This window comes from Bufo bufo, chromosome 11, assembly GCF_905171765.1.
Source record: "Bufo bufo chromosome 11, aBufBuf1.1, whole genome shotgun sequence".
In the NCBI taxonomy this organism is placed as follows: Eukaryota; Metazoa; Chordata; class Amphibia; order Anura; family Bufonidae; genus Bufo; species Bufo bufo.
Window position 1 is genome coordinate 56,441,599 of NC_053399.1, and position 72,089 is coordinate 56,513,687.

The 72,089-nt window shown below is 44.9% G+C and overlaps 1 pseudogene; it reads left to right on the forward strand.

Annotated features, from left to right (window-relative positions):
• The first annotated feature begins 27,227 nt into the window (after positions 1-27,227).
• Positions 27,228-37,637, forward strand: LOC120981457 (annotated as a pseudogene).
• The last annotated feature ends 34,452 nt before the right edge of the window (positions 37,638-72,089 follow it).

Below are 72,089 nucleotides of genomic sequence, written 5' to 3' on the forward strand. Positions count from 1 at the left end.
AACAAAAGAAGGATGATAAACCCATCGATGATAATAAATTCCGAATAATACTGCCGTATAACGCACAACACAAAAGAATAGAACAAAGCATTAAAAAGAATTGGCATCTGATCCAGAAAGATAAAATTATAGGCCCCCTAATCCCACCATTACCGGTGATAGTCTATACAAAGGCCCCCAATTTGGGCCTGAAAATAGCATCGTCTATTAAAAACAAGAAAAAAGAAAATGGTTCCGGTAATAAATGGTTAAGGATGAGTGGGTTTTATAGATGCAGAGGCTGTATTAATTGTAGGAATACGTCATTTCCGAAAAAAACATTGCGAGTGACCTCAACACAAAACAATTTTTCAGTTGAGATAAAAGATCTTCTCACTTGCAACAGCTCAAACGTAATCTACATTATTGAATGCCCATGTGCGAAACAATACATCGGCAGGACTAAAAGACCATTAAAAGTTAGAATAGCGGAACATATTAACAATATTAAGAAAGGGTACGATAAACATGTACTATCGAAACATTTTAAACTAATACACAATCAAGATCCCAAATTCCTAACCTTTGCAGCATTTGAACAAATAGAACACCATTGGAGGGGGGGCAATCATATTGCCCGAATGTCTAGGGCAGAGTCTAGGAAGATATTTGAATTCGGCAGTTTGGCTCCGGCTGGACTCAACGCCGAGTTGGAAATATTTGGGTTTTTATGACGGGTCGGATGTCCTCGGCCCATGGGGGGTACTAGTCGGGCTGTTTAGCAGCACTATGACCCCCCCTGTGCTGGAGATCTCCGACCCCAATTCTTCCATCTTCTATCCCATATGCTCTGCCCTAGCCATTGCTGATGAGCCCCACAAGATATATTCTGCTGTACAGCAAAAGAAGATTTACATATGCATTTGTTGAATATAATGCCGAAACCATTTTATTTTTATTTTTATTGTTATTTATATTTTTATTTCTTTTATATACATTTTTAGACCCAATACAGAAGCTCTAAATTATTTAATATGGTTTTAATATAATAAAGATGTATAAATATTGTATTTTAGTGAGTTAAATTACATGAATGTATTATATAATAGGATTTTACTTATATAAGATCTAACCATAATTAGAAAAATAAAATATCTGTGATGTGGAATGATGCAGGTAAATATAGGGACACAGAAGACAAATAAAAGCAATGCTGTATAAAAAAACGCACGGCTGTATAAGAAACCGCATATATACCGCATGATTATCGCAATATCAACTAAATGCGCCTGTGAAACCCAGATCCATTTGGGTCCATTGCAGGTTTACTAAAGAACCTGATGGAGGATAAAAAGCCGGTCAGAGAGTCAGTTCCAAATTAGCCACTGATGAAGAAGGCAGGAAGCCTTTGAAACGCGTCTGGCAAAGGACATTTGGACCTGACAATACACCGGCAATAATCTTATACGATATTGAGAAAGCGCTTTCTTAAGGATGCCAGGACTGCAGCTCTGAAAGAAAATTGAGCTGCGGAGCTACTTGGAGCCATTATAATTGACTGATGCATCTGATGTTCCGGCACTAGCATTGACCTAGACAGGTGGAACACTGATTCCAACTAAGGAAACCGGACGTGGACTGATATTGCGACATAGCCAGCATTTGTATTCACAGCCGGAGAGAGACAGCACTACAAGCGTCTAAGCGCAGCTGCGCTATAGAGAAGCAAGCTTACCCGAACTTACACCACGTGGGACGCCACGGTGGGAATATATGTGAGTAAAAGCTAGCAGCTCCGACATATGTGGATTGATACAATATAGCTGGATACATACGGACTGCTGTCCAGGCACTCCGATACATTGTTTGCCACATTGACATTATTGCTTTATTGAATTGCCATACTATTGGATACATCCATACTATTGCCGTGGCCGTTCATAGATACAGCCTACCTGCTCTAATAGATTCTTTTTGCGGACAATTGTGTGGATCAAACAGCGATCCAGACCACACGCTTTCTATTTGATAGTGATATCCTTGTGGAACACCATTATAAGCGGGAGTCAGCAATCATATTGATTTACCAGAGATACTTACCTATTTTTTTATATTTATTTATATATATATATTTAAATTCACTTTTAATGTTTGCACTATATGTTTGATTATACTTCGTCACCTTTATATATTGGCCACTTAGTCACCAGTTTTAACACGTCACTTTTGAATATTTTCAAAGTAATTTTTCATTTATTTGAATATTTATTTGAACATATATTTATTCACATAGTTCTCTGGAAGTATACTTGCTGCTAGCCGCTGCTCTAGATAGTGGACTATCATCGTGTCCCTCCTATCCAAGTTGGACTGGACCTCTGGCTTTCCACTAGCTACAACAGTGGATGGTTTTTTGTGTATTTTATATATCAATTTTATGTGTGTTTTATCCATTTATTTAGAGAATTGAGGTATTAGGTTTTCATTACCAATTGCATATTGTTATATACTGTTACCAATAAATCTACCCAGCATTATCATATTGTTTGAGTCGCATTGCCTACCTACTGAACCAGATATAAGAGTGCCTATTCTATTTTCTACCTCAATACCACCCTGGATTCCTAATGCCCATAAATCAATTCCCACCGCATTAAGGTGCACACCATCCGCCCTCCAAAATTCACCCACTCCATCTTCCAGCTCTGAATGCCGCACAGCGACTGCCCCGTTCCTAGACACAAATCTGCCGACCACCCTGTTAACCTTAATGCGGGCCTTATTCAACCTGTCCACTGACCTCGCACCCCTCCACTTCCGCCTAGGCACGATGTCTGACCAAACCGTAACCATGCGCGGAAACAATGCCCATAGTCTCAGTAAGTCGAATTTAATATCCCTAATCAACTCCCTGAACGGCCGAGCCCCCATATCATTCCCCCCAACGTGTAACACCAAAACGTCTGGGGGGCGATCTAAGTGCACAAACCTATGCACCTCCCTCAACACCCTGCCCCAAAGCATACCTCTCATCCCGAGCCACTGCAACACCGCTACCTCGTGCGCAAAACCCAATTGCGGCCTATTCGGTCGGACACCTGCTCTTATTGCCCCCCAGAACACGAACGAGTGTCCCAGTATCCACACCAAGGCCGTCTGCGAACCTATAATGAAACAACAACAAAAAAACAGCCGCATTACCAAACAGAAAAAACATCCCACACCAATCACAATCTCCCTATCCTCACATAAGAGCGGAATCGGATAGATTCCCAGCGCCCAATTTTCTTTATCACCTCCTCGCTCAATCCCCAGCGTGCCGCCTCCGTCGCAGCCCCAATCCTAAAAGAGTGCCCTGTATAACCTACAGAATCAATCCCCAATACTTTAAAATCGCCAGGAATTGGAACCGAGACAGGAATGACCCGTCTTCGTGTCTCAGGAAAGGCTCAATCCCTATACCCCTCCCACCTTCATACTCCCGCAAACACCTGATCGGACAAAGCATACATCCCGGAACCTCAAACAAAGACAACCGCCTTCCCCTGCCCTCACAATCCGTTTTAGATTTCCGGATGCGTATTTCCACTTGATCCACATACAAATCCACATCCTCCGAACGCAAACCCCCTGCCTTAGTTACACTACTACTTACCAATTCCCCCAACCGAAACGCCTGAAAAAACGCTAATGAAAAAGCAACTTTAAATAAACTAACCTCCCATTTAGACCTACAAACTGCCTCCAACTGAGCCCCAATATCAATCAACAACTGAAACGACACCGGTCTTCTAGTATCCTCAGCCCCTTTTTCTCTTCTCCACCCCTTCAATAACTGCCTCACCAAAAACGTTTTCTTAAAATCTGTATGACCCCTCAACCGAAACCCAAACGCCAACCAATTTAACTGTGCCACTGACCACCCTTCTTCCTTAATGTGACCCAAAAATAACAATAGCCATCTCCCAGTCCTCTTCCTGCATCCCTAACTGTACACACCATCTCTCCCAAGCCTCCCATGCTTACCGTACGCAGCCCAAGTGCCAGGACACAAGGATGCCCGAACCAGCCCCATTACCGTTCCTCCAAGATTTCCCACAGACAATCTGGACAATCCAACCCCTTGGCCTCTGCCTCCGGCACCAGTTGACGAAATCGCTCCCACTGCAAACGAGAAAGGGCATCCGCAATACAGTTAGAAACTCCCGGAACATGAACCGCCACTATCCACGCATTGATGGACAAACATCTGAGCACTAAAAACTGCAACAGCTTCACCACTGGAGGAGATGACGCGGAAAGACTATTAATTGCTTGCACTACCCCCATATTGTCACAATGGAACCAAACCTTTTTGTTCGCAAATTTCTCCTCCCACAGCACCACTGCCATCACAATTGGAAACAGTTCTAGCAGCGCCAAATTCCTAACCCAACCCTTAGTAACCCAAGAATCAGGCCACCATTGCCCCTGACAGTATGCCCCAAAACCAACCCCCCCGGCCGCATCGGAAAACAGCTCAAAGTCAACATTACTCACCCCCCCCCCATCACCAACGTCTTCCCGTTATAAACTTCTAAAAACCTCGCCTAAACATCCTAGTCCCCCCGTAACTCCTTACCCAACCGAATAAAATGATGGGGCGCTTTAACCCCTGCCGTCGTGAGCGCCAAACGCCTGCAAAAAAATCCGCCCCATCGGCATGATCCTACATGCGAAATTAAGTTTACCCAACAAAGATTGTAATTCCCTCGACCTAATTTTTGCCGCCTGTTTTGCCTTACTAACTTCCAATCTTAAATTTGTTAACTTATCCTCCGGCAGCCTGCACTCCATTTTCTCAGTGTCAATCACGATTCCCAAAAAACACAACTCAGTTGTCGGCCCCTCTGTCTTATCCTCTGCCAACGGAACCCCGAACTCCCCAAAAACCGCCTGCACCGTATGCAACAGCAACGAACACACCCTTGAACCCGCCGGGCCTAGACACAAAAAATCATCTAAATAATGAATAACTGAAGAGCAACCGGACACCTCCACTATTACCCATTCAAGAAACAAACTAAATGCCTCAAAATAGGCGCACGACAAGGAGCACCCCATCGTCAAACACCGATCCACAAAATAACGCCCCTCCCAACAACAACCCAACAGGTGCATACTTTCCGGATGCACCGGTAACCAACGAAACGCCGCCTCAATATCGATTTTTGCTAGCAACGTCCCAGGGCCCAACTTCCGTACCCAATCCACAGCCGCATCAAATGACGTATAAACCACTGAACATAATTCAGGATCAATACCATCATTGACGACGCCCCTTTTGGAAAGGACAGGTGATGAATGAGCCGAAACTTATTCGGCTCTTTCTTGGGAACCACCCCCAACGGTGACACCCTCAGGTTCGCCAGAGGTGGGACAGGAAACGGCCCGGCCATTCTTCCGAGCATCACCTCCTTGGCCAATTTCTCGGAAACTACCTCCGGATGAGCTAATGCTGACCTCAAATTCTTAGGAACCCTGTACCCCTGTGACGAAACTGACGGAATATAAAAAACCACCTTCCAGCAACTTCGCCGCCTCCCGACGCGGGTACCTATTTAGAAAGCGTGCCATCCTTTACACCCGTACCGGCGTCCGACCCTTTTCCAACATTGTCCCCCCCTCTTTGCCGACCTCCCCTGAAGCAACGATTCGCTCCATGAGATCCACCGCAAATGGTGCACTCGTGTTTGAACTTACACTTTGCGCCAAATTTACAGTTTCCTTCGTTGAACAGGAAACACAACCCTCTTGCAGATGCCGCCGCAAAATTTCCCTGTCCTGATCCTCCAGCCTCCCCCCGAAAGGGCTGCCCAGACCGTACCGGGGCCGTAACCCTCAACCATAGCCCAATATCGTTGTGGTCCCACCGTATATTAGGCCGGACCGCCTTTCTCTGCCTAAATTGCTCGTCATATCGGAGCCAACCCGTACCCCTATAAACCCGGTACGCCTCCCCTATCGCATCCATATAACAAAAAAGAGCCGAACAACATTCCGGCGCTTTTTCTCCAATGACGCTGGCCAAAATTGCAAACGCCTGCAACCAGTTTGCAAACGTTTGCGGAATCAAGCGATAACGCCGCTTCTCATCCTCCTCTTTTTTACCCTCCTCCTTCTTTTCTTTGTCTAACTGAAACCTCTCCAACAGGAGCAGGGAAAATATTTCCACATACTCCCTCTTCCAGATCCGTTCCCTAACCTCTTGTTTTAAGTGCGCCCCTAGCGGACCCTCAAAACACACGTACACCTCTCCCCGTGCACCGTCATCCACTTTAGGCCTATCCTCCTCTCCCCCAGCCTGAGTCTGTACTGACGCTGACCCAACGGTCCTAAGACTCACCCCCGCGTCCGTCCCGCCACCCCCGGGCCCCACACCCCAAGCCGGCAGCGGCGATGCTCCCCCCGCCCTGACACCCGACAACCACCCCGCTAATCCGCCCAAAAGCTGTCCCAAGCCCCTTCCAACCTCCTCCGGACGTCCCGCTCCCCCGACGCCCCCTGGACAACCCAGCATAGACAAAAGAGGACCCCATGATATCTCACCAGGACGCACGGGTGCTGTGAATCCCGCCGCCGCTGATCCTGTATCCAGACGCTCCTGCTCGCCAACGGGACGATCACTGGGGAGCCTCCTGCACAGCCCGTCCTACAGCAGACCCTCTCCCTCGCTGAGCGGACCTCCCAGAGCCGGAACACTGCTGCAGAGAGCAGGGGAAGGGGGGTTAAATCCCCGCTCTGCTCAGGGGCCCGCCTCTGCATTGGATTCCTCCCACGGCGGGAGCGCCTACCTGAAGCGTGCTGCACCGCTCCCTGCCGTGAAGGGTCCCCGGAGGGGCTCTGCAATCGGCGCCTGACCCGTGGGGTTTCGCCTGGGCTCAAGTGCGCCGGCGGTCGGACCCGCCGCGGCCGTCTAGCCCCTTCATCAGAGATCACAGCCGCCACTGGGGGTCCCTGAAGCAGGCCTCCTAACTGCTCCCCCAACCATCCGGTTCCCCGGGCCTCCGCTTCCATCCTAATCTGGGCCAGCATTTCTTCTACCGACATGGTGAGTGAGTAAGGTAAGTTCAGTTGGTTAACCGCCCAAACAAAATGGCACCCGAACCCCTCCTCACTTCCCCTATTTATAATCCCCACCACACCCCCTTAGTTACCCCGGCAACACCCTCCACCTCCCGGCTACCGGCCTATTAACCTATTTAATGCCTGACTCCTCGCCAACCAAACCAGCGTCATGCTGGCCTCCCTTTAGCTCCGCTCTAGTCCGGCCTCACTGGACAATTGTATAATAAGGGCGTATATAGAATCCCAATTGTGAAATCTTTAGTGGATACTTGGGTTAAGGTTAAGCAATATTTGGGTTTGGAGGAAATTATACAAATGACTCCTTTTTGGTATAATAGCATGTGTGGCAAAAAAAAAGAGAAAAGGAGCTCATAGGGTAGTATGAAATTAAAAGGATGTTAAAGGCCAGAAACTGCCAATAGTTGTGCTCACCTTTTGGCGTTGTACATACGTAGTGAACGTACAATAGATGATGGGATAAACGTATGGGCTAAATGTCAAATATGTAGTACGTACAGCGTCCTTTGGGTTCTTAATAATAATATATGATATTTGATTTAGATAATTGATATCAGTGTCACATGGTTTGGTGGAGTTTATATATTCCAGATGGGACCACTGTGATTTATTTGAAGACCTGGGGGTGGTGGAGGCTGTGGAACAGTTGCATACAGGCAAAATACTGAGGAAAATGAAGAGAATAGTATAGGATGAGATGATAAACGATTGTTCAGAATGAAGGCCATAATACAACATAAATGAGAGTCCTGAGATATAACTATGGGAAATGAAGGGGGAGGGAAGAATCATGGTAGTACCTGTATGATCCACGCTTGGCAGATGGTGCGGCTTCTCACGTGTGTGAGAATGCACGCCTACAAGAGCCAGAGCGAGAGAGGCGGGGTCTTAGATTGACAGCCAGCCGGCCCGGGGGATTGGGACTGTCATTTTCTGTATAGAGAATGCCCACTGTGCGTGCGCAGGGTGCTGTGGTTGGCTCCGGAGGAGGAAGGGCGGGGCCTGGGATTGACAACACCCCGACCCGAGGGATCGGGGCTGACATATGTTGCGTGCATGCGCTGTGTGTGTGTGCGTTAGTGCCAGGACGCTGCAGCTAGCTCACCTGTGTCAGGAAAGAAAGGTTTCCGGACATGATTGACAGGACTGTTGGGAATGGGGTGTGGTGATGTAATAAATTGTCTGAACAATAGATTGCCTGGAAAAATTAAATAAAAATGGAAATAAATAGTGATGAGCGAGCATGCTCGGCCGAATACCTGTTCGGCTCGAGCATCGCTATGCTCGGCACATGGCGGTAAGCAGCCAATAAACGTGAGGTAAGTACTGCCATCACTGTAATGCCAGTAGCCATGTTGGCAGCTGGCATTACAGTGATTGGCTGGCCGAAACGCTTCATCGGGTGCTATATAGCACCCGATGACTCGTGCTAGGATCAGTCATAGTCAGGGAGAGCAGAGGGTAGGAAGGGAAAGGCAGTGTAGGGTGCGAAATTCAAAGTTATTATTCGAAGAAAGCTATTCAAAGACCCAAAAGTCCTTTTAAGGACTACTGTGTGTGTGTTTTAGAGCAGCAATATATTTTTTACCTGCACTAAATAGATCAGTCTCAGGGACATCCGTGCTGAGGAAGGGAAAGATAGTGCAGGGAGAGAAATTTGCTGATTTTACTACCAAAAGCTTTTCAAAGACCCCAAAGTCCTTTTAAGGACTACTGTGTGTGTGTGTTTGACAGCAGCAAGATATTTTTCTTTAATACCTATTAGTGACGTACTGTATACTGTAAATCATCCGCAGACTGTCTTTTTGCGTAAATTCTACTAATCAGCGCCACATTTATTGTCTATAGTGTGCGTTTAATACACATCCGTGACATAAACAGTACTCCATCCGAAAACTGTTCCTTTAGCATAAATTTAAATAATCAGGGGCCAGTCCTCATCTACTGTCTCTGTAGTGTGTGCGTGTAATACACATCCGTGACATATACAGTACTCCATCCGAAAACTGTTTCTTAAGCGTAAATTCCAATAATCTGGGCCTAATCTAGTGTCCATATTGTGTTGTTTTCTGTGACATATACAGTACGCCATCCGAAAACTGTTTCTTTAGGGCAAATTTAACTAATCTGGGCCTAATATAGTGTCTATATTCTGTGGGTTTCTGTGACATATACTGATCTGCATCCGAAAACTGAGTTTGTATTGCAAATTCCAATAATCTGGGCCTAATCTAGTGTCTATAGTGTGTGACTTTCTGTGACATATACAGTACGCCATCCGAAAACTGTTTCTTTGGGGCAAATTCCAATAATTTGGGCCTAATCTAGTGTCCATAGAGTGTGGCTTTCTGTGACATATACAGTATGCCATCCGAAAACTGTTTCTTTAGCGTAAATTTAAATAATCAGGGGCCAGTCCTCAAGGTTACAAGAAATTGAAATTCTGAAATTTAATCTCCATTTGCCAATAACTCTTGTGGAACACCAAAAGGGTTAAAAAAAAAGTTAGTAAAATCAGTTTTGAATACCTTGAGAGGTGTAGTTTCTTAGATGGAGTAACTTTTAAGGAGTTTCTACTCTAGGGGTGCATCAGTGGGGCTTCAAATGGGACATGATGTAAAAAAAACAGTCCAGCAAAATCTGCTTTCCAAAAACCATATGGAGCTCCTTTCCTTGTGCGCCCTGCTGTTTGGCCACACAGCATTTTACGACCACATATGGGGTGTTTATGAAAACTACAGAATCAGGGCAATAAATATAGAGTTTTGTTTGACTGTTAACCCTTGCTTTGTTAATGGAAAAAATGGATTAAAATGGAAAATTTTGGCACAATTTTTTTGAGTCTGTTCATTTGAGGGGTTAGGTCATGTATTATTTTTATAGAGCAGATTCGTACGTACACGGCAATACCTAATATGTCTACTTTTTTAAATTTATTTAGGTTTTACACTATAATATCCTTTAAAAAAAAATAAAACATTTTAGTATCTCCATAGTCTGAGAGTCAGTTTATTTTAGTTTTTAGCCTATTGTCTTAAATAGGGGCTTATTTTTTGTGGGATGAGAGGACGGTTTTATTGGCACTATTTTGGGGTGCATATGACTTTTTTATTGATTGCTATTACAATTTTTGTGATGTAAGGTGACAAAAAAAGCCATTTTTTTGTCACCCTTCATCACAAAAAGTGTAATAGCAAGCGATCAAAAAGTCATATGCACCCCAAAATAGTGCCAAAAAAACCGTCCTCTCATCCCGCAAAATATGAGCCCCTACTTAAGACAATCGGCTAAAAAAAAAAACTTACTCTGAGACTATGGATATACTAAAATGTTTGTTTTTTTGTTTAAAAAAGGATATTATAGTGTAAAACCTAAATACATTTTAAAAAGTAGGCATATTAGATATTGCCGCGTCCGTTAGAATCTGCTCTATAAAAATAACACATGACCTAACCCCTCAGATGAACATAGTAAATAAAAAAAAATGGTTTAAAAAAAGCCATTTTTATTTAATTTTTTTGACTGTGTTCATCTGAGGGCTTAGGTCATGAGAGCCATACGTTGTTTTTTTTTGTTTTTTTTCTGGGCGATTGTCTGTGGCCAAATAGAATTAAAATTGGGGAAGGGGATTATAAATTTAGTACTCCATTGACGTGTGGTACTCCCTGTAGCAACCATCAATGCACTGGAGGTGTGGCTGACTCCAGTCGGTTGTGCACTCCTGACCAGCCTGTCTGCCTCATAGGCTGATTTTAATTAGCATGAGGATAAAGCTAAGCCTGCTCCTCCCCACTCACTGGAAGCCCCTGACACCAGGAGTGGTATGGAGTGGGTAGTGGACTCGGCATGCATGTTGGTACTTGCATCCACTGTATTAAATGGAGGACATTTTGGCACCAAAAATGATAAAAAACAAAGGGGACCCAGCATGCATATGGAACCTACACCCCCTGAAATTCATGGTCGCTGTCATGGCACTTAACAGGCAGAACTTAGTTTTAGGTTCCCGTCTTACAGAGATCGCCTTGATGTGCGGCAGACAGGCCCAAATAATTTTGTACAAAATGTATTTGACAAGCATCTCTACTTTATTAGCATAGCATTAGCATTACAATATGTTTTTGTACTTTATTTGGTTCGCAGAGAGCTGTTGCATTATATGTTGTGTTGTTTTCTGTTTTCAGTAGAGCAGTGTGCACCTACGCATTGGGATGTGCTGACCAACCCCTTTTGTGTTTCCAATGCAGAGGCCTGGATGATCAGGGCACGTGTCACACTGAGTGGTGGTGTCCTTCCGTGTCCCCCTCCTGTGACACACTCTGCACTTTTTTTGGGACCGTCTCTTCTTTCCAGTAAGGGGGACCACACCTGGAAAGTGTTGGCCAGGGACGATCCGGGTGCCTCCAGTTCCCGAGGTACTCCCGCCTGCTCTTTCCCGGTCAGAAAAGATCAGGGCCCTGAGGACTGCCTCATAGAACTGCAGGAATTCCCCTGTGTTCCCAGCGCTCCAGGACAGCACAAAAGAGTTGTACAAGGCAACCTGTACCAAGTAGACCGCAACTTTTTTGTACCATGCCCGAGTTTTGCGCATGGTGTCATATGGCTTGAGGACTTGATCAGAGAGATCAACTCCTCCCATATACCGATTGTAGTCCACGATACAATTGGGCTTGAGGACCGTTGCCGCGGTACCTCGCACAAGGACAGGGGTAATGCCGTTACCGTGATTTGTGGACAGTACAAGGACATCCCTCTTGTCCTTATATCTGACCAGCAACAGGTTTCCATTGGTAAGGGCACGGGTATCACCCCTGGGGATAGGTACCTGGAGGGGGAGGGTAAGTAGGCCGCGTTGATTTTTCCGCACGGTCCCACAAGTGGACGTGGATCTGGTGGCAAGGGACTGGAACAAGGGGATACTAGTATCAAAGTTATCCACGTACAGATGGTAACCCTTATCTAGCAGTGGGTGCATAAGGTCCCACACAAGTTTCCTGCTAACACCCAGAGTGGGGGGACATTCTATGTATGCAAATCTCGCCCTTTGTACACACAAAACTTGTAAGTGTACCCTGAGGTACTCTCACAAAGTCTGTACAGCTTCACGCCATACCTCGCCCGCTTAGAGGGAACATACTGGCGGAAAATGAGTCTCCCCTTGAACGCAATGAGAGACTCTTCAACAGCGACCTCCCTTCCAGGTACATAGGCCTCCAAAAATTTGGTCCCGAAGTGATCGATGACCGGCCTGATTTTGTACAGGCGGTCATAGGCAGGATCACCTCGGGGGGGGGACATGCTGCATTATCTGGCCTCAAAACGGGAATGTGTCGTGACCATACAGTAGAGTGGGGTCTGGTAGAGGATGTCCCCACTCCAGTACTGCCTGACACTGGGTTTTTTGACTAGACCCATGTGCAGCACAAGGCCCCAAAACGTCCTCATCTCGGCTGCACTGACCGGAGTCCAGCCACCGGACCTAGCCAAAAAGGAGCCTGGGTGTTAAGCAATGAACTGTTGGGCGAACAAGTTCGTTTGCTCCACCATCAGATTCATAAAGTGGTCACTGAATTTTTTTTTTTAAATAGCCCACTGTGGGAATCTGGATTCCTGGTTGGCCAACAAAATCAAGAATCATGGGCTCAAAATCTTCTGGGGTACACCATGCAAGTTCACCGGTAGGGGGCTCAGGTGGACTTATCTGGTGGGCCGGAAAACTAGTACGATCCCCAGAGCTGCTTGTACTAGTGTGAGCCAAAGGGTCCCTGGCATGGTGAGGAGGACGCGGATGACAAGAGGAAAGTGGGGTCATTCTCGTCCTCACTGGGCCTTCGGAGTCGTTGGCAAGCAGGGCGTATGCCTCCTCGGCTGAGAACATCTGGAGGGCCATAGGGGAGTGTGTGTGTGCATGTGGAAAACTTAATTTAGTATGCGTGTGTGTGGGGGCACGGGTGTTTGCGCAATTACCCTAAACCTAACAGAAAAATAAATAAATAAAAGAGAGCCCCAAAAAATGTGAAAAAAATAAATAAAAATGATTCAATCTCGCTGATCAGCGGTCCGAAGCTGACAGCGGTGGGGTGGACGATGCGCTAACAGTGGCCGGACGCTAAGAGTGACGGCCACAGTCAGCGCATGCACAAAAAAAAAAACTTGCACTATGGTGGCTCAGTGGGGGTGCTGGGGGTGCTGGGCTCAGGAGCTGGCCGACGGGCTACTCTCTCTTTCACTCCAGGAAGCAGTGTGGAGGAGGAGAGCAGAGCTGGGGGAAGTTAACCCCCCCCACCTGTCCAGCCAATCGGAAGTGATCCTGAGAGGTGATGTCATCATCACCTCTCAGGATCTAAGGATGGTGATTGGTGGTGTATTATCACACCACCGATCACCATTTTATTACGGGTTATCGGGTCACCAGAGACCCGAATAACCCGGACACGCAGCAAACCGCAGGCCCTGGAATAATGCCCAGTGTTCAGAGGCCACGTACCCTGAACCCAAAAAATTCGGAGAAAATAGTTGACTGGCTTACACAGGACACCCAATCTTCAACAGCTTCCGCTAAGAACCTTGACGCACCATCCTCCTCCAGCTCAGCTTTGGTCACCTGCTCTCAAGTTACCACTCTCCCACCCACCGCCACCACCACCACTACCACTACAGCCACCACAGCCGCTTCAATGGATCCCTCAGAGGAGTTATTTACACATCAGTTGGATGAAATTAGTGATGTGCAACCATTATTGCCAGAGGATGTAGATAACAGGGATATGTCTCAGTCAGGCAGCATTACACACATGGACGTACAGTGTGATGATGATGATGATGTTGTACCCGCTGCTGCTTCCTTTGCTGAGGTGTCAGATACAAGTGAAGTGGTTGATGATGACGATGTGTCCGTGGATGCTACGTGGGTGCCTGCTCGAAGAGAAGAAGAAGAGAGGGAAAGTTCAGAAGGGGAGACAGAGAGAAGGAGGAGACGAGTTGGAAGCAGGGGGAGGTCGTCGCAAGGAGCTAGTGGCACAGTCAGACAGCATGTATCGGCACCCGGGGTCAGCCAGAGAGCACGCCAATCAACGCATGCTGTTGCCACCACCAGAATGCCGTCATTGCAAAGCTCAGCAGTGTGGCATATTTTTTGTGTGTCTGCCTCTGATAACAGCAATGCCATTTGCAACCTGTGCCAAAAGAAACTGAGTCGTGGGAAGTCCAACACCCACCTCGGTACAACAGCTTTGCGAAGGCACATGATCGCACATCACAAACGCCTATGGGATCAACACATGAGTACAAGCAGCACACAAACTCAAAGCCACCATCCTCCTCCTGGTCCAGCATCTTCAGCCACGTCAACAAATGCTGTCCTCCTTGCCCCCTCTCAACCACCCGCCACTCTGCCTCTCACCTTCAGCAGTTCCATCTCATCTGCCCGCAGTCAGGTGTCTGTCAAGGAAATGTTTGAGCGTAAGAAGCCAATGTCACAGAGTCACCCCCTTGCCCGGCGTCTGACAGCTGGCTTGACGGAACTCTTAGCCCGCCAGCTTTTACCATACCAGCTGGTGGAGTCTGAAGCCTTCAAAAAATTTGTCGCTATTGGGACACCACAGTGGAAGGTACCCGGACAAAATTTTTGTCAAAAAAGGCAATCCCAAACCTCTACTCAGTGATTGAAAAGGAAGTCATGGCATCTCTGGCATACAGTGTTGGGGCAAGGGTCCATCTGACCACTGATACCTGGTCTGCAAAGCATGGTCAGGGCAGGTATATCACGTACACTGCGCATTGGGTCAACCTGCTGACGGCTGCCAAGCATGGAATGCGTGGCTCTGCAGCGCAGTTGGTGACAATGCCACGAATTGCAGGCAGGCCTACTGCCACCTCCTCTACTCCTCCTACTCCATCCTCTTCCATAACCTCCTCGGCTGAGTTCTCTTCTGCTGCGGCGTCTGGCTGCACATCAACTGAATCCCCCCAGCTCCCCAGGGGCTATTCCACATCCCGGATACGACAGTGTCACGCTGTCTTGGGGTTGACTTGCCTGAAAGCAGAGAGCCACACCGGACCAGCACTCCTGTCCGCCCTGAACGCACAGGTGGATCAGTGGCTGACCCCGCACCAACTGGAGATCGGCAAAGTGGTGTGTGACAATGGAAGCAATTTGTTGGCGGCATTGAATTTGGGCAAGTTGTCACATGTGCCGTTCATGGCACATGTGTTGAATCTCATCGTACAACGCTTTGTGTCTAAGTACCCAGGCTTACAGGACGTCCTCAAGCAGGCCAGGAAGGTGTGTGGCCATTTCAGGCGTTCCTACACGGGCATGGTGCACTTTTCAGACATTCAGCGCCGAAACAACATGCCAGTGAGGCGCTTGATTTGCGACAGCCCGACACGTTGGAATTCAACACTCCTAATGTTCGACCGCCTGCTCCAACAAGAAAAAGCCGTCAACGAGTATTTGTATGACCGGGGTGCTAGGACAGCCTCTGCGGAGCTGGGAATTTTTTTGCCACGTTCCTGGACACTCATGCGCAATGCCTGTAGGCTCATGCGTCCTTTTGAGGAGGTGACAAACCTAGTCAGTCGCACCGAAGGCACCATCAGCGACCTCATCCCATTTGTTTTCTTCCTGGAGCGTGCCCTGCGAAGAGTGCTGGATCAGGCTGTAGATGAGCGTGAAGAGGAAGAGGAAGAGTTGTGGTCACCATCACCACCAGAAACAGCCTTGTCATCATCGCTTGCCGGACCTGCGGCAACGCGGCAAGAGGAGTATGAGGAAGAGGAGTCAGAGGAGGAATGTGGCTTTGAGGAGGAGGAAGACCAACCACAGCAGGCATCCCAGGGTGCTCGTTGTTGTCACCTATCTGGGACCCGTGGTGTTGTACGTGGCTGGGGGGAAGAACAGACCGTCAATGACATCAGTGAGGACGAGGAACGGGAAATGAGTAGCTCGGCATCCAACCTTGTGCAAATGGGGTCTTTCATGCTGTCATGTCTGTTGAGGGACCCTCGTATAAAAAGGATGAAGGAGAACGACCTGTACTGGGTCGCCACGCTACTAGACCCCAGGTATAAGCAGAAAGAGGCGGAATTGTTACCAAATTACCGAAAGTCAGAAAGGATGCAGCAGTTCAAAACCAAACAAAAAAATATGCTTTACACAGCTTATAAGGGGGATGTCACAGCACAACGGGAATCTAACTGGGGAAGAGGTGAAAGTAATCCTCCTCCTACCACGACCACGGCGGCAAGGACAGGACGCTTTACAGATGTGTTGTTGATGGAGGACATGCAGAGCTTTTTCAGTCCTAGACATCACCACAGCCCTTCGGGATCCAGCCTTAGAGAACGACTCGACCGACAGGTAGCAGACTACCTCGCCTTCAGTGCAGATATTGACACTCTGAGGAGCGATGAACCCCTTGATTACTGGATGTGCAGGCTTGACCTGTGGCCTGAGCTATCCCAGTTTGCGATAGAACTTCTGGCCTGCCTCGCTTCAAGAGTCTTGTCAGAAAGGACCTTCAGTGCAGCAGGAGGCATTGTCACTGACAAAAGAAGTCAAAAAAGTGTTGATTACCTCACCTTCATTAAGATGAATTAGGCATGGATCCCGAAGGGACTGACAGTGGGGGATACGTTTAACTAACAAAAGGCCTGATGACATGCCTTGGCCTCAAAATGGTCCCCACGCTGCTGTATTTAATGTCTGCATACCGGATGACTTTCGTGAATTCTCCGCCACCAACTAGGGTTCAAGCCACAATGTTTCAGTCACCTTTCTGCCTTGAAAACATCAATTTTTCCGGCCACTGCTACAACAGCGGCTGCAACAATACCATTATTTTTCAGGCATGTGTACATGCCAAATTTTTCTGGCCTCTGGTGCTGCAAAAACAAAACAAAAAAAAAAAGGCACATACAAGTGTCAATTCCCCTTCGTGATCGTTACCTTGTTGTGGTGAAGGGGCTTGCGTATCACAATGAAGCGATCATCACCTCTATGAGTGTGTTGGCAACGTTGCCACACCCCAGATGATAAGGCCGCTGCTTCATTATGATCAGACCAAAAGTGATCGGCTGGATAATTTTTCATAGAAAAAACATTAATGTTTTTTTTTTTTTTTAAGTTGTATGGGTTTTTAATACATAAAATAAAAAAATCATAATAAAGTCTCTTAATAGTTTATTAGAAATAATGCAGACAATTTGAAAAATCCCCATCAATTCCAATACAAAGCAAGTACAAAGCTCAGAACAAAATTATTGCAGGATGTCGTAATGGTTCGTTAATTAGACAATGGTTAATCAATTCTACACACGTCCCCGGATAGGGGACGTAACAGGGATTAAACTGATAGGAATAGTGCTAGTTAAGACACCACTCATATAGGGTGTCACAGCACATTGCATCCGTGCACGCGCAGTGCCCCAACTTGGGAGTAAGAGGACCGACCAAGCTACTTTTTCCATCTCGCGGTTCCTAAAATCAATTCATTTTGGTGTATCAGAGTTTAGTCTGTGACTGTGAAGGCAGTCGAAGGTACCCGGCCTAAATATTTTTTCACAAAAGGCAATCCCTGATATGGGACGTAACAGGGATTAAACTGATGAGAATAGTACTACAGAAAATACCACTCCTATCGGGTGTGAGAGTAAATTGCACAGCGCAGATGCAGTGACCGTGGCATGGATTCAAACAAAGGGGAGGGAGCCAGCATTTTTTTAACCATCTCCCCGTTCGAAAAATCGATTTAATAAATGGACCCCAGATTGGGGACGTAACAGGGATTAAACTGATGAGAAGAGAAAACTACAGAAAATACCACTCATATCGGGTGTGAGAGTAAATTGCACAGTGTAGACGCAGTGACCGTGGCATGGATTCAAACAAAGGGGAGGGAGCCAGCGTTTTTTTAACCATCTCCCCGTTCGAAAAATCGATTTAATAAATGGACCCCAGATTGGGGACGTAACAGGGATTAAACTGATGAGAAGAGAAAACTACAGAAAATACCACTCATATCGGGTGTGAGAGTAAATTGCACGGCGCAGACGCAGTGACCGTGGATTCAAACAAAGGGGATGGAGCCAGCGTTTTTTAACCATTTCCCCGTTCAAAAAATCAATTCAATTCACCTTTAGGGGACCCTTGGTGTTGTACGTGGCTGGGTGGAGGAAGAAACCTTCAATGACATCAACGGGACATGGCTAGCTTGGTATCCAACCTTGTGCAAATGGGGAGTTTGCGGTTGGGCAAATGGACTGTTTGCGGTTGTTTGCGGTGCATTAAAAGGGGAGTTTGGTCTGTCAATGTCTGTGAAGCGGGCGTAACCCTTACACTACCTGATCGATACAACATCATACCTGATCGTATACACACACTGGATGTTTTAAACCACGTTGTTCAAAATAATTTAGGATTGTTGCATCAACTATGTAATTTTCCATGGGAGTTTTGCCATGGATCCCCCTCCGGCATGCCACAGTCCAGGTGTTAGTCCCCTTGAAACAACTTTTCCATCACTACTGTAGCTAGAAAGAGTCCCTGTGGGTTTTAAAATTCGCCTGCCTATTGAAGTCTATGGCGGTTCGCCCGTTCGGGAACATTAGCAGAAATTTGCGTTCGCCGTTCGCGAACGGAAAATTTTATGTTCGCGACATCTCTATTGGTCGGTTGGATTGCTGAACATAATGCTTCCAGTCGGTTAAGCACCACCCTCTCTTCCACCAAGTCCAGTCTATGTAGCCAAGAGTCTGGTCAACCGAATCCTCTCGCTGATCATCCTTCCTCCCACCATGGAGAGGCTTGCCAAACGAGTGATCCCACACTCGGATATTCAAAGGAGATCTTTCCAGCGCCACTATTACATTTGGCCCTCGCGCCCAGCACGCTTGAAGAGGGACTTGAGATATTGTGTCCTGATTCCTAACCTCTTGAGCCTTCACAGTCTCAAGAAGATGACAGTGGTGAACGGCAATCATTCGTTGTATGCCACTTTTACAGACTGACAAAAATATGCACAAAACCCCCCCCCAAAAAAATCTATTTTACAGGAAAAAAAATTAGGAAACATTCTTTCCTGTATATTCAATTGTATATAAAGTGCAAGTGCTGCAATAAAATTACAAGGAAGAGGTACTCCGATGCAACCTGTATATCACATAAAGAAGGGCCTCATTCACATTGTGGTACAATTTTTCATGTAGTGGGACTCCTACACTCATAAAGCATATGCACTAAGTGAAAGGGCTGCCAAAAATTACATGGAACCGGCAACCCAAAACACCCTTTGTTACACATAAAGGAGGGCATCATACACAGCCTTGAAAAATTATGATTGATGGCCTGCTGGGGACCCTCAAAAACATTTGGAGCAAGGGCCTGCTGATCTGACCATCTAAAACCTTAGGGGCTAGGGCCTGCTGCCGCATTGGTGACTCTAGATAACCTCTTGGCGATTGTACATCCCTGTGACGGCAACGATCCATTTGGATCTCTGCCCTATCAACTTTTGATGTTCTTTTATGCGCCTACCATGGTGATCATGGGTAATGGGGAATCAGGGTTCGATGCCGGAGAGGGAGCTTGAGAAAGCCAAGGGAGGTCAATGGCTGAAATCTGATTGGGTGGAGAGGGTGGGTCAAGTTATTAAAGCAGAAAAATCGAAGGAAGGCAGGAGGAGCCCACTCCCGACTCGGGGAGGTAATGACGATAAATAACAATACAGGACTCTTAAGATGCCCTGTTATTGGAATGAGTAATAAAAAATTACAGGGAATGTCACTGCGGTATTTTGGATGAGGAAACGTTATACAGGAAAGCTCCTGCTGCCGCTTTGTTGACTCTAGATAACTTCTGTCTGATCGCACGTCCCCGTGACGTCCACGATCCGATTGAATATCTTCCCTATCAACTTTTGATGTACTTTTATGCGCCTACCATGATGATCATAGGTAAGGGGGAATCAAAGTTCGATGCCGGAGAGGGAGCTTGAGAAAGGGATACCACATCCAAGGGAGGTCAATGGCTAAAATCTGATTGGCTGTTGTTGCCTTGCCACTTTTGTTTCCTAATTTGAACCACCCAGAGAGGGTGGGTCAAGTTATTAAAGCAGAAATATCCAATGAAGGCAGCAGGCGCGCTGCAATTACGCATTCCCGACTCGTGGAGGTAGTGACAATAAATAACAATACAGGACTCTTAAGATGCCCTGTTATTGGAATGAGTAATAAAAAATTACAGGGAATGTCACTGCGGTATTTTGGATGAGGAAACGTTATACAGGAGAGGCCCTGCTGCCGCTTTGTTGACTCTAGATAACTTTTGACTGATCGCACGTCTCCATGACATCCAATGATCCATTTGAATATCTTCCCTATCAACTTTCGATGTTCTTTTATGCTCCTAACATGGTGACCACTGGTAACGGGAAATCATTGTTCGATTTCGGAGAGGGAGCTTGATAAACGGCAATGGCTACTACTTCAAAGCAAGGCAGCATGAGTTGCGGGCCTGCATGTCAGCTGACCCTGTAAAATATTTGAGTTGCGGGCCTGAAGGTGAGCTGACCCTGTAAAAGATTTTAGGTGCGGGCCTGCTGGTGAGCTGATCCTGTTAAACATTATATGCTAGTGCCTGCGGGTGAGCTGACCCTGTAAAACATTTTATGCGATGGCCTGCAGCTGAGCTCACCCTCTAATAATTTCTATGCGAGGGCTTGCATGCGAGCTGACCCTGTAAAAGATTTAAGTCGCGGGCCTGCATGTGAGCTGACCCAGTAAAAGATTCGAGTTGCGGGCCTGCAGATGAGCGGAACCAGTAAAAGATTTTAGGTGCGGGCCTGCTGGTGAGCTGAGGTGGAACCGACAAACCTAACTTGAATTTGATGGCTGCATTAATCTGCAGGTGACCGTGATACAGCTCCACAGATTCATTCCTTCTGGATCTTTCTAAAGAATCTGTGGCCTTAGTCTTTTATATAGTTGCAATAAAAAGTATGTGAACCCTTTGGAATGATATGGATTTCTGCACAAATTGGTCGTAAAATGTGATCTGATCTTCATCTAAGTCACAACAATAGACAATCACAGTCTGCTTAAACTAATAACACACAAAGAATTAAATGTTACCATGTTTTTATTGAAACCACCATGTAACCATTCACAGTGCAGGTGGAAAAAGTATGTGAACCCCTAGACTAATGACATCTCCAAGAGCTAACTGGAGTCCAATCAATGAGATGAGATTGGAGGTGTTGGTTACAGCTGCCCTGCCCTACAAAAAACACACACCAGTTCTGGGTTTGCTTTCCACAAGAATCATTGCCTGATGTGAATGATACTTCACACAAAAGAGCTCTCAGAAGACCTACGATTAAGAATTGTTGACTTGCATAAAGCTGGAAAGTGTTATAAAAGTATCTCCAAAAGCCTTGCTGTTCATCAGTCCACGGTAAGACAAATTGTCTATAAACGGAGAAAGTTCAGCACTGCTGCGACTCTCCATAGGAGTGGCCGTCCTGTAAAGATGACTGCAAGAGCACAGCGCAGACTGCTCAATGAGGTGAAGAAGAATCCTAGAGTATCAGCTAAAGACTTACAAAAGTCTCTGGCATATGCTAACATCCTTGTTGGCGAATCTACGATACGTAAAACACTAAACAAGAATGGATTTCATGGGAGGATACCACAGAGGAAGCCACTGCTGTCCAAAACAAACATTGCTGCACGTTTACAGTTTGCACAAGAGCACCTGGATGTTCCACAGCAGTACTGGCAAAATATTCTGTGGACAGATGAAACCAAAGTTGAGTTGTTTGGAAGAAACACACAACACTATGTGTGGAGAAAAAGAGGCACAGCACACCAACATCAAAACCTCATCCCAACTGTGAAGAATGGTGGTGGGGGCATCATGGTTTGGGGCTGCTTTGCTGCGTCAGGGCCTGAAAGGATTGCTATCATCGAAGGAAAAATGAATTCCCAACAGGACAACGACCCAAAGCATAGAAGTAAATCAACGGGCTTAAACAGAAGAAAATACGCCTTCTGGAGTGGCCCAGTCAGAGTCCTGACCTCAACCCGATTGAGATGCTGTGGCATGACCTCAAGAAAGCGATTCACACCAGACATCCCAAGAATATTGCTGAACTGAAACAGTTCTGTAAAGAGGAATGGTCAAGAATTACTCCTGACCGTTGTGTACGTCTGATCTGCAACTACAGGAAACGTTTGGTTGAAGTTATTGCTGCTAAAGGAGGTTCAACCAATTATTAAATCCAAGGGTTCACATACTTTTTCCTCCTGCACTGTGAATGTTTACATGGTGTGTTCAATAAAAACATGGTAACATGTAATTCTTTGTGTGTTATTAGTTTAAGCAGACTGTGATTGTCTATTGTTGTGACTTAGATGAAGATCAGATCACATTTTATGACCAATTTGTGCAGAAATCCATATCATTCCAAAAGGTTCACATACTTTTTCTTGCAACTGTATGTGGCCTCCTCATGCTTCCATCTCCACAGTATGTCACCTTTCCACTCATTTTTATCACCATGCTGCTGCTGATGCTGCTTAAAAGGCCTTAAACTGATCACCAGGCCCACAATTTAATTAAGGTTTTGGAATCGATAAACCCAACTTGCTTTTGTGGGCTGCATCAGTGGAGTAGCTAGAATTCATTGGGCCCCACAGCAAATTTTTCAATGGGGCTCCATCCCAGAGTAATTTTTTAGCGACCCCTTCCTTTCATGCCGCCCCCATTCCTGTAGCTAGTAAAGATCGCTGTCTATTCTGTCACTGTATATAATTTCATTGTGTAATACTGTTGAGGGGGCCCTGACCAAATCCTTAGTCCTCCTCCTCCTGGATGGACCCCTATTGGGTCAGGGCCCCAAAGCTGCTCCTTCCCCTGCTTCCCCTATAGCTACGGCCCTGGTCTGCATTAATCTGCAGGTGACAGTGATACAGCTCCACATATTATTTCCATCTGCATCTTTCTAAGCAATCTGTGGCCTTAGTCTTTTATCCAGACTCAGTCATTGTGCCACTATGTAGCCTTCTCATGCTGCCATCTCCACACCATATCACCTTGCCACTCATTTTTATCATCATGCTGCTGCTGATGCAGCTTAAAGTGGCTTAAAGTGATCACCAGGCCCACAATCTAATTAAGGTTTTATGGACCAAACCAAAGTAAAAAATCGATTTTATAGGAAAAATTGATTGAAAACATTCTTTCCTGTAAATTTAATTATATATATAGTGCAAGTGCTGCCAAAAATTACAAGAAAGAGGCACGCCGAAACATGTACAGTTGCAAGACAAAGTATGTAAACCCTTTGGAATGATATGGATTTCTTCACAAATTGGTCATAAAATGTGATCTGATCTTCATCTAAGTCACAACAATAGACAATCACAGTCTGCTTAAACTAATAACACACAAACAATTAAATGTAACAATGTATTTATTGAACACACCATGTAACCATTCACAGTGCAGGTGGAAAAAGTATGTGAACCCCTAGACTAATGACATCTCCAAAAACTAACTGGAGTCCAATCAATGAGATGAGATTGGAGGTGTTGGTTACAGCTGTCATGCCTTTAAAAAAACACACACCAGTTCTGGGTTTGCTTTTCACAAGAAGCATTGCCTGATGTGAATGATGCCTCGCACAAAAGAGCTCTGAGAAGACCTACGATTAAGAATTGTTGACTTGCATAACGCTGGAAAGGGTTATAAAAGTATCTCCAAAAGCCTTGCTGTTCATCAGTCCACGGTAAGACAAATTGTCTATAAATGGAAAAAGTTCAGCACTGCTGCTACTCTCCCTAGGAGTGGCCGTCCTGTAAAGATGACTGCAAAAGCGTAGCGCAGACTGCTCAATAAAGTGAAGAAGAATCCTAGCTAAAGACTTACAAAAGTCTCTGGCATATCCTAACATCCCTGTTAGCGAATCTACGATACGTAAAACACTAAACAAGAATGGATTTCATGGGAGGATACCACAGAGGAAGCCAATGCTGTCCAAAAAAAACCATTGCTGCACGTTTACAGTTTGCACAAGAGCACCTGGATGTTACACAGCAGTACTAGTAAAATATTCTGTGGACAGATGAAACCAAAGTTGAGTTGTTTGGAAGAAAACACAGAACACAATGTGTGGAGAAAAAGAGGCACAGCACACCAACATCAAAACCTCATCCCAACTGTGAAGTATGGTGGTGGGGGCATCATGGTTTGGGGCTGCTTTGCTGCGTCAGGGCCTGGACAGATTGCTATCATCGAAGGTAAAATGAATTTCCAAGTTTATCAAGACATTTTGCAGGAGAACTTAAGGCCATCTGTCCAACAGCTGATGCTCAACAGAAGATGGGTGTTGCAACAGGACAACGACCCAAAGCATAGAAGTAAATCAACAACAGAATGGCTTAAACAGAAGAAAATACGCCTTCTGAAGTGGCCCAGTCAGAGTCCTGACCTCAACCCGATTGAGATGCTGTGGCATGACCTTAAGAAAGCGATTCACACCAGACATCCCAAGAATATTGCTGAACTGAAACAGTTCTGTAAAGAGGAATGGTCAAGAATTACTCCTGACCGTTGTGCACGTCTGATCTGCAAGTGCAGGAAATGTTTGGTTGAAGTGATTGCTGCCAAAGGGGGTTCAACCAGTTATTAAATCCAAGGGTTCAGATACCTTTTCCACCTGCAGTGTGAATGTTTACATGGTGTGTTCAATAAAAACATGGTAACATTTAATTCTTTGTGTGTTATTAGTTTAAGCAGACTGTGATTGTCTATTGTTGTGACTTAGATGAAGATCAGATCACATTTTATTACCAATTTGTGCAGAAATCCATATCATTCCAAAGGGTTCACATACTTTTTCTTGCAACTGTATATCACATAAATGAGGGCCTCATTCTCTTTGAGTTGCGGGCCTGCAGATGAGCTCACCCTGTAAAAGATTTTAGGTTTGGGCCTGCAGGTGAGCTGACCCTGTAAAAGATTTGAGTTGCGGGCCTGCAGGTGAGCTGACCAGGGGCGGACTGACCGGTTCGGCACTTCGGATATGGTCCGAGGGCCCGGCCGGGATGGGGGCCCGCCGCAGAATAACAATGTGGTAATGTCAGCGGGGCCCGGTGCAGTCACTGTATTCTATCGCATCGGGCCCCGCTCACTGTAATACTAATTTTCATATGTGAACAAGAAGAGAAATCCTCTGCGATCCTCTCCCTCTCTGTACTCACAAACTCAGTAGCAGGCAGGCCGGGCGGCAGCGCCACTCACTGACGTCACGCGCCTGCTCCGCCTGCTTCATTCATAGGTCACGGGTCTCGCGGTAGGTCACGGGTCTCGCGGGATCACGCGCCGAAGTGACTGAACTCATGCCCACGTAGCCCACAAGTAGCAGATCAGTGGAACAAGTACAAGGTGGAGGGGACTGTTTCTAACAGAGGCTCACTAATGGACGCTGAGATTAGATCACCCCATACGAAAGCATTGAATCAATGCTTTCCTATGGGGAAAAATCTGACCCTGGAGGTCATCATGCAGAGTGTGAGGACGTCCAGCGTCAGATACCAGACCAAAGGTCTGTTTTAATCCAGGAAGCCCTCAGGTGGCTGCCAGCCACTAGAGGCTGACTTATTGCTGGAACGTAAACAATGCAGTTTCTCTAGAACATTGCAGCTCGATTTGCAAATGAGCTGAAGTGGTCTGGGTACCTTTTGTGTCACTTTAACTTTGAAATCTTATTAAAGATTGTGTAGGGTGTGGCTGGAGGCGGGGCATGGAGGCGGGACAAGGGTGGGGCTTGCAGCAGAACATGGGTGGGGCCTGTAAGGGGGCCCTTGATTTATTTTGCCCGGGGGCCCTGAGGGATCTCAGTCCGCCCCTGGAGCTGACTAAGTAAAAGATTTTAGGTGCGGGCCTGCTGGTGAGCTGACCCTTTAAAACATTATATGCGATGGTCTGCTGCTGAGCTGACCCTCTAAAACATTAGGGGCAAGCGCCTGCTGCTGAACTGGCCCTCTAAAACATTATGGGCAAGGTCCTGTTGCTGAGCTGATGCTCTAAAACATTATATGCGAGTGCTTGCTGGTGAGCTGACGCTTTAAAACATTATGTGCGAGTGCCTGCTGGTGATCTGACGCTCTAAAACATTATATACATCATGTATAAGCTTTTATTGTCCTGATGAAGGGGGCTGTTCGCCCCTGAAACGCGTTGACTTTTGAATAAAACTTCTTTCTTCATCAATATTATCCTGGTCCTGAGTCCATCTGCTTCAGCGCTGAAAAAAAAGGTCCAATCTTCTACTCCACTGACGCATTCTATTTGGCTTCAGAAATTCTCAACTGGTATTCCAAATGTATGTCCAAGATGTGAAAATCGGAAAGTGGATATTATCCATATGTGGTGGCATTGCCCTAAAATACAACCATTTTGGCCGGGCCTTATTGAATTGATTGGAGATATTTTTTGTTTTAAACCACCTTTGTCAATTCTTATTTGTGTTTTGGGTGAAATCCCTCATAATATATCAATAGATAATGAGATTATGGTGTATAAATTCTTTTTTTCTGGCTCTCTTATAAGTGGCCAAAAGATGGATGAGAACTGATGTGCCTACTGTTAAAGAGTGGATAAATATAATGAATCTATATAGATCAATTGAGAAAGCAGGCTTTATTAAGGTAAAAATTCATATTCATAATAGATTGTGGAGTACATGGAATGTTTTTATGGATAAATCTAATTGTTGAATTTTTTTTTCTCTTTCCTTCTTGCTCTCTGGGTAGGGCTAGGTGATATGGAATATGGGGGTGGTGGTGGTGAGATGGGGGATATAAACATAAAATATTAATGTATGTTTTTTTAATGTTTTTTTTTTATTAGTTTTTTTTAAATTGTATAATTACTATTGAAAAAAAGACGATTAAAATTAAAAAAGAAGAGGAGGACTACAACTCCCATTTGACCCCCTTAGCCACAAGCAGATTACAGGAATTCTGCCGAAGACTGGTTTAATCCATTCTAACAAGGGAACAAGTTCTAACACGTTCACTTACCGCCCCAGGATAAAACGAGTCACCTTCCGCACGTCCGCATGTCTTTGCTCGTTGTACATTTTTGGGCACCATGGGCTCCTCAATGTTCACAGATGAATTAAGTTATGGCTGAACTGGCCAAGATCTAGCCTGAAGTCACATTTGTAAAGCTTGAAGCCAAAGCCAATACTGAAGTGTCGGAAAAGTACGAGATCAACTCTGTGCCAACGTTCTTGTTTTTTTAAGAACTCTCAGAAGATTGACAGGTTGGATGGGACCCATGCACCCGAGTTGACCAAACAAGTCCAGCGCAATGCATCAAACATGTCTTTCCCAGCTACCTCCAGCAGTGCTCCTAAGGAAGAACTCAATGTGAGGCTGAAGAAGCTGATCAGAGTAGCTCCTTTTTTTAGCAGACAAATCGTGGATATCCTTTACAAACACAAAGTCCAATTTAGCAGCTTTGATATTTTGTCCGATGAAGAGGTACGGCAGGGGCTGAAAACCTTTTCCAACTGTCCCACTTATCCCCAGTTGTACGTCAAAGGGGAACTAATTCGAGGACTGGACATCATCAAGGAAATGGAAGCATCAAGGGAGCTGGATATAATGCGCCCCAAGGCCCAGATCTTGGAAGACAGATTTAAAGCACTTATTAATAAAGCCCCCGTCACCCTGTTCATGAAGGGGAACAAACAGATGGCTAAATGTGGATTCAGCAGACAGATTCTGGAGATCCTGAACAACACGGGTGTGGATTATGAAACCTTTGACATCTTGGAAGACGAGGAGGTACAGCAATTAACCCCTTAAGGACTTACGATGTACCGGTACGCCACGTTTGCCGAGTCCTTAAGGACCCAGGGCGTACTGGTACGTCCTGTGTAGTTTTGATCACTGCCGCACGGCCGGCAGTGATCGGAACGGGGTGCCTGTTGAAATCATTCAGAAGGCACCCTGTGACAATTCCTAGGGGGGTCCTGGGGCCCCCCCCGCATTGCCGATCACTACAAACCGCAGGTCAATTCAGACCTGCGGTTTGTAGCGCTTATGCAAGTTTCTGATCCCTGCGGTCCGTGACCGCAGGGATCAGAAACATCAAAGTGCCTATATTTTGATGTTAACCCCCTCCCTGCAGCCCTCTGTGTTTTTGTGCCTGCGGGCGCAGCGGGGGGGAGGATTGCGGGCGGTGCGGGAGGCGGGCGGCAGTGTGAGGGGGCGGGTGCGCGATCTTCCACCCGTCCCCCATTTATTCTCAGGATGACCGAGCGGTTGAATCAGAGTGTCAGCTCATTGCTCACACTCTGATTCAAATGGCTGACATCTGTGCAGATGTCAGCCGTTTTAACCCCTTCCATGCCGTGGTCTGTAGGGACCGCTGTATGGAAGAGGTGAAGAGGGAGGGAGCTCCCTCCCTCTCCCATCGGTTGGCTGCTGTGCCTTTGCAGCCCCCGGACAGCATGGGGTCAAAGAGGGACAGGATGGGGTCAAAGAGGGGCCCAGTTGTGGCAGACGGGGAAGGTTCCCATGGCAACAGGACGCCTTCTCAGGCATACTGCTGTCCATGGTGCTGAACAGATCTGTGCTAAAGGCAGAGATCTGTTCAGAGAAAGTGTGAGTGAAATACAGTGCAGTACACTATATAGTGTACTGTACTGTATTATACAGACATCAGACCCACTGGATCTTCAAGAACCAAGTGGGTCTGGGTAAAAAAAAAAGATAAAAAAGTGAAAAAAAGGAAAAAAAAAACAAAAAAACATTTATCCCTGATTAAAATAAAAATAAAAAATTCCCTACACATGTTATATATAACCGCGTCCGTAACGATCTATAAAACAGTCATGTTAGATTCCCCGCACGGTGAACGCCATAAAAAATTAAAAATAAAAACTATGATGAAATTGCAATTTTGCCCACCTTACTTCCCAAAAAAGGTAATAAAAGTGATCAAAAAAGTCATATGTGTGCCAAAATAGTACCATTTAAACCGTCGTCTCATTCCGCAAAAAATGAGCCCCTACATGAGACAATGGCCCAAAAAATAAAAAAAATATGGCTCTCAGACTATGGAGACACTAAAAAAAGTTTTTTTTGTTTCAAAAATGATATTATTGTGTAAAATTTAAATACATTTAAAAAAGTAAACATAGTAGCTATCCCTGCATCCGTAACAACCTGCTATATAAAAATAGCACATGATCTAATCTTTCAGATGAACGTTGTAGTAAATAATAAAAAATAAATACGGTGCCAAAACAGGTATTTTTTGGCAAATTTTAAATTTTAATCCATTTTTTCCCGTAACAAAGCAAGGGTTAACAGCCAAACAAAACTCAATATTTATTGCCCTGATTCTTTTGTTTACAGAAACACCCCATATGTGGTTGTAAACCTCTGTACGGGCACACGGCAGGGCGCAGAAGAAAAGGAATGCCATATGGATTTTGGAAGGCAGTTTTTGCTGGACTTGTTTTTTGACACCATGTCCCATTTGAAGCCCCCCCTGATGCACCCCTAGAGTAGAAACTCCAAAAAGTGACCCCATTTATGAAACTACACCCCTCAAGGTATTCAAAACTGATTTTACAAACTTTGTTAACCCTTTAAGTGTTCCACAAGAGTCAATGGCAAATGGAGATGACATTTCAGAATTTCTATTCTACTTTGCTTCACAAAAAGTGTAATATAGAGCAACCAAAAATCATATGTACCATAAAATAGTACCAAAAAAACTGCCACCTTATCCTGTAGTTTCCAAAATGGGGTCACGTTTTTGGAGTTTCTACTCTAGGGGTGCATCAGGGGGCTTCAAATAGGACATGGTGTAAATAAATCAGTCCAGCGAAATCTGCCTGTCATGCCCTGCTCAGACTATGTACGGAGGTCTGCCAGATTAGCAGCACGTGTCTAGTCATTTGTTTTGGAGTCGTGCTAGATGCGCCTCCCTTCAGGTGCTCTGGGTGGGGTCGTTGGTTTAAATTACTCTCACTCCCAGGATTCCGTGCGGGTTATAGCTTCTGTCTGGCTGTGGAAGCAAGGAGTGAAGAATTGGCTTTTCCTGCTCAGATAAGATAAGTTGGTTTCTGATTTCTTTGGTTTGCTGTCTATGCTGTTTAGTGTAGTCTGTCCCCTCCTGGTTCTGAGGTAGCAGGCTGCCCCTTTTCCCCTTTCACCAACTCAGGAATTCTAGAGTATTCTCAGCCCAGGCACGAGGACACATTATTCCCAGCTTCAGGGTCTGAATGTGGGCAAAGCAGAATAGGGAGAGCGGTTAGGGATTCGCTAGGAGGTGACCTTATCCCCAGCTTCTCGCCTAGAAATATTGTTTGTTTAGTTATCTGTGTATCTTATATCCTGTCCGCCGTGACATTATAACCCGCCATACTTTGACTGCCATTACTCAGCGGTTTTGTGATGGCGTCAATTGATGGGCTAGTTGACCGCATGCAGGGATTATCTATGGAGGTTGCGGATCTGCGTAGTTCGGTCACACGGTGTCAGAATGCTCTGGCATCAGGTGCAGGTCAAATTTGTGGGGAGCCTAAAGTCGCTCTTCCTGAGAGATTTGCACGGGATGCGGATGACTTTATCCGCTTTAAAGAGTCATGCAAATTGTATTTTCGGCTGCGTCCATCTTCGTCAGGTGATGAGAGTCAGAGGGTAGGGATAATCATTTCTCTGCTTAAAGGGGACGCACAATCCTGGGCCTTTTCTCTGCCGCCCTTTTCTCTGGCCCTCCGGTCGGTGGAAGAATTTTTCAAAGCCCTGGGATTAATTTACAATGACCCAGATTTCGTCTCGATGGCGGAATCTAAATTGTGTAATTTATTACAGGGTGAACATACTGCAGAGGTTTACTGCGTTGAGTTTATGAGATGGGCTACCGAGTCAGAGTGAAATGACCCCGCGTTGCGTAGTCAGTTTTGTCCGGGGTTATCTGAGAGATTGAAAGATGCCCTTGCTTTTCATGAGTACCCAGATTCTTTGAAGAATGCTATGTCTTTGGCAGTACGGTTAGATAGACGTATTAGAGAGAGGTGTAAGGCTCCCTCCGTGCAAGGGATCCCTCTGTGACTGGTTTCGTCTCTACTACTTCCCATGGTGATGTTACAGGTAACTCTGGGGTAGGGGAGGAACCCATGCAGCTGGGTCAGGTATCTTTCCGTTCTGGTAGTAGAGACTTTAGGAAATTGCATAAAACTATGTTACTACTGTGGAAAAAGTGGTAACTTTTTTTTTTGCTTGTCCTTTTGTTAAACCGCATGTTGATAAGAAAGAGAAAAAACCCATCCTGACTCTTGGTAGCGTGAATTGAGTGGTGGAGCAAGCAGGTATGCAAGCTCCCTGTAATACTCGTTTTCTCCTTCCAGCTATGGTGGCGCTAGACTCAAGAAATTTTATTGTTGAAGTATTCATTGACTGTGGTGCCAGGGTAAACCTTATTGACTTTCTTTTTCTTCAAAATCTGGGTCTAAGTACGTGCACTTTAGAAAGAGAGATTCCGGTTTTTGCAATTAATTCTTCCCCTCTTTCTCAAAGGAGGCTCACTCATATTGCTCATGGTATTCAGTTAAGGGTGGGGGATTCACATGTGGAGATTATGTCTTGTTTTGTCATAATGGATTTGCCCGCTCCGATAGTCTTAGGGTTACCGTGGTTGACAAAACATAACCCAATTATAGATTGGCAAGCAAGACAAATCATTGGTTGGAGTGAATTTTGTTCGGATAATTGTCTTGGCACATCTATCTCTGGTGTTGTCATGCCCAACTCTGACGATGTGCGGAGGTCAGCCAGGATAGCAGCACGAGTTTAGTGTTTGTTTGGGTGCCGTGCTGGATCCGCCTCTCATCAGGTGCACTGGGTGGAGTCATTAGTTTAAATGGCCTCCAGCTAAGTGCTCTGAGCGGATTATACTGATCATTTTGGTCTGGGAAGTTTGGAGGGAAGGTTGGCTGTCAGTTCCTGCTCTCAGAAGATAAGTGTCATTTTAGTTTGGTTGTTTGTGTCATCTATCCCATCCATGTTCTGTGCGAGCAGGCTGCTCCTATCTCCCCACTTCACCATCTCAGGGAGTTCAGGGTTTTGTCAGTCTACCCTGGAGGACACAGCACACCTACCTTCAAGGTCTGCCTGTGGGCTGAGCAGTGCAGGGAAAGAGGTCAGGGAAAAACTAGGAGGTGACCCTTCCCCTGTCTCTCGTCCAGAGCCTGGTTGGTGTGTTATCTTTTATACTGAGTGCATGTCCGCCGTGACAGGTGTGTCCACTACGGCTCTACCTCAGTATCTCTCAGATTTTGTGGATGTATTTTCAGAGAAGGGGGGCTCAGGAATTGCCCCCTCATCGTGACTATGATTGTCCAGTTAACCTCATCCCAGGGGCTAAGTTGCCAAAGTCTCGGCTTTACAATCTTTTTCAACCGGAAAGAGAGGTCATGTGGAAGTATATTGCCGAGAGTTTGGCAAAAGGTCATATTAGGCCATCTAAGTCTCCGGTGGCAGTGGGTTTATTCTTTGTGAAGAAAAAGGATGGATCGCTGAGACCTTGTTTGGATTTCCGGGAATTGAACCGTATTACGGTCCGGGATCCGTATCCCCTTCCTTTGATCTCCGACCTTTTTGATCAGATTGTTGGAGCCAAGGTGTTCTCTAAGTTGGATTTGAGAGGGGCCTACAATCTGATCAGAATCAAGGAAGGGGATAAGTGGAAAACGGCCTTCAATACGCACGAGGGTCATTTTGAGAATCTGGTTATGCCTTTTGGGTTGATGAACGCGCCAGCGGTATTTCAGCGATTCGTCAATTACATTTTTGTTAAACAAAACAAGCAATGCAACAGCTCACTGCAAATCAAATAAGGTACAAAATTGCATCATAATAGCAAATGCTGAACTAATAAGTTAGAGATACTTGGCAAATCGTTTTGTACAAAATTATTTGAGCCCGTCTGCCGAACGTCAAGGCAATCTCTAGTTAGACGGGTTCCTAACACTAAATATACCTGTTATGTGCCAAAGCGGCTATCATAAAATTCAGAAAGTGTAGGTTCCACTTACATGCTGGATCCGCCTGAATTTCCGTCATTATCGGTGCCAAAATGGCCTCCATTATATCCAGGGAAAGCAGTTACCAGCATGCATGCTGGGCCCACTCCACACCACCCCTGGCGCCACATGGTCACCAAGGACTGCAATGAGAGTCCACACACTATCTCTCTCCTGGTGCCAGATGGCTTCAGTGAGTGGGGGGGAGCAGGCCAAGCTAAATACTAACACTAATTAAAATCAACCTGTGGGACAGACGAGCTGGAAGGAGTGCACGACTGGGGAGGCAGCCACACCTCCAGTACAAACTGCAAAGAAAAAGGGGGTCAGTCAGCACATCCCAAAGCGCAGGGGCACGTTGCTATGGCTGAGAACAAGACTGTTAAACAAAACAAGCAATGCAACGGCTCACTGCAAATCAAATAAGCTACAAAATTGCATCATAATAGCAAATGCTGAACTAATAAGTTAGAGATACTTGGCAAATCGTTTTGTACAAAATTATTTGAGCCCGTCTGCCGAACGTCAAGGCAATCTCTAGTTAGACGGGTTCCTAACACTAAATATACCTGTTATGTGCCAAAGCGGCTATCATAAAATTCAGAAAGTGTAGGTTCCACTTACATGCTGGATCCGCCTGAATTTCCGTCAATTACATTTTCCATCATTTGGTGGGGAGGTTCGTGGTAGTTTACTTGGATGACATTTTAATTTACTCTCCTGATCTGAAGATCCATCAGGATCATGTGAGACAGGTTTTGACAATCCTTCGGGAGAATAAATTATATGCCAAATTGGAGAAATGTGTGTTTTCTGTGCAGGAGCTTCCGTTTTTGGGATATCTGCTTTCTGACTCGTATGGACCCCGAAAAGCTCCGGGCGGTTCTGGAATGGGACCGACCAGAGAATCAGAAAGCTTTGATGCGGTTTACTAATTATTATAGAAAATTTATTTTGAACTATTCTACCATTGTAAGACCGCTGACTGATATGACTAAGAAGGGCGCCGACGTCTCTGTCTGGTCGGATGAGGCATTGCAGGCGTTTTCGACTATTAAGGAGTGTTTTGCGTCTGCTCCCATTCTGGTGCAGCCCGATGTGTCTCAGCCATTCGTGGTGGAGGTTGATGCATCAGAAGTCGGGGTTGGAGCGGTACTGTCGCGGGGTTCATCTCCTGGCAAGTGGGTTCCGTGTGCTTTTTTTTCCAAGAAGCTATCAGTCGCCGAGAAGAATTATGATGTGGGAGATAGAGAGTTGCTGGCCATCAAGTTGGCCTTTGAGGAATGGCGTCACTGTTTGGAGGGGGCGTCTCACCCCGTTACAGTATATACGGATCATAAGAACTTGGCTTACCTGCAATCTGCCAAGCGTCTGAACCCTAGACAGGCTAGATGGTCACTGTTTTTTACCAGGTTCAATTTTGTGGTGACTTTTCGCCCGGGGGTTAAAAACGTCAAGGCAAATGCATTGTTTCGCAGTTTTCCTGGGGGATGCGATTCAGAGGATCCTGCTCCGATTTTGGCTGATGGGGTGGTGGTCTCCGCTCTGTACCCCGAATTGGAGATGGAGGTGTTGGAAGCCCAGGAGGGGGCTCCTGGTTCTTGTCCCCCAGGGAGGTTGTTTGTTCCTGAAGAACTGCGATACAAGGTATTCAAGGAACATCATGATACTGTCCTTGCTGGGCATCCTGGTGGTAAGTCCACCTGTGACCTTGTGTCCCGGAGGTTCTGGTGGCCCGGGTTACGTAAGAGCATTGAGGATTACGTGGCAGCTTGTGAAACCTGTGCGCGGTCAAAGGTTGCTCATACTTGACCAGCTGGTTCACTTCTTCCTTTGTCTATTCCGTCTTGTCCTTGGACGCACTTGTCTATGGACTTTATTACAGATCTGCCGAGTTCCTCCGGGAGAACAGTAATTTTGGTGGTAGTTGACCGCTTTAGTAAAATGGCTCACTTTATATTGTTAACTAGTCTGCCTAATGCCTAGACTCTTGCGCAGATTTTTGTTGATAATATCGTGAAATTGCATGGTATTCCTTCGGATGTGGTTTCTGATAGGGGCACGCAGTTTGTTTCCAGGTTTTGGAGGGCGTTCTGCTCTCGGCTTGGCATTCAACTTTCATTCTCTTCGGCATTTCATCCGCAGTCAAATGGACAGACAGAGCGTACTAATCTGAACCTGGAGACCTACTTGAGGTGGTTTGTGGCTGAGAATCAGGAGGACTGGTCCTCATTCTTGTCCCTAGCAGAGTTCGCTTTGAATAACCGTAGGCAGGAGTCCACGGGTAAGTCGCCATTTTTTGGCGCATACGGTTTTCATCCGCAGTTTGGTACCTTTTCTGGGACTAGTTCCTCTGGGATGCCAGAGGAGGAGAGATTTTCTTCTGCCTTGTCTTCTATCTGGCGGAGGATCCAAGTGAATTTGGAGAAGATGGGTGAGAGGTATAAGCGAATGGCTGACAAGAGACGTGTTACTGGTCCGGACCTGTGTGTGGGTTATCTGGTGTGGTTGTCCACTAAAAATATTAAACTGAGAGTGCCATCTTGGAAACTGGGTCCAAGATTTATCGGTCCATACAAAATATCTGCGATGATCAATCCAGTAGCGTTTCGGCTGGATCTTCCGCAGACTTGGAGGATCCATGATGTGTTCCACAGGTCTTTATTGAAAAAATATGTAAAACCGGTGGAATCATCGCCATTGCCCCCTCCTCCTGTTCTGGTCGATGGAAATTTAGAGTTCGAGATCTCCAGGGTTCTTGACTCTAGAGTTCTTCGGGGTTCCCTTCAGTACCTGGTACACTGGAGGGGATACGGCCCTGAGGAAAGGATGTGGGTTCCGGCGCTGGATGTCAGTGCCAGCCGACTGGTTAGGGCTTTCCACAGATCCCACCCGGATAAGGTTTGTCCGGGGTGTCCGGAGGTCACCCGTAGAAGGGGGGGTACTGTCATGCCCTGCTCAGACTATGTACGGAGGTCTGCCAGATTAGCAGCACGTGTCTAGTCATTTGTTTTGTTTTGGAGTCGTGCTAGATCCGCCTCCCTTCAGGTGCTCTGGGTGGGGTCATTGGTTTAAATTACTCTCACTCCCAGGGTTCCGTGCAGGTTATAGCTTCTGTCTGGCTGTGGAAGCAAGGAGTGAAGGATTGGCTTTTCCTGCTCAGATAAGATAAGTTGGTTTCTGATTTCATTGGTTTGCTGTCTAGGCTGTTTAGTGTCGTCTGTCCCCTCCTGGTTCTGAGGGAGCAGGCTGCCCCTTTTCCCCTTTCACCATCTCAGGGATTCTAGAGTATTCTCAGACCAGGCACGAGGACACATTATTCCCACCTTCAGGGTCTGAATGTTGGCAAAGCAGAATAGGGAGAGCGGTTAGGGATTCGCTAGGAGGTGACCTTATCCCCAGCTTCTCGCCTAGAAATATTGTTTGTTTAGTTATCTGTGTATCTTATATCCTGTCCGCCGTGACACTGCCTTCCAAAAACCACACAGCGTTCCTTTCCCTCTACGCCCTGACGTGGGGCCGTACAGTGGTGTACGACCACATATCGGGTGTTTCTGTAAACAGCATAGTCAGGGCAATAAATATAGAGTTTTGTTTGGCTGTTAACCCTTGCTTTAAAATTGATTAAAATGTCATCTCCATTTGCCATCAACTGTTGGGGAACACCTAAAGGGTTAATAATGTTTGTAAAATCAGTTTTGAATACCTTGAGGGGTGTAGTTTCTAGAATGGGGTCACTTTTGGGTGGTTTCTATCATGTAAGCCTTACAAAGTGACTTCAGACCTGAACTGGTCCCTAAAAAGTGGGTTTTTGAAAATTTCTGAAAATTTGCATCTAAACTTCTAAGCCTTGTAACGTCCCCAAAAAATAAAATGGCATTCCCAAAATGATCCAAACATGAAGTAGACATATTGGGAATGTAAACTAATAGCTATTTCTGAAGGTATTAATATGTATTATAGAAGTAGAGAAATTGAAACTTGGAAATTTGCTAATTTTTCCAAAATTTTGGTAAATTTGGTATTTTTTTATAAATAAAAATGAATTTTTTGGACTTCATTTTACCAGTGTTATGAACTACAATATGTGACGAAAAAACAATCTCAGAATGGCCTGGATAAGTAAAAGCGTTTTAAAGTTATCACCACATAAAGTGACACTGGTCAGATTTGCAAAAAATAGCCAAGTCCTTAAGGTGAAATAGGGCTGAGTCCTTAAGGGGTTAAAGACATTCTAACTGTCCAACTTACCCACAGCTGTATTTAAATGGAGAACTTCTAGGAGGCTTGGACATTGTCAAGGAGATGAAAGAAAGCGGTGACTTGGAATCCACGCTGGCTGAGGGGTGGACATTAATGGACGAGGATGCCTTAGACCAGAACATCTGATAGTGAATAAATTGCTCAGACCTCACCTCCTGGACCTCAGCCAGCATTATTCTTGAATGATTACTTCAAAGGAACCGTGTCCCTATGTACTCATGTGAAATTTGATCCTATTAAACAGCAGCAGAAATGTTTGAATGTAATAATCATTCTTACAATTAAAAAAAATTGAAAAAATAGATGAAAGATCTAAAATATAAAAAATATAAATTAAAAATATAAAATATATGTAAAAGGTGTGTGAGAGTTCCAGCTTTATTCTTTATACACTTATCTATTGCAATACTTGGCCTTTCAGACAGCCAATAAGCTACAGTCGTGGCCAAAAGTTTTGAGAATGACACAAATATTAGTTTTCACAAAGTTTGCTGCTAAACTGCTTTTAGATCTTTGTTTCAGTTGTTTCTGTGATGTAGTGAAATATAATTACACGTACTTCATACTTTTCAAAGGCTTTTATCGACAATTACATGACATTTATGCAAAGAGTCATTATTTGCAGTGTTGGCCCATCTTTTTCAGGACCTCTGCAATTCGACTGGGCATGCTCTCAATCAACTTCTGGGCCAATTCCTGACTGATAGCAACCCATTCTTTCATAATCACTTCTTGGAGTTTGTCAGAATTAGTGGGTTTTTGTTTGTCCACCCGCCTCTTGAGGATTGACCACAAGTTCTCAATGGGATTAAGATCTGGGGAGTTTCCAGGCCATGGACCCAAAATGTCAACGTTTTGGTCCCCGAGCCACTTAGTTATCACTTTTGCCTTATGGCACGGTGCTCCATCGTGCTGGAAAATGCATTGTTCTTCACCAAACTGTTGTTGGGTTGTTGGAAGAAGTTGCTGTTGGAGGGTGTTTTGGTACCATTCTTTATTCATGGCTGTGTTTTTGGGAAAAATTGTGAGTGAGCCCACTCCCTTGGATGAGAAGCAACCCCACACATGAATGGTCTCAGGATGCTTTACTGTTGGCATGACACAGGACTGATAGTAGCGCTCACCTTTTCTTCTCCGGACAAGCCTTTTTCTAGATGCCCCAAACAATCGGAAAGAGGCTTCATCTGAGAATATGACTTTGCCCCAGTCCTTTAGCAGTCCATTCACCATACTTTCTGCAGAAGATCAATCTGTCTCTGATGTTTTTTTTGGAGAGAAGTGGCTTCTTTGCTGCCCTTCTTGACACCAGGCCATCTTCCAAAAGTCTTCGCCTCACTGTGCGTGCAGATGCGCTCACACCTGCCTGCTGCCATTCCTGAGCAAGCTCTGCACTGGTGGCACTCCGATCCCGCAGCTGAATCCTCTTCAGGAGACTATCCTGGCACTTGCTGGACTTTCTTGGATGCCCTGAAGCCTTCTTAACAAGAATTGAACCTCTTTCCTTGAAGTTCTTGATGATCCTATAAATTGTTGATTGAGGTGCAATCTTAGTAGCCACAATATCCTTGCCTGTGAAGCCATTTGTATGCAACGCAATGATGGCTGCACGCGTTTCTTTGCAGGTCACCATGGTTAACAATGGAAGAACAATGATTTCAAGCATCACCCTCCTTTTAACATGTCAAGTCTGCCATTTTAACCCAATCAGCCTGACATAATGATCTCCAGCCTTGTGCTCGTCAACATTCTCACCTGAGTTAACAAGACGATTACTGAAATGATCTCAGCAGGTCCTTTAATGACAGCAATGAAATGCAGTGGAAAGTTTTTTTTGGGATTAAGTTAATTTTCATGGCAAAGAAGGACTATGCAATTCATCTGATCACTCTTCATAACATTCTGGAGTATATGCAAATTGCTATTATAAAAACTTAAGCAGCAACTTTTCCAATTTCCAATATTTATGTAATTCTCAAAACTTTTGGCCACGACTGTTGAGCACCCACTTTTTCAATTTTTTGCGATAACAGTGAGACACTATCCAGTGTTGGTTAATCATAATGCAATAAATAGTAGACATGGAGGAGAAAGAGGTAGTTGCAGTTAGAGATGTCGCGAACATAAAATTTTCCGTTCGCGAAAGGCGAACGCGGATTTCTGCAAATGTTCGCGAATGGGCGAACCGGGCGAACCGCCATAGACTTCACAAGGCAGGCGAATTTTAAAACCCTCAGGGAATCTTTCTAGCCACAGTAGTGATGGAAAAGTTGTTTTAAGGGGACTAACACCTGGACTGTGGCATGCCGGAGGGGGATCCATGGCAAAACTCCCATGGAAAATTACATAGTTGACGCAGAGTTGGGTTTTAATCCATAAAGAGCATAAATCACCTAACAATCCAAAATTTTTGAACAACGTGGTTTAAAACATCCAGTGTGTGTATAAGATCAGGTATGATGTTGTATCGATCAGGTAGTGTAAGGGTTACGCCCGCTTCACAGACATTGACAGACCAAACTCCCCTTTTAATGCACCGCAAACAACTGCAAACAGTCCATTTGCCCAACCGCAAACTCCCCATTTGCACAAGGTTGGATATCAAGCTAGCCATGTCCCGTTGATGTCATTGAAGGTTTCTTCCTCCACCCAGCCACGTACAACACCAAGGGTCCCCGAAAGGTAAATTGAATTGATTTTTCGAACGGGGAGATGGTTAAAAAAACGCTGGCTCCCTCCCCTTTGTTTGAATCCACGGTCACTGCGTCCGCACCGTGCAATTTACTCTCACACCCGATATGAGTGGTATTTTCTGTAGTTCTCTCTTCTCATCAGTTTAATCCCTGTTACGTCCCATATCAGGGATTGCCTTTTGTGAAAAAAAATTTAGGCCGGGTACCTTCGACTGCCTTCACAATGACAGACCAAACTCTGATACACCAAAATGAATTGATTTTAGGAACCGGGAGATGGAAAAAGCAGCTTGGTCGGTCCTCTTACTCCCAAGTTGGGGCACTGCGCGTGCACAGAGCAATGTGCTGTGACACCCTATATGAGTGGTGTCTTAACTAGTACTATTCCTATCAGTTTAATACCTGTTACGTCCCCTATCCGGGGACGTTTGTAGAATTGATTAACCTTTGTCGAATTAACGAACCATTACGACATCCTGCAATAATTTAGTTCTGAGCTTTGTACTTGCTTTGTATTGGAATTGATGGGGATTTTTTAAATTGTCTGCATTATTTCTAATAAACTATTAAGAGACTTTATTATGATTTTTTTATTTTATGTATTAAAAACCCATACAACTTTAAAAAAAAAAAAACATTAATGTTTTTTCTATGAAAAATTATCCAGCCGATCGCTTTTGGTCTGATCATAATGAAGCAACGGCCTTATCATCTGGGGTGTGGCAACATTGCCAACACACTCATAGAGGTGATGATCGCTTCATTGTGATACGCAAGCCCCTTCACCACGACAAGGTAACAAAGGGGAATTGACACTTGTATGTGCCTTTTTTTTGTTTGTTTTGTTTTTGCAGCCACAGTGCAGCACCAGAGGCCAGAAAAATTAGGCATGTACACATGCCTGAAAAATAATGGTATTGTTGCAGCCGCTGTTGTAGCAGCGGCCGGAAAAATTGATGTTTTCAAGGCAGAAAGGTGACTAAAACATTGTGGCTTGAACCCAAGTTGGTGGCGGAGAATTCACGAAAGTCATCCGGTATGCAGATATTAAATACAGCAGCGTGGGGACCATTTTGAGGCCAAGGCATGTCATCAGGCCTTTTGTTAGTCCAACGTATCCCCCACTGTCAGTCCCTTCAGGATCCATGCCTAATTCATCTTAATGAAGGTGAGGTAATCAACACTTTTTTGACCGAGGCGACTTCTTTTGTCAGTGACAATGCCTCTTGCTGCACTGAAGGTCCTTTCTGACAGGACACTTGAAGCGGGGCAGGCCAGAAGTTCTATCGCAAACTGGGATAGCTCAGGCCACAGGTCAAGCCTGCACACCCAGTAATCAAGGGGTTCATCGCTCCTCAGAGTGTCGATATCTGCAGTTAAGGTGAGGTAGTCTACTTCCTGTCGGTCGAGTCGTTCTCTAAGGCTGGATCCCGAAGGGCTGTGGCGATGTGTAGGACTGAAAAAGCTCCGCATGTCCTCCATCAACAACACATCTGTAAAGCGTCCTGTCCTTGTCGCTGTGGTCGTGGTAGGAGGAGGATTACTTTCACCTTTTCCCAGTTAGATTCCCGTTGTGCTGTGACATCCCCCTTTAAGCTGTGTAAAGCATAATTTTTAGTTTGGTTTTGAACTGCTGCATCCTTTCTGACTTTCGGTAATTTGGTAACATTTCCGCCACTTTCTGCTTATACCGGGGGTCTAGTAGCGTGGCCACCCAGTACAGGTCGTTCTCCTTCATCCTTTTTATACGAGGGTCCCTCAACAGACATGACAGCATGAAAGACCCCATTTGCACAAGGTTGAATGCCGAGCTACTCATTTCCCTTTCCTCGTCCTCACTGATGTCATTGACGGTCTGTTCTTCCCCCCAGCCTCGTACAACACCACAGGTCCCAGATAGGTGACAACAACGAGCACCCTGGGATGCCTGCTGTGGTTGGTCTTCCTCCTCCTCAAAGCCACATTCCTCCTCTGACTCCTCTTCCTCATAGTCTTCTTGCAGCATTGCCGCAGGTACGGCAAGCGATGAGGACAAGGCTGTTTCTGGTGGTGATGGTGACCACAACTCTTCCTCTTCCTCTTAACGCTCATCTACAGCCTGATCCAGCACTCTTCGCAGGGCACGCTCCAGGAAGAAAACAAATGGGATGAGGTCGCTGATGGTGCCTTCGGTGCGACTGACTAGGTTTGTCGCCTCCTCAAAAGGACGCATGAGCCTACAGGCATTGCGCATGAGTGTCCAGGAACGTGGCAAAAAAATTCCCAGCTCCGCAGAGGCTGTCCTAGCACCCCGGTCATACAAATACTCGTTGACGGCTTTTTCTTGTTGGAGCAGGCGGTCGAACATTAGGAGTGTTGAATTCCAACGTGTCGGGCTGTCGCAAATCAAGCGCCTCACTGGCATGTTGTTTCGGCGCTGAATGTCTGAAAAGTGCGCCATGCCCGTGTAGGAACGCCTGAAATGGCCACACACCTTCCTGGCCTGCTTGAGGACGTCCTGTAAGCCTGGGTACTTAGACACAAAGCGTTGTACGATGAGATTCAACACATGTGCCATGAACGGCACATGTGACAACTTGCCCAAATTCAATGCCGCCAACAAATTGCTTCCATTGTCACACACCACTTTGCCGATCTCCAGTTGGTGCGGGGTCAGCCACTGATCCACCTGTGCGTTCAGGGCGGACAGGAGTGCTGGTCCGGTGTGGCTCTCTGCTTTCAGGCAAGTCAACCCCAAGACAGCGTGACACTGTCGTATCCGGGATGTGGAATAGCCCCTGGGGAGCTGGGGGGATTCAGTTGATGTGCAGCCAGACGCTGCAGCAGAAGAGGACTCAGCCGAGGAGGTTATCGAAGAGGATGGAGTAGGAGGAGTAGAGGAGGTGGCAGTAGGCCTGCCTGCAAGTCGTTGCTGTGTCACCAACGCCGCTGCAGAGCCACGCATTCCATGCTTGGCAGCCATCAGCAGGTTGACCCAATGCGCACGTGATATACCTGCCCTGACCGTGCTTTGCAGACCAGTTATCAGTGGTCAGATGGACCCTTGCCCCAACACTGTATGCCAGAGATGCCATGACTTCCTTTTCAATCACTGAGTAGAGGTTTGGGATTGCCTTTTTTGAAAAAAAAAAATCGTCCGGGTACCTTCCACTGCGGTGTCCCAATAGCGACAAATTTTTTGAAGGCCTCAGACTCCACCAGCTGGTATGGTAAAAACTGGCGGGCTAAGAGTTCCGTCAAGCCAGCTGTCAGACGCCGGGCAAGGGGGTGACTCTGTGACATTGGCTTCTTACGCTCAAACATTTCCTTGACAGACACCTGACTGTGGGCAGATGAGATGGAACTGCCAAAGGTGAGAGGCGGAGTGGCGAGTGGTTGAGAGGGGGCAAGGAGGACAGCAGTGGTTGACGTGGCTGAAGATGCTGGACCAGGAGGAGGATGGTGGCTTTGAGTTTGTGTACTGCTTGTACTTGGAGCATGCGTTGATTGGTGTGCTGTCTGGCTGACCCCGGGTGCCGATACATGCTGTCTGACTGTGCCACTAGCTCCTTGCGACGACTTCCCCCTGCTTCCAACTCGTCTCCTCCTTCTCTCTGTCTCACCTTCTGAACTTTCCCCCTCTTCTTCTTCTCTTCGAGCAGGCACCCACGTTGCATCCACGGACACATCGTCATCATCAACCACTTCACTTGTATCTGACAACTCAGCAAAGGAAGCAGCAGCGGGTACAACATCATCATCATCATCACACTGTACGTTCTTGTGTGTAATGCTGCCTGACTGAGACATATCCCTGTTATCTACATCCTCTGGCAATAATGGTTGCGCATCACTAATTTCATCCAACTGATGTGTAAATAACTCCTCTGAGGGATCCATTGAAGCGGCTGTGTTGGTAGTGGTGGTGGTGGCGGCGGGCGAGTGGTAACTTGAGAGCAGGTGACCAAAGCTGAGCTGGAGGAGGATGGTGCGTCAAGGTTCTTAGCGGAAGCTGTTGAAGATTGGGTGTCTGTCCTGTGTAAGCCAGTCAACTATTTTCTCTGAATTTTTGGGTTTCAGGGTACGTGGCCTCTGAACACTGGGCATTATTCCAGGGCCAGTGGAAATCACAGCACCACGACCACGACGGCCCCTGCGGGGTGGCCTGCCTCTGCCTGTCATTTTTTTTTTAGATAAGTGGTACTATGCATGCAAGGTACTGTGCCACCCCATATAAGTGGTGGGCAGTGGGCACAGTACAGTCTGTGTGGGCCAGACACACTGGCTTGCAACTGGGATTATATCACATAAAAATATATATTTTTTTTAATCTGCAAGCTATTTGTGAGTGAGTGACACCCTGTAACGGTATAAGTGGTGGGCTAGCCAGAGGCCACAGTACAGTCTGTGGGCCAGACACACACTGTCTTGTAACTGGGATTATATCACAGAAAAATATTAAATTGAATTTTTTTTTATCTAAAAGGTATGTGTGAGTGACACCCTGTATGAATGGTGTGCACACAGTACTGTCTGTAGGGCAGACAGTCACTCACTGGCATACAACTGCTATTATATCACAGAGAAATAATAAATTTAATTTTTTTAATCTGCAAGGTATTTTCTGTCACACCCTGTATGAATGGTGTGCACACAGTACTGTCTGTGACTGAGCCTACAGCCTCTCACACAACACGGGCAGGCAACTGCAATATATATAAATAAAAAGAAATAAAAAAAAAGCAGACTGATGTACCAGCCCTGAAAAGGGCTTTTTGGGGTGCTGTCAGGATGCTGTCCTTACAGCAGATGAGTCTGTGGACATAGAATAATATGCACTGCATTATTAACAAACTGCATAAATGAATAGTGCAAGTGAATATAATTTTTTTTTTTACAATATGACTTATTGGAGAACAATGCTTATTTTTTTCATTTTGAGACACTTCTTCCCTGTGTTACAAATCAGCAGGTGTAGACCCACAACTAACTGGTTTGACTGTCTGAACAGTCACAAAGACTTGAATGAAAGTTTCTAAGATCCAGCACATTTGAAGCATAGATGATGGAAGACACAGGATAAACAGGCAGGCAGGGTGATAGTGAAGATACATACAAGGCAGGCAGACTGGATACTTGGTAGGAACACAGATTAAGGCAGATGGACGGGGTTAACTAAAACACAGACAAAACTGAAACAGGAGGTGCTGGAACACACAGACGGCAGGTACAAGCTGGTGCACAGACAGGAGCAAATGCCAGCAAATCACAATAGCAAAAGACTCACCTTTGCTGGTCACAAGGAAACCTAAAGCTCAGGCACCCTCTCAATGGGGAGGGTGCCTTAAATACCCAGGAACCCCCAGACATAATATGGGGAAAGCTTTGGAAGCACATGCACTGGCCCTTCAGGAGGCAGAGGTGCCCCCAAGAGACAGAGTCTGGAACACAAGGCAGAAGCATGGAGGCAGCAGCATGGTGAGTACCACTGGTATTATGCCTGCAGGGGAGAGCATTTTTAGAGGCAAGACAGATTATTAGCTCACTGAGGGATCAGGTACTTGCTGCGCATAGAAGTTTATAGAGAGCAGAGGAGGAAAGAGAAGTAAGCTACTGCAGTGAGATAGGGACAAAGACAAATAGACATACTACTGAAGGGTCAAGTAAACTTTCTATTCAACCCCAATGCTGGATGCATAGCTAGCCTGCTTATCTGCTCAATAGATATTACATCCACAAATGTTACCTAAATGTTTACTTTACATTAAGGCCTCAAGCACACGACCGTATGTATTTTCCGGTCCGCAAAATGGATCCTCAAAAAATACGGATGACGTCCGTGTGCATTCTGTATTTTGCAGAATGAAACAGCTTGCCCCTAATAGAACAGTACTATCCTTGTCCATAATGTAGACAATGATTGGACATGTTCTATTTTTTTGCGGAATGGAAATACGGACATACGGAAACGGAATGCACACGGAGTAACTTCAGGTTTTTTTTGCTGACCAATTGAAATGAATAATAATGGTAAAGGCAGCTCTCACCTCTTCCTCTGCTAGAGGAGCAAGGATACCGCACCTGGTTGCATTTGAACAAATATTGGAAGAAAAAACATCCAGCTCCACGTCTAAGCAGGAAACACTTTTTATTGATGCGGTTATAAATCTTCATACAGGATAGTTTCGTCAACGCGTTTCAGACCATATGACAATTTTGGTCCTTCCTCATGACATGTGAAACTTACAATGGATTGTGCCTTATGTGCTCACCAAGCACCTGGCCATGCAATCAGCAGGTCACATGGCCCAAAGAGAAACACACCCGGCACAACCACTGTTAACACTTAAAAAGTCAAACTCAGTGTAATTAAATTGATACAAATAAATACAAAAACAAGCACAAAAAACTGTGTTATCTAGAAAAAATAAAGAAACATATAGGCACATGACCCTACTAAACAACAATACAAAAAATGAAAAATAAAAATACATACATACACAAAAAGAAAAAAAGAAAAGAAAACAAAAGCAAAAAATTCTCTCAGTACTGCAAAATGAGATTGTGTCTTTTATTTAAACCCCTTGGTTGCCATGAATCCAATTGAAAAATCCAAAATGCTTCTCTGTTTAGCAATTTTCTTCTGTGGTCCCCCCCCTCTCACCGAAAAACCAACTCTTTCAATCCCCTGTACTACTAAATGAGATGTGTCGCCTCCATGTACTATTGCAAAGTGTAGACTTGAGCTGAAATATTGCGGCTTTTATAATGGGGAATATCAGATATATGTCTACGAACTCTGGTCTTTATTTCATTACTAGTACATCCCACGTATTGCAGATTACAAAGGTCGCAAGTGATCAGATATACCGTAAATTTAGTATTGCAATTTTGATACGATTTTATATCATATTCCTTGTTGTTTGCAGTAGATCTGAACCTTTTGCTGACCTTAGTATGTTCACAGCAAATGCACCTATGGTGGCCACACCTGTAGCTGCCCTTGTTCACAATGAATGGTTCCGTATACGGTCTGCAAAAAAAACAGAACGGACACGAAAAGAAAATAAGTTTGTGTGCATGAGCCCTAACACTGTTAAAGTAATTGTGCAGCCGATCAGCCAATGAACGAGCCAATGCTCTTTTGTCAGCTAATGGGCATCTTTTATCAGGATGAAAGAAGCACAATTATCAGCAATACATCTCTCTGTGTCCCTGATAATCAATAAATATGAAGGTGGGAGGAACAACTGCCTTATCAATTGTACCTGCCACATTCACTTTGCATCAGCCGGTGTAATAGGCGGGAGCAAACAAGCTTTGATAGATCTGTTTATCATCTATCAGTGCTAGTCCTACCCGAATGTCGGGAAGTGAAAGGCCTTTACATATTATGTTGTTCATTTGCATATCAATTATCTAATGGTCCAGGAATTTTTCTCTAGAGACTGAAGCTGATATCAGCCAAAAGAGCTCACAGTTTTGCAAAGAGCATACTTTACGGCAAATAAAATTAGATAAGGACTTTGGTTCCAATTGATAGGCTAAAAGAGGCTTACAGTTGTATGTAAATGAAATTCATTGCATAATAAAAAGTTTTGTTAACATTATCAAAATCTCCATTTCTGTCAGTGATTGAATGCGTACTTGTTTATATCCAAATCCTTCGCTGACGTAGTCCTGCTCACTCAGCTGAAGTTTGCTATAATTTTGAGATATACAGCTTGGACCTCTGGTTGATACACTTTAGCAAGCTCAAAGGACAGAATACATTTGCATAGCTGTTGCTGAGGTATTCTGCTCTGAGGACTACCAGGCTTGGGTACAGGATGTAGCAAACATAAAGGGCTCCATGACACAGATTTAGTGGGCACAGTCAGGGGCGTAACTAGAAGTGACTGGGCCCCGCAGCAAATTTTTGTATGGGCCCCCCGGGTGCTTTGCAAGTCCCTCCTCCTGTGTAAACCCCACTCCTTTGGTTACTCACGATCTAGACCAGGTGCAAGGGGGGCACAGGCCAGAGGGGCTCAGACAAGGGCCGAGAACCTAATTAGCATAAACATAAAATACAGATCCTAGTACTCAGCATGATCAACCCTACCAGGCAATATGGTTTACTAGGGTTGGTCATGCTGACACATGCGCTTTAATATAGAAAATTCTAAGACTTACTACTTACTTATTGGCTATTACAGAAATCAAATGCTTCCTATAATTGCAGACCAGCTTTTTGCATGTCTCAACAGGCATTTTTGCCCATTCATCTTTAGCAATGAGCTCCAAATCCTTCAGGTTGGAGGGTCTTCTTGCCATCACCCTGATCTTTAGCTCCCTCCACAGATTCTCAATTGGATTCAAGTCTGGACTCTGGCTGAGCAACTCCAAAACGTTAATGTTGTTGTCTGCTAACCATTTCTTCACCACTTTTGCTGTGTGTTTTGGGTCATTGTCATGCTGAAATGTCCACTGGTGCCCAAGGCCAAGTTTCTCTGCAGACTGCCTGATGTTGTCGTTGAGAATCCTCATGTATTGCTCTTTTTTCATGGTGCAGTTTACTGTGATTAGGTTTCCTGGTCCATTGGCTGAAAAACTCCCCCAAAGCATTAGGTTCCCACCACCATGTTTGACAGTAGGGATGGTGTTCTTTGGGTTGAAGGCTTCTTCTTTTTTACGCCAAATGAAGGAAACATCATTGTGACCAAACAATTCAATTTTAGTTTTATCTGACCATAACACAGAAGACCAGAAGTCTTCTTCTTTGTCCAGATGAGCTTTTGCAAAGGCCAAGAGAGCTTTTGTGTGCCTGGTCTGCATCCGTGGAACCCAGTAGTGTGCAGTGTCCGTTGGATTGTCTGCCTTGAGACATTGCCACCAGCAAAGCCCAGATTCACCAGGATGGGCTTGTTGGTGATCCTTGGATTCTTTTTCACCTCTTTATCCTCCTGGCCAGCACAGGTGTCACTTTTGGCTTCGGACCACATCCTCTGAGATTTTCCACAGTGCGGAACATCTTGTATTTTTTGCTCAAATGTAAATAAAAGCTGAGAAATGTTTTTTTCCCCACAATAATGCCTCTTGTACATCATCTTATTATCTTTTGGGAGACACCTACATCATTTCCCGTCAAAAAATTACTTGCTGGTTGAATAAAAGTAACTTTGAGTCAAAATTTGCCAGGGGTATAAATAATTATGGGCAGCACTTTAGCTATATATGGAGTCAGAGCAGCGACTCCTAAGCTGCGGACTCACACTGGGGGATTTCCTCACTGTACAGCGATCTTCTGCATAGACCTCAGTGGGTCCTGGCACCCTCCCCTCTTCAGAGCAGGAGGTGCCTGGTTTAATGCTCGCTTTCTCCTATTGACTTCCATTGTGCTCGGGTGCTCTGCACTTTGGTGCTCGATCAACACTATAGGTTATAGTTAATAGAGATGGATTTAATGACTGCATTTATTTGTTTCGAGAATAGGATGTCATACAATTTTCTAAATATGCGTGCATATAAAATTTGTTTGCAGACCTTTATTATACACACGCAATATCCTCTCTCTAAATAAAAAAAATGATATAGGCTATTTTAGTCCTATAAATGCATCCATAGAAGACCTGAATAGGACTAAACACAACATCAGTCATGAAACCCTCATATGTGTCATGTGACCTGGCTTTCAGTTAACTGCTCAGGTTCCTAACAACAGCAAAACATATACTGTATATATACAGTACTATTACTAGCAGCACCTCATCATATCTGTCAGCATCTGTGTAGAAGCAGATTTCAGTGTGTTTTTTTTTTACACTAAACGTGACAACATCACTTAGAGATAAAAATCACCGGCGGACATTATATTAATCACCTAGAAATAGGCAGTGAATACACACAATGATGTAGTTACTGTAATAACCATAATAAATATTATTCCACCACTATTCCTATTTAATTATCACATGGATGTGTCCTGTATGTTAACTCAGCACAGGCATGTCATGTAACATGGCTGCTTACTGAATGTCAGGGATTATATGATGTGAAGAGTGCCATGTTTCAATTAGACCATATATACAGTCGTGGGCAAAAGTTTTGAGAATTACATAAATATTGGAAATTGGAAAAGTTGCTGCTTAAGTTTTTATAATAGCAATTTGCATATACTCCAGAATGTTATGAAGAGTGATCAGATGAATTGCATAGTCCTTTTTTGCCATGAAAATTAACTTAATCCCAAAAAAAAATTTCCACTGCATTTCATTGCTGTCATTAAAGGACCTGCTGAGATCATTTCAGTAATCGTCTTGTTAACTCAGGTGAGAATGTTGACGAGCACAAGGCTGGAGATCATTATGTCAGGCTGATTGGGTTAAAATGGCAGACTTGACATGTTAAAAGGAGGGTGATGCTTGAAATCATTGTTCTTCCATTGTTAACCATGGTGACCTGCAAAGAAACGCGTGCAGCCATCATTGCGTTGCATAAAAATGGCTTCACAGGCAAGGATATTGTGGCTACTAAGATTGCACTTCAATCAACAATTTATAGGATCATCAAGAACTTCAAGGAAAGAGGTTCAATTCTTGTTAAGAAGGCTTCAGGGCGTCCAAGAAAGTCCAGCAAGCGCCAGGATCGTCTCCTAAAGAGGATTCAGCTGCGGGATCGGAGTGCCACCAGTGCAGAGCTTGCTCAGGAATGGCAGCAGGCAGGTGTGAGCGCATCTGCACGCACAATGAGGCGAAGACTTTTGGAAGATGGCCTGGTGTCAAGAAGGGCAGCAAAGAAGCCACTTCTATCCAAAAAAAACATCAGGGACAGTTTGATCTTCTGCAGAAAGTATGGTGAATGGACTGCTGAGGACTGGGGCAAAGTCATATTCTCTGATGAAGCCTCTTTCCGATTGTTTGGGGCATCTGGAAAAAGGCTTGTCCGGTGAAGAAAAGGTGAGCGCTACCATAAGTCCTGTGTCATGCTAACAGTAAAGCATCCTGAGACCATTCATGTGTGGGGTTGCTTCTCATCCAAGGGAGTGGGCTCACTCACAATTTTGCCCAAAAACACAGCCATGAATAAAGAATGGTACCAAAACACCCTCCAACAGCAACTTCTTCCAACAATCCAACAACAGTTTGGTGAAGAACAATGCATTTTCCAGCACGATGGAGCACCGTGCCATAAGGCAAAAGTGATAACTAAGTTGCTCGGGGACCAAAACGTTGACATTTTGGGTCCATGGCCTGGAAACTCCCCAGATCTTAATCCCATTGAGAACTAAGAAGTGATTATGAAAGAATAAGTTGCTATCAGTCAGGAATTGGCCCAGAAGTTGATTGAGAGCATGCCCAGTCGAATTGCAGAGGTCCTGAAAAAGAAGGGCCAACACTGCAAATACTGACTCTTTACATAAATGTCATGTAATTGTCAATAAAAGCCTTTGAAACGTATGAAGTGCGTGTAATTATATTTCACTACATCACAGAAACAACTGAAACAAAGATCTAAAAGCAGTTTAGCAGCAAACTTTGTGAAAACTAATATTTGTGTCATTCTCAAAACTTTTGGCCACGACTGTACATTACATAAGACAGATATATGGGCTGTACCATTCTACTGCATATAGGGGTTAACCACTTGATATAAGAAATCAGCTGTAGTTTTTCCTGATACTATTTTGTGGTGTGTTTGACTTTTTTATCACTTTTTATTCAATTTTGTTGGGAAGTACAGTGATATAAAATGGCTAATTGTACATATTCCCTTGGTTGAACTATGTCCATCAAGTTCAACCAAGGGATAGGTGGGGATGCAAATCCCAAAAGGAATTGAGATTTCTACACGTTTTCATAAGCATTAATGTTTTGACTTTTAAGAATTCGTCTAAACCCTTTTTGAAACTGTCCACTGTTCCTGCTGTGACCACATACTGAGGAAGTCTATTCCACAGCTTCACAGTTCTTACAGTAAAGAAGTTTTGACTCTTCCGGAGACTGAACTTTTTCCCCTCCAATCAGAGGCAGTGCCCCCTTGTCTTTTGAGCGCATTTTACATGGAACAGCTTTTCACTATATTTTTTGTATGGCCCATTTATATATTTGCATAGGTTAATCATGTCCCCCCTTAGACGTCTCTTCTCAAGACTAAATAAATTAAATTATTTTAATCTTTCTTTATAACTAAGACCCTCCATTCCCCTTATCAGTTTAGTCGTTCTCCTCTGTACTTTTTCCAGCTGCAGTGCGTCCTTTCTATGTACTGGTGCCCAGAACTGTATTGCATATTACAGATAAGGCCGCACCAATGCTTTGTAAAGTGATAATTTTACATCCCTGCCCCGTGAGTCCATGCCTCGTTTACTGCATGACAATATCCTGGTGGCCTTAGAAACAGCTGATTGACATTGTAATCTGTAATTTAATCTACCATCCACAAGGACACCCAAATCCTTCTCTATAAGTGACTCTCCCAGTGCTAGGACATATGAAGCACAGAGATTATTACTACCAAGATGCATAACTTTACATTTGTCCTCATTGAATCTCATTTGCCAAGTTGATGCCCAATCACTCAGAGTGTTCAAGTCAGCTTGTAGTTTATGGACATCTTCCATAGACTGTACAGTTCTACACAGCTTAGTGTCATCTGCAAAAATAGATATGGTGCTATTGATCTCCTCAATATCATAAAAAAATAAATTAAATAATAAAGGGCCCAGCACAGAAGCTTTGGGTACACTATTTATAACCTGGGACCATTCTGAATAGGAATCATTGACCACAACTCTCTGGACATGGTCCTTCAGCCAGTTTTCAATCCATTTACAAACTATACTTTCCAAGCCTATAGACCTTACTTTACCTGTTAAGTGTCTATGAGGGACAGTATCAAAAGCCTTTGCAAAATCCAGAAACACTACATCCACAGCCGCCCCTCTGTCCAGGCTACTACTCACCTCCTCATAAAAACAAATCAGGTTAGTCTGACAACTTCTGTCCTTGGTAACCGATGCTGGTTATCACTTAAAATATTATTTATAGTCACATACTCCTGCATATAGTCCCTTAAGAGTCCTTCAAACATTTTTCCTACAACAGAAGTTAAACTAACTGGTCTATAATTCCTGTGGAGGACCTTGATCCTTTTTTAAATATGGGCACCACGTTTGCCTTGAGCCAATCACTTGGCACTGTACCAGTCCCTAGAGAATCCTTAAAAATTATAAACAGGGGCACAGCAATGACTGAACTGAGGTCTTTAAGCACTGTTGGGTGTAATCCATCTGGACCCGGAGCCTTGTTCACATCACTGGATGTACTAACAGCCCCGGCGCCACAGATATCAGCTCCTTTCTCTTCTTTTGTATATACAGAGCTAAAAAAACATTTAGTAACTCTGCCTCTTCCTTATCTTCAGTGACTAACCCCCCCCCCTTTACCATTAGTTAGTGGACCTACCTGCTCAGACCTAGGTTTTTTAGCATTTATATATTTAAAGCATTTTTTGGATTTGTTTTGCTCTCTTTTGCTACCTGCTGTTCGTTTTGTATTTTTGCTAAATTTATCTCCTTTTTACAGATTTTATTAAGCCCTATGTAATCTTCTAACTCTACAGCTGACCCCTCAGATTTGTACACCCTGGTCCAAATGATTATGCAAATTATTTTATTTTATTTTATTTTTCTCCTTTACCTAAATAATTTATGTAAATAACAGTCAGCATAATTCTCATGTTATCAACTATTAAGAGTACAATTCAAATTTTATTGAACAAACCTCCTAATGATAACAGTATTTTTTAAACATAAAAAACTTACCATGTACTGTTCCAAATTATGACGCACAGTAAGTTTCAAAACACTTTATAGGTTGTAAAAATTATCATTTGTTGTGTTTTGCAGCATATTTACTGGAATCAAAAGTTATTTCAATCAAACTTTTAACAACATTTTAACTTTTTAAACATTTTACCGGTCATGTTACATTTTAACATAGGACCCCTTATTTGATAGCAGCTTCACAAGTCTTGCATTCATTGAACTTGTCAGTTTTTGGACAGTTTCTGCTATGTCAGAATAGCCTCCCAGAGCTGCTGTTTGGATGTAAACTGCCTCCCACCCTCATAGATCTTTTGCTTGAGGATTCTCCAAAAGTTCTCAATAGGATTGAGGTCAGGGGAGGATGGAGGCCACACCATGACTTTCTCTCCTTTTATCCCCATAGCAGCCATTGATGCAGAGGTATCCTTTGCAGCATGAGATGGTGCATTGTCATGCATGAAGATGATTTTATTACGGAAAGCATAGTTCTTCCTTCTGTACCAGGAAAGAAACTCCACATACTTTGCAGAGGTCATCTTTACACCTTCGGGGACCCTAAAGGGGCCGGCCAGCTCTCTTCCCATGATTCCGGCCCAAAACATGACTTCACTACCGCCTTGCTGACGTCGCAGCCTTGTTGGAACAGGGTGGTTGTTCACCAATCATCCACTACTCCATCCATCTGGACCATCCAGGGTTGCACGGCACTGATTAGTAAACAGGACTGTTTTAAAATGAGTCTTCATGTATTTTTCTGCCCAATGCAGCCATTTCTGATTGTGAGCATTTGTTAGTGGTGGCCGAATAGAAGGTTTATGCACAGTTGCAAGACTCTGGAGGACTCTACACCTTGTTGTCTGTGGGACTCCAGAGGCACCAGCAGCTTCAAATATCTGTTTGCTGCTATGTATTGGTATTTTAGCAGCTGCTCTCCTGATCCGATGCATGGATCTGGCAGAAATCTTCCTTAATGAGCCTTTTTCTGCACGAACCCTCCTGTGCTCTGAATCAGCCATAAATCTCTTAACCTCTTAAGGACACAGGGCGTACAGGTACGCTCTGATGTCCTGGTACTTAAAGACACAGGGCGTACCTGTACGTCCTGTGTATTTCCGATCACCGCCGCGTGGCTGGCGGTAGTCGGAACAAGGTGCCTGCTCAAATCATTGAGTGTGCACCTTGGGTCAATGCGCGGCGGTGACCCCCCTGCATTGTAAAGGGGATTCAACCCCCAAAAGTGGAAGTCCCAAAGTGGGACAAAAAATAAAGTGAAAATAAAAAGTTGAAAAAATAAAATCTCCCCCCCCCAAAAAAATTTAACGTTTTAAGTAAAAAAAACTGTCATTTCCCCCAAATAAAGTAAAAAAAAATTGGTAAAAAATAAGGTATTGCCGCGTCCGTAACGACCGGCTCTATAAACATATCACATGACCTATCCCCTCAGATGAACACCGTAAAAAATAAAAGCTGTGCTAAATAAACAATTTTTTTGTCACCTTACATCACAAAAAGTACAACAGCAAGCGATCAAAAAGGCGTATGCCCAAAAAGGCGTACAATTAAAACCGTCACCTCATCCCGCAAAAAGTGAGCCCCTACCTAAGACAATCGCCTAAAAAATAAAAAAAACTATGGCTTAGAATATGGAGACACTAAAACATCATTTTTTTGTTTTTAAAAAAGCTGTTATTGCGTAAAACTTACATAAATAAAAAAAGTAGACATATTAGGTATCTCCACATCCGTAATAACCTGCTCTATAAAAATATCACATGACCTAACCCCTCAGATGAACATCGTAAAAAAACAAAAAAAAATTGTAAAAAAAGGAATTTTTTGTCACCTTACATCACAAAAAGTGTAATAGCAAGCGATCAAAAATTCATACGCACCCCAAAATAGTGCCAATAAAACCGTCATGTCATCCCGCAAAAATCATACCCTAACCAAGAAAATCGCCCAAAAACTGAAAAAACTATGGCTCTCAGACTATGGAGACACTCAAACATGCTTTTTTTTTTAATCATTGTGTAAAACTTACAGAAATAAAAAAAAAATTATACATATTAGGTATCGCCGCGTCCGTGACAACCTGCTCTATAAAAATACCACATGATTTAACCTGTAAGATGAATGTTGTAAATAACAAAAAAAAAACTGTGCCAAAATAGCTATTTCTTGTTACCTTGCCTCACAAAAAGTGTAATATTTAGCAACCAAAAATCTTATGTACCCTAAACTAGTACCAATAGAGTTGAGCGGACACCTGGATGTTTGGGTTCAACGGGTTCGGCCGAACTTTGGAAAAATGTTCGAGTTCGGGACACGAACTTGACCCCGAACCCGAACCCCATTGAAGTCAATGGGGACCCAAACTTTTGAGCACTAAAATGGCTGTAAAAATGTCATGGAAAGGGCTAGAGGGCTGCAAATGTCGTAAAAATGTGGTTATGAGCATGGCAACTGCTCTGCAAACAAATTTGGATAGGGAAATGATTTTAAATAACATAAAATATGTAAAAATAAAAAATAATAATCTTGATTTAGGAGGACCAGGTCCATATGGAGTAGGAGGTTGAGGAGGCGGTGGATGTGGCGGTGTAGGTGGAAGTGGCGGTGGAGGAGGAGGAGGAGGTAGCCTACACTGCTTTTTGTTTTAAAATTTATTTATATTTTTTTAAATTAGGGTACACCCCAAAACATTGGGAAATATAACCCTTCAGTCGTGCTAAACACACGTTCAGACAATACACCGGCTACAGGGCAGGCCAGCACCTCCAAGGCGTAAAGGGCAAGCTCAGGCCATGTGCCCAATTTGGAGACCCAGAAGTTGCAGGGGCTGACCCCTGTCAGTTAGTTCGTGTAGTTCGTGTGCATTTATTTTTTTTTTTTTTTACCGGCCTACTAGGTATAGCTGTGGTACTATACACCTAAAAATTGGTTTATTTCACCAGAAAAGGTTAATGACAATTTTTTATTATTTTTAACCGGCCTACTAGGTATAACAGTGGTACTATACACCCAAAAATTGGTTAATTTCACCAGAAAATGTTAATGAATTTTTTTTTTTTAACCGGCCTACTAGGTATAGCAGTGGTACTATACACCCGAAAATGTAAATGACAAAGTAGTGAAATTATATAAAATAAAACACAAAAAAAATTAATTTGATTTATGAGGTGGAGTATGGAGTAGGAGTTTGAGGAGGCGGTGGACGTAGCGGAGTAGGTGGAAGCGGCGGTGCAGGAGGATGAGATATCCAGCACAGGTTTTTGGTTTTAATGACATTTTTAAAAATTTACGGTACACTCCAAAAGAATGTGAAATGTCCAAAATGCAAACATGAGCAATTGCGCTGCAGTATAACAATGGCTGCTTAGTGCCGGTATACATGTCTATTCTGCACAAGGTACGGTCAAGTCCTGAGGGATCCATGCCTGGTTCATTTTAATGAACGTTAGCTTGTCCACATTGGCTGTGGACAGGCGGCTGTGATTGTCTGTGATGACGCCCCCTGCCATGCTAAACAGACGTTCAGATAATACACTGGCTGCAGGGCAGGCCAGCACCTCCAAAGTGTGAAGGGCAAGCTCAGGCCATGTGCCCAATTTGGAGACCGAGAAGTTGAAGGGGGCAGACCCGTCATTCAGTACGTGTAGGCGTGTGCACACATACTGCTCCACCATGTTGGGGAAATGCTGCCTCCTGCTAAGACGTTCCATATCAGCTGGTGGTGCTGGTTGTTGTGGCGTGCTGACAAAGCTTTTCCACATTTCGGCCATGCTAACCCTGCCTTCTGAGGTGCTGGCGGTGCCCCAGCTGCGTTGCCGACCTCTTCCTCGTCCTCTACCTTCGCCTTATGCTTTCACTGTGCCCCCGCTGTCAGGTGGGAATGCAACCAGCAGCGCGTCTACCAGCGTACGCTTGTACTCGCGCATCTTATGATCATGCGCCAGTGAGGCAATTAAGGACGGTACGTTGTCCTTGTAACGAGGATCCAGCAGCGTGGCCACCCAGTAATGGGTGGAGTATGGAGTAGGAGTTTGAGGAGGCGGTGGACGTAGCAGAGTAGGTGGAAGCGGCGGTGGAGGAGGATGAGATAGCCAGTACAGGTTTTTGGTTTTAATGACATTTTTAAAAATTAAGGTACACTCCAAAAGAGTGTGAAATGTCCAAAATGCAAACATAAGCAATTGCGCTTAGTGCCGGTATACATGTCTATTCTGCACAAGGTACTGTCAAGTCCTGAGGGATCCATGCCTGGTTCATTTTAATGAACGTGAGCTTGTCCACATTGGCTGTGGACAGGCGGCTGTGATTGTCTGTGATGACGCCCCCTGCCATGCTAAACAGACGTTCAGATAATACACTGGCTGCAGGGCAGGCCAGCACCTCCAAAGTGTAAAGGGCAAGCTCAGGCCATGTGCCCAATTTGGAGACCGAGAAGTTGAAGGGGGCAGACCTGTCATTCAGTACGTGTAGGCGTGTGCACACATACTGCTCCACCATGTTGGGGAAATGCTGCCTCCTGCTAAGACGTTCCATATCAGCTGGTGGTGCTGGTTGTTGTGGCGTGCTGACAAAGCTTTTCCACATTTCGGCCATGCTAACCCTGCCTTCTGAGGTGCTGGCGGTGCCCCAGCTGCGTTGGCGACCTCTTCCTCGTCCTCTGCCTTCACCTTATGCTTTCACTGTGCCCCCGCTGTCAGGTGGGAATGCCACCAGCAGCGCGTCTACCAGCGTACGCTTGTACTCGCGCATCTTACGATCATGCGCCAGTGAGGCAATTAAGGACGATACGTTGTCCTTGGAACGGGGAATCCAGCAGCGTGGCCACCCAGTAATCAGCACAAGTTAGAATGTGGGCAACTCGGCTGTCGTTGCGGAGACACTGCAGCATGTAAATCGCTTATGTGTGCCAGGTTGCCCAGAGGCAACGAAAAGCTGTCCTCTGTGGGAGGTGTATCATCTGTGTCCTCTGTATCCCCCCAGCCACGCACCAGTGATGGCCATGAGCTGGTCTGGGTGACACCCTGCTGTGAACATGGTTCCTCCTCCTCCATCTCTTACTCCTCATCATCCACCTCGTCATCCTCCAAAACTGTGCCCTGGCTGGACAATTGTGTACCTTGGGTTTGTGGGTGCAGGAACCCACCCTCGGAGCCACTTGGAAATGACTGTCCGGAAACCCTACGAAATGATCCCTCTTCCTCCTCCTCCTCCTGTGCCACATCCTCTTCCATCATCGCCAGGCGCGTTTTTTCAAGGAGGCATAGAAGTGGGATAGTAACGCTGAGAATGGCGTTATCGGCACTGGCCATGTTGGTGGAGTTCTCGAAACAGCGCAACAAGGAACACAGGTCTCGCATGGGGGCCCAGTCATTGGTGGTGAAGTGGTGCTTTTCTGCCGAGCGACTCACCTGTGCATGCTGCTGCTGAAACTTCACTATCGCCTGCTGCTGCTCCACTATCGCCTGCTGCTGGCCAGCATGTGCAAGGTGGAGTTCCACCTTGTGGGCACGTCGCATATGAGGCGGTGAGCGGGAAGGCCGAAGTTATGCTGCAGCGCTGACAGGCGAGCAGCAGCAGGGTGAGAACGCCGAAAGTGCGCACAGATGGCCCGCACTTTATGCAGCAGCTTTGACATATCTGGGTAATTTTTAAGGAATCTCTGCACCACCAAATTCAGCACATGCGCCAGGCAAGAGATGTGCGTCAAACCGGCTAGTTCCAGAGCTGCTACGAGATTTCGCCCATTATCGCACACCACCAGGCCGGGCTTGAGGCTGACTGGAACAAACCACTCATCGGTCTGTTGTTCAAGGCCCGTCCACAGCTCCTGCGTGGTGTGGGGTTTGTCCCCCAAACAGATATGTTTTAAAACTGCCTGCTGTTGTTTACCCCTGGCTGTGCTGGAGTTGGTGGTGAAGGTGTTACGCTGACCGGATGAGGAGCTGGTAGAGTATGAGGAAGCAGATGAGGAGGAGGAACCAACAGGAAGCAAACTGAAGCGCCCTGCAATCCTCGGTGGTGGAAGGACATGCGCCAAACTGCTATCCGCCTCAGGCCCAGACGCCACTGCATTTACCCAGTGTGCTGTTATGGAGATATAATGGCCCTGACCGTGCTTACTGGTCCATGTATCCGTAGTCAGGTGCACCTTGCCACAGATGGCGTTGCGCAGTGCACACCTGATTTTGTCCCCTACTTGGTTGTGCAGGGAAGGGATGGCTCGCCTTCAAAAGTAGTGGCGGCTGAACACGACGTACTGTGGGACAGCCACTGCCATAAGGCCTTTAAAACGATCTGTCTCCATCAGATGGAATGACAGCATTTCAAATGCCAGTAATTTAGAAATGCTGGCATTCAAGGCTAGGGATCGCGGGTGGGTAGGGGGGTACTTCCTTTTCCTCTCCAGCATTTGGGAGATGGAGAGCTGAACGCTGCCGTGGGACATTGTGGAGATGCTTGGTGACCCACGTGTTGGTGTTGCTGGCAGATCCTCTGTTTGCGGGGTGGCAGGTGGCACTGTCACTCCAGAGGTGGATGAAGAGGCCGCGACTGCAGCAGAAGAGAAAGCAGGAGGAGCCAGAGACCTTTCTTGGTTTTTGAGGTGTCTACTCCACTGCAGCTCGTGCTTTGCACTTAAATGCCTGGTCATACAGGTTGTGCTCAGGTTGAGAACGTTTATGCCTCGCTTCAGGCTCTGATTGCACAGCGTGAAAACCACTCGTGTCTTGTCGTCAGCACATTGTCTGAAGAACTGCCATGCCAGGGAACTCCTTGGAGCTGGCTTTGGTGTGCTCGGTCCTTTGCTGCGGTGGGCAGTAGGAGGCATACTGTCTAGAGGATGGCCGCTCTGCTTTTGCACCCTGCTCCCTCTTCTGCTGTGCTGGTGGCTCTGTGCGACCACCGCCTCTTCCTCAGAACTACATAGGTCACTCGCATAACCTTGATTCCATGTGGGGTCGAGGACCTCATCGTCCTCCACATTATCTTCCACCCAGTCTACACCCCTGCCTTCCTTGTCGGTCTGCACACTTTCGAAAGCCGCAGCAGTTGGCACCTGTGTTTCGTCATCATCCAAGACGTGCTGTGATGGTCCTCCATCTTGAAAAATAAGTGGTTGGCCATCGGTGCACTCAATCTCCTCCACTTCTGGGGCAGGGCTAGGTGGATGGCCCTGGGAAACCCTGCTAACAGAGTCATCAAAAAGCAGAAGAGACTACCGCATGACTTGGGGCTCAGACTGCTTGGCTGATTTGCAAGGGGGTGAGGTGAAAGACTGATGGACATCGGCTGCAGGTGCCAACTGTGGTCTTTCAGCAAGAGACTGGGTGGGAGACAATGTGAAGGAACTGGATCCACTGTCAGCAACCCAATCTACTATCACCTGTACTTGTTCAGACCTCACTATTCGTAGCGCAGCATTAGGCCCGACCAAATACCGCTGCAGGTTTTGTCGCCTACTCGCACCTGAGGAAGGGGTTTCACTTGTGCGCGTAGCTGGCACAGATCGACCACATCCTCTCCCTGCAACAGGAGCTCCACCAGCAGCACCACGACCTGGGCCACGTCCCTTATTTGACGCTCTCCTCATATTTTTAGAATTTAGTATCTTGCCCTAAATGGGTGTTTAATAATAGTAGAATAGAACAACAGTATGTAAAAGGTGTATCTCACACGGCCTTAACCAGATTAGGCCTCAATTAGGGTTCGCTCAACCCTAAGTACCAACAAAACTGTCACCCTATCTCGTAGTTTCTAAAATGGGGTCACTTTTTTGGAGTTTCTACTCTAGGGGTGCATCAGGGGGGCCTCAAATGGGACATGGTGTCAAAAAAACAGCAAAATGCCTTCAAAAACCGTATGGCATTCCTTACCTTCTGTGCCCTGCCGTGTGCCTGTACAGCAATTTACGACCACATATGGGGTGTTTCTGTAAACTACAGAATCAGGGCCATAAAGATTGAGGTTTTTTTGGCTGTTAACCCCTTGCTTTGCAACTGAAAAAAAATATTAAAATGGAAAATCTGCCTAAAAAGTGAAATTTTGAAATTGTATCTCTATTTTCCATTAATTATTGTGGAACACCTAAAGAGTTAACAAAGTTTGTAAAATCAGTTTTGAATACCTTGAGGCTTGTAGTTTCTAAAATGGGGTCACTTTTTTGGAGTTTCTACTCTAGGGGTGCATCAGGGGGGCTTCAAATGGGACATGGTGTCAAAAAACAAGTCCAGCAAAATCTGTCTTCCAAAAACCGTATGGCATTCCTTTCCTTCTGTGCCCTGCCGTGTGCCCGTACAGCAGTTTACAACCACATATGGGGTGTTTCTGTAAACTACAGAATCAGGGCCATAAATATTGAGTTTTGTTTGGCTTTTAACCCTTGCTTTGTAACTGGAAAAAAATTATTAAAATGGAAAATCTGCCAAAAAAGGGTTAAAAAAGTTAGTAAAATCAGTTTTGAATACCTTGAGGGGTATAGTTTCTAGAATGGAATCATTGTTGGGTGGTTTCTGTAACGGATCTCCTGGCACCCCGACCGGGTACCTTCGTTGATAAATGCTCCCAGTGCCTCCCGAGGACTCCAAGCACTCCACTCGACACCGATACCACCACAGGAACCAGGAACAGGAACAGCTCTTACAAGAGCTAGGAGTAATAGCCAGGGGAGTATACACATATAGCAATCCCCACACACATGAGACGAGGCTCTATGTTGAATGTAAAAGAGGAACTCTTTATTGAGGGCTACCCGCCTGTATTTATGCAGGTCCCCATCTGGTGGACACACCCCTAGGGGACCAGATGGAAGACTGTGACACAGGACAGATATGCAGCAATTCAGGATACACAGACACAATACATCCCCACAATCCTCCTCTCTGCCCTGGAGACACATACATCCTCCTCTCTGCCCTGGAGACACCCGAGGAGCAATTCAATTATCTCTCAGGACAAAGGGAAATCGCCAATACACATGTGGGGACAACAGGACAGAAATCACCATTTAAACATACAATGACACAACCCTTACAGTAAACACAGACATTTAACATATCCCCAGATAGCTCAAGTCTGAGTGCATATTATTAGGTGAATGGCACTCAGACAACATGAATACAATAAAATTAGCTATCTGGGTACCCTCACATAACATACAATACAATTCCAAAGACAGATGGTTCTGTCACACACCTCAAAACCCCACATATCCCCATATGGCTTGGATCTGAGCGCTCAGATGCCACAAACACAGTCAAATCGCCATGAGGTTTAAGTTTTGCATGGGCTGATGAGAGGGCCCATAATCCTGGGGTAAGAGGCTGGCAACCAGGCCCCTCCAAAACCCAGTGGCGAGGTTATTTTCGCCACAGTTTATATTATGTAAGCCTCACAAAGTGACTTCAGACCTGAACTGGTCCCTAAAAAGTGGGTTTTTGAAAATTTCTGAAAGATTTCAAGATTTGCTTCTAAACTTCTAAGCCTTGTAACATCCCCAAAAAATTTAATATCATTCCCAAAATGATCCAAACATGAAGTAGACATATGGGGAATGTAAAGTAATAACTATTTTTGGAGGTATTACTATGTATTATAGAAGTAGAGAAATTGAAACTTATAAATTTGCAATTTTTTTTATTTTTTTTGTAAATTTGGTCTTTTTTTTTAAATTAAAATGAATTTTTTTTTACTCCATTTTACCAATGTCATCAAGTACAATAAGTGACCAAAAAACTGTCTCAGAATGGCCTGGATAAGTCAAAACATTTTAAAATTATCACCACATAAAGTGACACTGGTCAGATTTGCAATAAATGGCCTGGTCCTTAAGGGGAAAAGGAGCTCAGTCCCTAAGGGGTTAATAGCGCGATGATCACGCTTAAGTTTTTGTGAAATATCTAATGTTTTCATACCTCGTCCAATGCATTGAACTATTTCACTCTTTTTGGCAGCAGAGAGATCCTTTTTCTACCCTTTATTGCTTGAAAATGATGCTCTGCTTAATAATGTGGAACACCCTCCTTTAGTAGTTTTACCTCAAATTGGGCTCACCAGCCAATCTAATTATCACAGGTGTCCGAGATTGTTTTCAGTGATCAAAAGAGCCCTGAGACACAATGCCATCCATGAGTTAAACTGAAAAACAAAATATTTAATCTTTGTGACACTTAAAGGGAACCTGTCAACTGGATTTTGGGTATAGAGCTGAGGACATGGGTTGCTAGATCGCCGCTAACATATCCACAATACTCCGTCCCCATAGCTCTGTGTGCTTTTATTGTGTAAAAAAACCTGATACATATGCAAATTAACCTGAGATGAGCCAGAGCTTGAAAATATAACTTTTCTCTGGTCACACAAGTAAAATATGACTCTTTTATGTTAATTTGCATAAAAGGCGGGAAGTACAAAAATGCATAATACTTATTAAATTCATCTGCAAATTAAATTCAAATTGTAATTTATATGTTTAGGGTAACACAATGAACATTTAGAAACGCTCAGTGAGGGTACCATAGTAGAGGTGACAGGTCCCCTTTAAATATAATTTGCATAATTATTTGGAACAGGGTGTATTGCTCTTTTACAGTAGCTGTAAGCCGTTTACACTTGTTACCTAAAGGAATAATTTTTTTTGCGCAATTACTCAATGTGTATTTGAAGCTCTCCCATTTATCCTCAGTATTATTTTGTGACAGTAGCTGCTCCCAGTCTATCCCCTGAAATGCTGCCCTCAACCCAGTGAAATTAGCCTTTTTGAAATTCAGTGTCTTTGCTCTGCCTGAGTTTGCTTTTTATAGTTTAGGGGGAATATAATTATATTGTGTTCAATATTACCTTGTGTTTCTCTAACAGTAACATTACCAACAAGCTCTGCATCATTAGAAATTACCAGATCCAACAGAGTATCGCCCCTAGTGGGAGCTTCTACAAACTGGCCCATAAAGTGGTCCTGCAGCAAGTTGAGGAATTTTCTCCCCTTTGCAGTTGAAGCAGAACCATGACCCCAGTCAATATCTGGGAAGTTAAAATCTCCCATTATGACCACTGTACCAGCATGTGCCGCCCACTCTATTTAGTTATACAGTTGAGTTTCTATCTCTTCTGTGATGTTAGGGTGTCTATAGATTACACCAAGTATTATTGTTTCAGTGTTTATATCCCTTTAAACTTCCACCCATAAGGTTTCCACATCCTCCCCATCCGCATCCACAATTTCCTTTTTCACACTTGTCTTCAGATCACTCCTCACATACAGGCACACACCACCACCTTCTCTATTGACCTGGTCTTTCCTAAATAGTGTAAAACCCTCAATATTAACAGTCCAGTCATGCGAAGAGTCCAACTATGACTCAGCCACACCAACTACATCTATGTGTTCTTCTAGTACCATAGCCTCCAGCTCCCTCATTTTTCCAGCTAGACCTCTGACATTTGTGAAAATACATTTTAAATTACTATTACCTGTAAAGTGAATACTAGGGATTTTTTGGTTACCTTGGATGATTTTTGTATGTAACAGGTTCTTGTTACCAGCAGTTCTATTTTTCATAAATGTATAATTATGCCCAGTCTTCTCCCTATTTTACTCGCTAACCCCAGCCCCCACTAAATCCCCACTGTCCCCTTCTATAACCCACTCTCTATCTACACTATCTACCCCCTTATTAGTGTGAACTCCTCCCCCCCAGATCCCAGTTTAAAAGCTCCTCCAGACTCTAACCATTTTTTCCCCCAGGGCAGTTGCACCCTCCCCATTAAGATGCAGCCCGTCACTACTGTACAACCTGTAACCGACTCAGAAGTCGGCCCAGTTCTCCATGAACCCAAACCCTTCCTTCCTGCACCAGCTTCTGAGCCACTTATTTAACTCCCTAAGCTCCCATTGTCTCTCTGGTGACGCTCGTGGCACTGGTAGTATTTCTGAAAACACTACCATGGAGGTCCTGACCTTGAGCTTCTCACCTAGTTCCCTAAAATCGTTTTTAAGGACCTTCCATGCCCCACTGACTTTGCAATTGGTGCCAATGTGTACCATGTCTTCACCAGCCCCACCCTGCAATCTGTCAAACCGACCCAGCATATAGGATAAATATTTTAATATTTTAATAGTAAGGACATTTTTTAATGTGGAGATGCCTATTGTTTATTTTATTTTGCTTATTTTTTATTTCTTTGTAAAAAATGTTTTACTCATCAGATTGTCTTTTCTATTCACTAATTTAATTTAGTATTAAATTTCAGTATATTACAATGTGGAGCTGTCATCTGCAGGCCTGCATTGGAGTATACCAGTAATAGGCTTGGAAGCCGTTTATAGGCTAAAGACTATTTTTGCTAAGGAACGCCTTCCCCGATCTCAGAGAGGGGAAGGTGTTCCAGCTACAGGAGCGTGCACTCCCAGGTTTGTTAGCTCTCAGATGCATGGCCACATTTGATCATGGCATCTGAGAGATGTCTTTTATCTTTAATCGCAGACATTTTCCTCTGGTCTTTGCTGTTCAAAACAGCATAAACCTCTTGGCTATGGCTCCCGCAAAGCTCATGGTGTCACGGATGAATTTTAAGATAGCTGGAACTTATAAATAAACGACCGACTGGCTTGACCCCAAACTAAGGAGCATATAGGTGAGCCCTATAAAACCCTAAGAGCTCTCACTGACTGCTATGCACATGTAAGGGTCTCAATGGTAGACGATTGCATGCCCACGTACCTAAGACTGTGCGACACCTGAAAACCCTATAATAGTGAGGGGACACGACCACCGTCTCCCTGCACTAAATACGGACGGAGTCAGGGTCACCTAGAATCAAGCCAGCAAGGAAACACAATAAAGGAAAATACTTATCTGAGCAAACAGCAGTAGCAGCCTCCAGCAGTGAACAGTTCATCCAGGAAGTAGTATAAACCGCAAAGTGAGGCAGTATGGGAGGGAATATAAAGGAAGACGATTAGTCTAAATAAGGTACACCTGGCAGAAGGAAAGGAGATGACAAAGTGAAACCAAAACAATGAACAACATACAAGAGGTAGAGAAGAACATCTGTCAGACCTTCTCATAGAACTGGCGGTGACAGTACCCCTCCCTCTACGGGTGGACTCCGGACACTCAGAGCCCACCTTCTCAGGATGAGACCTATGGAAAGCCCTGATGAGACAAGTGGCCTTAATGTCCGCCACTGGGACCCACATCCTCTCCTCAGGACCATAACCCTCCCAATGAACGAGGTACTGAAGAGAACCACGGATAATGCAAGAATCCACAATCCTAGAGACCTGAAATTTAAGATTACCATCAACAAAAATCGGAGGAGGAGGCAAAGAGGAGGGTACAGTGGGTTGGACATAAGGTTTTAATAGGGACCTGTGAAAAACATTATGGATCTTCCAAGTCTGAGGAAGATCAAGACGGAAGGCAACGGGATTGATGACGGACAAGATCTTGTAAGGCCCAATAAACTTAGGACCCAACTTCCAGGAGGGAACCTTCAATTTGATATTCTTTGTAGACAACCACACCAGATCACCCACATTCAGGTCCAGACCATGCACACGTCTCTTATCCGCCACACGCTTATATCTCTCACTCATCCTCTTCAGATTACCCTGAATATTTTGCCAAATAAATGACAAAGACGAGGAAAATATCTCCTCATCAGGTAAACCAGAAGACCCCTCTCCAGAGAATGTCCCAAACTGCGGATGAAACCCATATGTACCAAAAAATGGTGACTTATCAGAGGACTCCTGGCAACGGTTATTTAAAGCAAACTCAGCAAGGGACAAAAAGAACACGAATCCTCCTGCTTCTCCGCCACAGTGCAGCGCAGATAGGTCTCCAGATTCTGATTGACGTGTTCGGTCTGACCATTCGACTGCGGGTGAAAAGCAGAAGAGACCGACAACCAAACCCCCAAGCGAGAACAGAAGGCCTTCCAGAATCTGGAAACAAATTGCGTGCCCCTATCAGAAACGATGTCTGAAGGAATGCTATGCAATTTAACAATCAACAAACGCTTGTGCCAGCGTCTTAGCATTAAGTAACCCAGGAAAGGGAATTAAATGCGCCATTTTGCTAAAACGGTCCACTACCACCAGAATCACAGTCTTCCCCGAGGAATGAGGCAGGTCCGTAATGAAGTCCATGGACAGATGCATCCAAGGACGGGAAGGAATGGGTAACGGGAGGAGAGAACCCGATGGCCGTGAATGAGGGACCTTGGCACGAGCGCAGGTCTCGCAGGATGCCACAAAACCCTCAATCGTCTTACGAAGAGCCGGCCACCAGAATCTCCGCGCAATGAGATCCACTGTGGCTCTACTCCCCGGGTGCCCAGCAAGGACAGTATCGTGGTGCTCCTTAAAAACCTTTTGTCGTAAAGCGAGAGGCACAAACAACCTCCCAGGAGGACAAATATCAGGAGCCTCTGCCTGGGCTGCCTGAACCTCTGCCTCCAAATCAGGATAAAGAGCAGAGACGACCACCCCTTCAGCCAAAATGGGACCCGGGTCTTCAAAGTTCCCCCCTCCCGGAAAACAACGTGACAGGGCATCCGCCTTCACATTTTTAACCCCAAGGCGGAACGTAACAACAAAATTAAACCTAGAAAAGAACAAAGACCATCTGGCCTGTCTCGGGTTCAGACGCTTGACCGATTCCAAGTAGGCCAGATTCTTATGGTCGTTAAACACGGTAATAGGATGTCTGGCTCCCTCTAACCAATGGCGCCATTCCTCAAAAGCTAATTTGATGGCCAACAACTCCCTATCTCCCACATCGTAATTTCTCTCTGCAGAAGAGAGTTTCCTTGAGAAAAAGGCACACGGTCGCCATTTGGCAGGAGAGGGACCCTGAGGTAAGACCGCACCCACACCCACCTCAGAAGCATCCACCTCAACAATAAAAGGTAGAGAGACATCAGGTTGTACCAAAATGGGAGCGGAATCAAAACACTCTTTAATACTAGAAAAGGCTTTAAGCGCATCTACCGACCACGAGGAAAAATCCACCCCCTTTTTAGTCATATCAGTGAGTGGCTTAACAACAGAGGAATAATTATAAATGAACTTTCTGTAATAATTGGCAAAACCCAAAAACCGCATCAGCACCTTCTGATTCCCAGGAAGCTCCTAATCAAGCACAACGCGGACCTTCTCAGGGTCCATCCGAAAACCAGAAGCGGAGAGAAGAAAACCAAGAAATTGAATCTCCGGAACCGCAAACACACATTTTTCCAGTTTAGCGTACAATTTATTCTCCCGTAGAATCAGCAAGACCTGACATAGGTGGTCCCGATGAGTCTTGAAATCAGGAGAAAATAACAAAAATGTCATCTAGATACACCAGTACAAATTTCCCCATTAAATGATAAAAAATGCTGTTCACAAAATGTTGGAAGACGGCCGGAGCATTCATTAAACCAAAGGGCATAACCAAATTCTCGAAATGACCCTCAGGGCTATTGAAGGCCGTCTTCCATTCGTCCCCTTCCCTGACCTTGACTAGGTTTTATGCCCCTCTTAAATCCAACTTAGAAAAAACTTTAGCGCCAACAATCTGGTTAAACAGGTCCGGGATCAGAGGAAGTGGATATGGGTCACAAATAGTGATACGGTTCAGCTCCCTGAAATCCAGACAAGGTCTTAAAGAACCATCTTTTTTCTTAACAAAAAAAAAAACAGCGGCAACAGGTGACTTCGAGGGTCGGATGTGTCCCTTTCTCAGGCTCTCAGAGATATAAGTACGCATAGCGACTCTTTCAGGTTGGGAGAGATTGTATAATCGTGATTTTGGCAGCTTGGTGCCTGGGATGAGATTAATAGGGCAGTCGTACTCCCGGTGAGGGGGAAACTCCTGGACACCACTCTCGGAAAACACATCCGAAAATTCAGAGAGAAAAGACGGCACATTCTTGGTAGAAACCTCTGAAAGAGACGCCGTGAGGCAATATTCTCTGCAAAACTCAATCCAACTATTTATTTGCCTTGCTTGCCAATCAATGGTGGGGTTATGTTTAGTGAGCCAGGGTAGCCCCAACACTAGAGGAGTAGGTAATCTGCTTAAGACGAAACATGACATATCCTCAACATGAGCGTCACCCTGGCAGGTAGGAGAAAACGGGAACTACAAGCAAACGGCAAACCTTCAATTTCCGCATCAACGTTGCCAATAGTAGCAAATGGAAAGTTTTTAGAGGGTTTCTTATTTTTTTTATTTTTTTTATTACCCTCAGAAAACTCCATGAATCTCCTAGAGGGGCAAACATTAGCCAAATGATTCATACCCCCACAACAGAAACAAACCCTTCTCTGAGAGCTGAATCCTCTACTATCAGAGGCAAGTAAACCCAGCTGCATGGCCTCCTCCTCAGAGGGGATTGAGACGCACTGAGACCTCTGCGCACTGAATTAGACAGCCCCATTGTCCTTGGGCTGAATATGACAGGAAAGAGTAGTCTCCTCTCTCTCTCTAAGACGCCTGTCAATACGAACAGCTAGAGACATGGCAGACTCTAACAACGCTGGTCTCTCATGAAAAGCAAATGCATCTTTCAATCTTTCTGAAAGACCATAGCAAAATTGACTTTGGAGTGCAGCATCATTCCAACCAGTATCAGCTGCCCATCTCCGAAATTCTGAACAATATATCTCTGCGGACTGTTTACCCTGGCATAAAAGACGCAGTTTAGATTCAGCCAGAGCAATACGATCCGGGTCATCATATATCTGCCCAGGGCTGCAAAGAATTCATCCACCGATCGGAGGGGCCATGCCCCCCACCGGCAGCGAAAATGCCCAAGACTGAGCGTTATCCCTGAGCAGCGAGACGATGATCCCCACCCTCTGCTCCTCATCACCAGAGGAATGGGGAAGTAGGCGAAAATGGAGTTTGCAAGCCTCTCTAAAGCGAACAAAATTCTCACTACCCCCGGAGAACGTATCCGGAAGCGAGATCTTAGGCTCGGAACAAACTCCATGAACGCCAGCAGAACCGGTCACCTGAAACTGAGACACAGTTTTATGGAGATCTGCTACCTCCAACGAAAGACCTTGCATGCGGTCAATCAAGGCTGAAACCGGATCCATGTTTAAGACGTTTTTGGCGGTTTATGTCACGGATGAATTTGCAGATAGCTGGAACTTAAAAATAAACGACCGACTGGCTTGATCCCAAACTAAGGAGCATATAGGTGAACCCTATAAAACCCTAAGAGCTCTCACTGACTGCATGCCCACATACCTAAGACTGTGTGACACCTGGAAACCCTATAATAGTGAGGGGACACGACCACCGGCTCCCTGCACTAAATACGGACGGAGTCAGGGTCACCTAGAATCAAGTCAGCAAGGAAACACAATAAAGGAAAAGACTTATCTGAGCAAACAGCAGCAGCAGCCTCCAGCAGTGAACACTTCATCCAGGAAGTAGTATAAACCGCAAAGTGAGGCAGTATGGGAGGGAATATAAAGGAAGACCATTAGTCTAAATAAGGTACACCTGGCAGAAGGAAAGGAGATGACAAAGTGAAACCAAAACAAAGAACGTCATACAAGAGGTAGAGAAGAACGTCTGTCAGACCTTCTCACAGAACTGGCAGTAACACATGGCTACAGTAACTCCTTCTCGACATCTGCTCTATATATACAGTGAATGTAAAATTTTTAAAGTTGGTGGCCTCACAGGAGCTGAGGGACCAAGTACCAGCTGTTTTACATAGGTGGTAGAGACCATGAATGGTGATAAAAATGATTACAGACCTTTAACTCCTTAGATGCTTTCGTACATTGAGACCATGGCATCAAATATTTTTCCAGCTTCCGATTTCATCGTATGATATATTAAATGGTGCCATTAGAAAAAATAAAATAAAAAATAGAAAGCCATTATGACCCCGGGAAGGCAAAAAGTAAAGTAAAAAACATAAATGCAAAAACAAAGAATCCAGTCAGGAAAGGGTTCACAATGCCGTTTAGCTTTCCATTCTTCTTATTTGTCAGAAGAACAGAAAGTATTGCATGCAAATAAATAAAAATAATAAATAAATAAGAATAAAACAATGGATCTCAGACAGAAATGGCTAAATCGGATGCCAAATGTGCATAACTGGGCATAACAGATGCTTAAA